Source organism: Camelus bactrianus, unplaced genomic scaffold (genome assembly GCF_048773025.1).
Source record: "Camelus bactrianus isolate YW-2024 breed Bactrian camel unplaced genomic scaffold, ASM4877302v1 HiC_scaffold_25, whole genome shotgun sequence".
NCBI classification, from domain to species: Eukaryota; Metazoa; Chordata; class Mammalia; order Artiodactyla; family Camelidae; genus Camelus; species Camelus bactrianus.
Window position 1 is genome coordinate 15,536 of NW_027413939.1, and position 72,089 is coordinate 87,624.

Consider the following 72,089-nt stretch of genomic DNA (forward strand, 5'->3'; position numbering starts at 1 on the left):
CAAATTCCATCAGCTTCATGGCAAGTCTGACTCCGCATATGTAAAACACTTTGAATAATAGTTCTGTAAAAGTGACTGATATTTTTATGTATTTTCATTATGCATGTTAATAGAAATTTTTTACAGTATTGTTTCCTTAAGTGAAATAAAATTAATCTAACTAATTACATGTACCATCAAATAATATTGTCACATAGAATTTTCATACTTTTGGTTTTAGTTTTCTTTTGTTGTTGTTCTCAAAGTTTATTGTTGCAGGGATTAAAAAGAAATTGAAACTAATGCTGTTATTCACTCGTGCAGTTAAATACCTTCAGGCACATATGAGACACGGAGTGAAAATTTGAAGCTTATCTTTCTGCAGTCAGGGGTTGGGGACGAGGGAGGGAAGCACACTCCAGTTCCGGGGGAGGGGGCTGTTTGCGAGTGTATGCGGTGCGCGGTCCAGATCCGGGGATGCCCGCGGGCAGCGGGGTTCCCGAGGGGCGATCACGTCTCCCAGGTGCCCCCCTGGGGCTCTAGATCCCGCGCGCTTGGCACGACCAGCAGCGCTCCAGCACCTCCCGCTCCAATTCGGACTCGCGGTTGGGCGGCAGAGGACGCACATCTGTCCCGCTGGAGACCTTTTCTCTCTCTGACTTGGACACCAAGCTGGGCCCAGTCAGCCCAAAGTCCCAGCTCCGGGAGCCAGGCTCTGACCCCGGACACTCGCCGGCCCTGCACTGAGGCCTGCGTGCCAGGACCTGACCCCCAACCTACCTGGAGAGGTTCTACCCGGGGCCAGGGCTGGCCACGCGGGCAGTCCCCTCTTCCACGCCAGGCCTTGATGCTGGATGTCCCCGCACCGCGTGTCCCGCCGCCCCTACCCAGGTCCGAATCCCGGCTGGGCGACTTTCTGGGCGTCGCAGCCACGTTAGGGACAGGGGTGCGCATCGCTGAACGGTGGCGCCCGCGCCGGGCTTACGTTGGATCGGGAGCGGCGGCACAGGCTCGGGCGCAGCCACGCCGCCTGTGCCCGCGGCGCGGGGCGCTCCGGTCTCGTCCTGGAGTTACTTTCTCTCTCGGTCCCAACCCTGCCAGCACCCCCCGGCCTGGACCCAGCTCCGCGCGGCCCCTCCCCTCCCCTTACCGCCTCCTCGCCCTGCTCTCCGGCTGCCCTCCCGCAGCTCCCACCCCCTGTCCTCCCTCCCCTTTCTCCAGCGGCCTTCCCCGATGGCCTGCGAGAAAACCAGCCCCCACCCCAGCCGGTAGCTGGCGCCCCACGGCGGCCAGCCCAGGCGCGAAGGGCGGCGGTCTGGCTCCCAGTCACCCAGCGCGGCGCGCGCGAGCGGGAGCGCGCAGCCACTCCTGGCTGGGGGCTCAGCTGCGCCGCCTGGTGATAGCTTTTCTACCAGATAACGCATTTGCTTCACTTTTTGTTTGCTACCAATTTGAAATAAGAATTTTAATTCCTGTACATTTCGTTTTCTGCTGTGTTTCTTTGAATTGATACATGAAATTTTTTTACTTTAGGAAAGAAAGTTGTTAAGAGTAATGTATCTATCAAATTCAATTTATATATTTAATTTATATTTCACTGTGCTATTTATTGATGAAAGATTAAGTATCTAAGTAAATAAGCCAGTAAGAAATTGCCATAATTTTTAGAAAATCACATAAATTTTTAGATAATAGTATTTCTGTGACCTTCAATAATTAGAAGCTTGCCTAAATTACTTTTATTGCTATTTTATAAACATATATTTTGAGCACATTAAAAGCTAGGAAAATAGTTTTCACAATATTACAAAGTAAAAAGCATACTGACATAATCAAACTTAGAAAGGAAACGACTTTAATGTCACTGTATATGAAAGCAATGCATGTTACATAGAAAACTGCATTTAAAGTGTACTAATATGTGGAGACCATGTAATTTAGAACCGTGAGTACAAACCTAATATGAAATGGGAAAATAAACTTAAATTTACAATTGACCACATTGTAACAGACAGAATTTATCTTTTACATCGTAACAAACGCCTGTGGTTAAATACAGGTCTGAAATTCAGCTGCTGGAGTCCGGTGTAAACACACCTGATGTTCACTGCCTTGTACATTCTGACTGAAAAGTGCTCATCACCTACAGGTTGTCAAACCTTGTGATTATTATTCTCACACAATATATTACAGTCAATTAGCACTAGCCATATAATTTTCAAAATTTTAGAAATGTACTACAAATTTTCTTTCCCCCCCCACCAGTTCCCTTCTGTGCTGTCTTGAAAATAAAATTAGCAATCAACTCAGTATAATACATTATTTTAGGTATTTCCTATTGACTTTCCAGATATTAGCACCCTGAGGCAACTGTTTAATAGTGTTGAGGCCTATAAAGATTTAATCACTGAGAAAATATTTATGGAGTGTCTATTAGCAGCAAGACTATAGAGACGTAATAAGGGTTCTGAATAAGTCAAGATTTTGTCCCTGAATATAAGAAGTGTCGGTTCTAAGGCCATAGCTCTCCCTGGTGACTAAACATCACAATCACACATTTGACTTCATCTGTTTAAGATTGGGAGAATGCTGAGAAAATCAAAGAGTAAAAGATCAGAAATGCTGAATCAGGATGGAGGTAAAGAGTAGAACTGATGTATCTGTGTTAAAGAAAAACTCAACAGATGATTTTGATGTTTCGCTAAAGTAGTGGAGAATTGGGAAAGAGGAAGATGGGTTAGTAATTGTAATATCACAAGAGCAGGTCAGTTCTAGAGTCTGACTGGTTGGATGCCAATCTTAGGCCATTGCTTTGACGTATGTCTTATTCTGCTGGGCTGCTGTGACAAAATCCTACCACATTAGTGACATAAACAACAAAAATGTCTTTCTCACAGATCTGAGGCTAAGTCCAAGATCAAGGTATGAGCACGTTAATGTCCTGGGTGAGGGCCTCACCTTATGGCTCATAGCCAGTATTCTCCTGTGTTCTCAAATGATGGAATGGGTGAGAGATCTCTGTGGGGTCTCTTTTCTAAGGGCACTGACCCATTCCTGGGGGCTTCACCCTCACAACCTAATCACCTCCCACAGGCACCAGGATTTCAACAGATGAACTGTGGGGTGGGGCACACATTCAGCCGATAGCGGTCGATGACCCCCAAACTTAATTTAACATCAGTATATTTCAGTTTTCTTGTATATAACATGGGGCTAATAGTAGTGCATTTTAAAAAGATAGTTTAAAGGATGAAGTTTAATTATTTATTTAAATTCTTAATCACAGTGCCTGACATATTTAAGTGATCAATAAATATTTATCGAGTTTTACTTTAAATGTAGTGAAAAGATCCATGCTTTATTCAAAGTGGGGAGGCAATATTAAAATATGACTTATTCAGAAATGCTGTCTGGAATGGTGATTGTAAAGTTGAGTCTGGAAGATTCTGCTTCCACTTAGAAGAAAGAGAAAAAAACATGGAAAGATATATAAGTTAGAAGTGATCACACAATATTCTGATTGAGACAATATCTAAATTAAAGGGATTTCCTGTTGCAGAATGACACAGATAGCAATTTAAGATACTTTAATAAACATTCTCAAGGTTATATTCTTGGATAATTTTCACTTCACTGGGTGAAGGGATCTTGATTATAGCAGATAGCGAAGGGCTGTGCTTTCTAGATAGCCATATAGGAAAACGGTGGAAAACTTGTTTATTTCAGGTTTTAAGGGTTATTTTTAAAAGATTATTTGAAAATAGACTTTAAAAACATGTATGCAGTTTGGGATAAAAGAATATATAAATGTAATTACAAATATCAGATATACTTTGTGTTTGGATGATCGTTTCCATTTATTCTCATCCAGCAAAGGGGCTCATCTTTGTTCTGATGTGGTCCCCTGAGCTGTTCTGCTTGTGAAAAAGCTTTCTCATACTTGCATCCCTGTGTGCTTGTCTATCTTACACACACTGGTTATCTTACTGTTACACTTCAGGTCATCGAGAATTCTTTTTGGCTTGTGAGATTTTTCAAAATATTTTTAACTTGAATCATCCTGAATTGGTATCTGCAGAAGTTTGACCTCTTCCTTATGATACCCGGCTATGTGTCCACTACCTGTCTTGGTGTTAACTGGAGGGATGGCTCTGGCCTTTCTGTTTGGAATCTCTGTTCTACTGCCTAAGTGCTCGCCCAGGAACCCTGTTTTTCATGATAGCCTACGGTGGTGTTGGGGGTGTTATCACACAGTAGTGTTACACGGTTATGTCTTTGTTAGGGTCTAAGCCCCAGATCTTCTCCCATTGTCCAGGTCATGAGGCTTTTCCTGTAAGTCCACAAAAGCTCCCCCTGGGAGCTGCAGAAACATGATATGCATAATCTTCTATAATATGACATTGAGAAATTTTATTTTGTTTGATAGTTATTAAGAATGTATTCTTCTTGAGCTAAATAATACGGAAGCCAGAACACACAGGATGTTTCCCTTTCTCTTCAGCCCCTCCTCCTCTTCACCCTCTCTTTGACTTTCTTGATGGAGAGAATATTTTCATCATTCGAGACCTAGATTCAACAGCCCCATAATAATTTTTTTCCTTGATTGCCATCAATCTGTGTCTATCAGTTGGAGGGAAGCCATTTTTAACAGAAATGCACATGTTGTGAATACAGGTAAATTCAGAAACACAATAGAGAAGATTTTTGGAGCCATGCTTTGTGGATATTGCTAAGTCCCTGAATACTACAATATTTTAAAGATACAGGGATAAAAATAACAGATGAGGGAAAGTTTTCTTAAACAAATGATGCTGACACAATTAGTTACAGTTTAGAAAAAGAAGTAAAGATGGATACTTACTTCCTTAAAATAAATTTGAAAGGAAATGTTAAAAGGTTTGATGGAATTGTTACAACAATAAGGGAATGAGTGAAATGTATTGGGAAATGTATTAAATTAGAATGAAAAAGGGTTTTCTAATCATAAAGTTGACATAAAGAATGAAAAAAATCCCAATCAAAAATGTTCTACACAAAAATTAAAAGATGAGGAATACATTAAAAGTAAAATTGAAGAACAAACATGAAAAATAGTAAATTCAATACTTAAAAACTGGAAAAGATAATAAACAATTCTTAGAGGGTACATCCTAATCATTACCAAATATATGAACAAAAACCTTTAAATAACACCTATAGTAAGAGATACTGAAAATGTGCAAATCACAGCTTAAGAAGACAGGTGCACCATCCCCTCCTGGTCATCCTCATTCTCTGCTGCTGAGACAGTGAAGACACCACTTTTGACTCTAGTTTACAGGCTGTTGTTTCCTGACCTCAGGAGATCTGTCAACTTTTCTCCCCTTTACCCATTCATTTCCACTGTATTTCTAGCCTCTCGTCTTCAGCCCTATCAGGATATTTGACCTCCTTTGATTTGGGCATTTTTCTCTCTGCTTGCTTCTTTGTTCTCCTTTCCTGTCTTTATTCCTATTTCAGTTCATGATTGACAAGGTCAGCAGTGTGTGTAGGGGCTTAAAAGCCCGGCCTCTGGAGGAAACCTACTGGTGTCTGAGCCTAGCTCTGCTAACTAGGGGCCAAGTGAATCTAAGAAGATGACTTGACTTCTCAGTATCCCCCGCTCTAAAATGGGAGAATTGTAGTAGTCTCTTGTCATTGGTTTGTTATAAGATCAAATATGTCAATATGTATGGATTACTTAGATTAAGTATCTGGCATATAATAGCTGCTATGTAAGTAGGATTCAAATTCACTGATGATCTGTTTTTTCATTTTGCATACATAGTTTGGGTTATTATATTTCAAGCTTACAGTGTTATGTAATTCAGTGTTTCTTCTTTAGAGAAACATATTGATCATTCTTTCTAGATTTCTAATTTTTTAAAATTCATAAAGATTCCATTAGCCAAAGTGATACATGGCTTTATTTTAATAAACTTAATTTTTCATTTTTATGTACTCCATACATAACTTATTTTTAATAACAACTTTATTGAAATATAATTCTCATATGATAAAATTAACCCCCATAAATGTGCAATTTAGTGGTTCCTAGTATATTCCCAACATTATTCAGTCATGAAAGCTATTAAACTTTAGAATAATAGGATTCCATAGCTATTAGTGGTTATTTCTAGCACCCCACCCCCTCAGCTCCTGGTAAGACTAACATATTTTCTGTCTCAATAGATTAGGCCATTCTGGTCGTTTTCATATAAACTGACCCCTACAATTGGAGGCTGTTTCCATTATCATAATGTTTTCAAGGTTCATTTATATTGTAGTATATATCAGTACTCTATTCCTTTTAATTGGTAAAAAAAAAATTCTATTGTATATATGTATTCAATTTTGCTTTTGCCCATTCATCAACTGATAGCTTTTTGAGTTGTTTTCACTTTTGGTTACTATAAACATTCGTGTATAGTGTGTGTGTAGACATATGTATTTATTCTTTTGGATATATGCCTAGGAATGCAATTGTTACACACAGAATAACTCTTTGTTTACATTTTGAGGAACTGTCAAGCTGTTATTTAGAGTGGGTACACCATTTAATATTCACACCAGCAAAGCTGAAGGTTCCAACTTTTCCACATCCTTCCAAAAGTTGTTATTGCCCTTTTTTTTTCATTTTAGCCATCCTAGCAGGTGTGAAGTTGTATCTCATTGTGATTTTTATTTTCATTTCCCTAATGACTAATGAGGCTGGACATTTTTTACTGTACTTATTTTTTATGTGCTCTCTGTAAATTTTTTTTGAACAATATCTATTAAAATCATCCAAGATGTACTGCAGATAATGGTTATCGTGTTTCTTTTCATGCCAATACTTTTTTTTTTTTTTTTTTTTTTTTTTTTGCCTGGCGGCACTTGCTAGAACTTGGGAGTAGCAGGCACTGTATTTCTGACTTAAAAAATAATGATTTTAGTGTTTCACTGGTGATTACTATAGGTTTTTGTAGAAATGCTTTTACAGGTTAATACAGTGCCTTTGCATTCCTAGTTTACCAAGAGGTTTTTTTTAAAAAAAATTTATTATCAATAGATGTTGACATTTAAGGCTTTTTGTATATCAGCAAAGATGATTATATAGCTTTTATAATTAAGCTCCTAACACGGTGAGTTACATTGATACATTTTCAAATATTGAACAGTCTTTTATTTCATTCTTGAGGTAAACCCTAATTGGTTATGAAATATCAAGTACATGCTAAATTGTATTTGCATATATTTGGCATTTTTGTATCAATATTCAAAAGTGAGATAATTTTCCTTTCTTGTACTAGTTTAATCCAGTTTGTATATCAGAATTTTACTGGCTTTGTAAAATTAATTTTTTAGCTTTCTTTTTCTATTCTTTGAAACAGTTTATATAAGATAGGAATTATTTATTCTGTAAAGGTTTAGTAAAATATATGACATTATTTTGGGAAACATATTGGATATTTTTATTTTAAAAATTACTATTGTCAACTGCTGTAGCAGGTGTTCTTAAGATCCAGAATTTATATCTAAATCTTTAGATGAAATCTTCCTTAGATACATGGTCCCTAATAATCTTCCTTAGATTGCCCTCAGATGACTTTTTAGCACTTGGAGAATAACATGTCTTTTCTGGTTACACACATTCTATTTTAAAAAAAAAAATCTTCAAAATGTTTACATTGTTCTTTATTGAGTTTAATCTCATTAGTTTTGATTCATCATTACAGCTAACTGAGGTGTTTTAATTTTTAATTTGTTTAAATCATTTAAAATTATTTTTTGTCTTTAAAATATTTTATTTTGAAACAACTTTAGAGCCACAGGGAGTTGTAAAGAGAGTTTAGAAAGTTCTATTTACTCTTCTTTCTGTTTCCTCCAAAGGTTACATCTTACACAACTATAGTACAACATCATAACCAAAGGTTTGACATTGGTACAATGTAAGTGCAGTTCTCCGTTATTTCATCCCAGTCAAGATACAGAACTGTCTCATAATCGCAAAGATCTTTCCTACGCTATTTCTTTATAATTACACACTCCCCCTCCCCTCCACCATTCCTGACCTCTGACAACCACTCATCTGTTTCCATCTCTATAATTTTGTTATTTTGAGGATTCTTGGTATATACTAGATATGAGTCCTTTGTCAGATGTGTGTAATTTCTCCTATCACATAGCTTGCCTTTTCACCTTCTTCCCAGGGTCATTTGCTGAGCAAAAGTTTTAACTTTTGATGAATTGTCTTCTTGATTCATTGATTTTTCTCTATTTTTTGTTTTGCATTTCATTAATTTCCTCTTTTTATTTCCTTTCATTTGCTTGCTTTGGGTTTACTTTTATCTTCTTCTAGGTTATTAAGGTGAGAACATAGATTATTGATTTGAGACTTTTTCTCTTTTCTAAAATTTTTCCTTTTGGCACTGCTTTAGTTATGTTCCACACATTTTAATATTTTGTATTTTCTATTTTCATCCTGTTCATATAGTTTTTAGTTTCCCTGAGCCTTCCTCTTTGATCCATAGATTATTTAGAACCATGTTGTTTAGTTTCCAAGTGTTTGGGGGTATTTTCTCGTTACCCATCTCTTGCTGATTTCTGGTTTAATTCCATTGTAGTCAGAAAGCATTGTCTGTATGGTTTCAGTTCTTTTAAATTTTTGAGGTTTGTATTATGATCAGTATTAAGTTTACTTTGGTCCCCTGTGCACTTGAAAACAATGTGCGTTCTGCTCCTGCTGGGCGGAGTACTCTCTTCGTGTTGGTTAGACCCTGCAGGTTGATAGTATTGTTGAGTCCTGTATCCTTGCTGAGTTCCCCTCTACTTGTGCCATCAGTTGCTGAGAGAAGGGATTGAAGTCTGCAGCTGTAACTGTGCACTCTTCTACTTCTCCTTTCGGTTTTTGCTTCATGTATCGTGCAGCACACTTCTTTGGTACATGCACATTTAGAATTGCTATGTCTTCTTGATGGATTGACTTTTGATCATTATTTAGTATCCCTCTCTGTTAGTGGTAATTTTCTTTGCTATAAATTTTACTTTTTCTGATAGCAATGTGTCCACTCATACTTTCTTTGATTAATGTTTATGTGGAATATCTTTTTTCATCTGTCTAGTTTTAACCTACATATAGGCATACCTTGGAGATGTGGTGGTTTTGGTTCCAGACCACTGTAATAAAGCAAATATCACAAAAAAAAGCCAGTCATATGAAATTTTGGTTTCCCAGTCCATTTGAAAGTTATGTGTATACTGTGCTGTAGTCTGTTAAGTGTGCAATAGCATTATGTCTAAAACAACAATGTATATACCTTAATTTAAAAATATTTTATTGCTAAAAAATGCTAACCATCACCTGAGCCTTCAGTGAGTCATGGTAGTTACATCAAAGATCTCTGATCACAGATCTCCATAAACAAATTAATAATAATAAAGCAGTTTGAAGTGGTGTGAGAATTACCAAATGGTGACCCAGAGACACAAAGTGAGCAAATGCTGTTGGAAAAGTGATGCTGATAGACTTGCTTGATTCTGAATTGCCACTAACCTTCAATTTGTAAAACTCAATAAACTGAAGTGTAGTAAAACAAGTATGTTTGTATACTGTTAAATTGAAGTGTTTCTTATAGACAACATAGAGCTCAGTCATTTTTTTTTTTAAATTGACTGTTATTTAACTGGTGTGTTTAGACCACTTAGATTTACTGTGGTTATTGATTGGTCCTTTTTCTGTTTGTTCTGCTTTTCACTTCTCTGTTTTGCTTTACGTGACTTCTTGTGGATTCCCTGAAAATGTTTTAGAACTTAATTTTGACTTATCTGTGGTGTTTTTGAGTGCTTCTCTTTGTGTATCATTTTTTTTTTAAATTGAAGTTGAGTCAGTTTACAATGTTGTATCAGTTTCTGGTGAACAGCATAGTAGTTCAGTCATACAGATTTATTCATTTTCATATCTTTTTCATTATAGGCTACTACAAGATATTGAATATAGTTCCCTGTGCTACAGCTATTTGTGTATCTTTTTAAGTGGTTACTGTAACCATTACATCATATACACATAACTTTTCTTAGTCTGCTGGTGTCAACACTTACCAGTTTGTTATGATAGTCTTGTATGTTTCCTCTTCACACACTGAGAAGTGCATCAGCACTATAATTATTGCTTCAACTACCAAACAAAATTTAGCAAACACAAAGGAGTAAGAAAGTGTAATTGTCCATATTTGTACTATTTTTATTGTTCTTTCTTCCTTCCTGATGTTCCAGGATTCCTTCTTTTATCATTTTCTCTTTGTTTTGTCCATTCTTTTAGAGTAGATATGTTGGTTGACAAATTCTGTTAGTTTTGTTCATCTGAGAATGCCTTATTTTGCTATTTAAAAAGTTTTTTTTATTAACACAACATTGTAAGCTGACTATACTTCAGTTAAAAATACATACTTAAAGTAAAAACATTTTCTTTTATTGAAGTACAGTCCATCTACAATGTTGTTACTTTCTGGTGTACCACAGAGTGATTCAACTTTATATATATAGGCCATTATGAGGTACTGAATTCCCATGCTGTACAGGAGGACCTTGTTGTTTATCTATTTTATAGATAATATTTAGTTGATTTGCTCTTCATTTTTGAAGGATATTTTTGCTGAATATAGAATTCTGAGTGGGCAGTTCTCTCAACACTTGAAAAATGTAACTTCCTTTTCGGCTCCCTGATTTCTGATGAGAAATTTGCTGGAGGCATTCAGAATTTTTTCTTTGGTCTTTAGTTTTTAAGTGTTTAACTATAATATGTCAGAGTGGATTTCTTTGGGTTAAGATCCTGTTTGGAATTTGTTCAGTCTTAAATATTTAGGTTTGATTATTTATTTATATTTATTTATTTATTTATTCATTCATTCATTCATGACAAATTTGGCAAAATTTTAGTCATTATTTCTTTGAATACTTTTCTAGCCCTACTGCTTTATCCTCTCTGGGACTCAGAATGCATAAATGTCATATTCATTGATATTGCGCCCATCTGTCCCTGAGGCCCTGTTCATTTTTCAGTCTATTTTCTCTTTGTTTTTCAGTTTGGGTAATTTCTATTGTCGTGTCTTCAAGTTCAGTGATTCATCTGTTCTTTTCTGCTGTTGAGTCCATGTATTGAGATTTTTATTTCAGGTATTAGGTTATTTGGTTCTAAAATTTCCATGTGGCCTTTTACATTTGCTGTGATTTTGTGTTTCTTTGCTGACTTTTTTGTTTGTTTGTTTGTCTTTCATTTGTTTCAGGTGTGTTTGTAGTTGCTCACTGAAGCATTCTGTGATGGCTTTTAAAGTCTTGTTTGGTAACTGTTACCTGTGTCATGCCAGTGTTCTTATCTATTGATTATCTTTTCTCCTTTCACTTGAGATGTTCCTGGTTCTTTCTATGTTGAGAGAATTTTTGTTATTCAGTGCTGGACATTTTGGTTATTATATTATGAGGTTCCAGATCTTATTTAAATATTATGCTTTAGTAAGTCATTTCTGTTAATGCTCCAGCAGGGAGAAGGGGATAATGCCAGTTAGGATTTGAAGCTCAGATTTTAATCTTGGCCTTTGCTGACACTCATCTGGGGAGGGGCTCCATGTTACTGCTGATTGTGGACCAGAGTTGGGGCTTCCCCCCAAGGCCACTGCAGGTACCTTCTGGCTGGGATGGCAAGGGGTGCCCTACTGTCATTGGTGGAATTCCTGATGTTCCACTGGGCCTCCTGTCATAACCCCAACATGGAGGCAGTGAGGGGGATGGAGGTCCTCGTTCCGCATGTGGTGTCTACATTGCAGGTGGGGGCTTGTTTTCCTGTAATGTTTGGCTGGAGTCAGGCAGTAACTGTGTAAGTTTTCTGTGTTTCCACTGTCCCTTCATCTCCTTTGGCTGGAGAGAGCAGGCTTTCTGGGGACATTTTTTATTTGCTCCCATTGGCGTTTCTGGGTTGTTGGCTTCCCTGGCACCTAGTGTGGGATGCATGAGACAAAAAGAAAACTCAGGAAGTCACCACTGTGTAGTTCCTCAGGTCCTGATCCCTGGCCAGTCTGCCACATTCTCTTCACCTCTCAGCATGTTTTTGTTTCTTTCAAATATAAAGCCTAGGGAGTCTAGCCATGCTTAGTGGGAAGAACAGGGAAAAGTATGTTTATCCATCTTTCCAGAAGCAGAAGTCCAAATTTAATTAACTTTGAATAGGTAATACATTCATGTGACATACAAATTGAGTGATATAAAAAGAAGTTACAGTGAAATTAACTTTCTCCCACCCACTTCCCCTCTTAGATGGCAACAGTGCTTCTGGTTACTGTGCTTCCTTCTGAGGTAACTTTACAGATACCAGCAAGACATACACAGATGCGTTGTTACCCAGGTGGTGGCATACTGCATACACCATATCCTGTTTTTTTTCTCATAACACTGCATTTTAGTGAACCTTCTGGATTCATAAGAAGAACTTCTTTACCATTTTTCATGGCCTCATGCTGTTGCAGTGCATGGAGATGCCATGTGTATGTAACCACTTGCACTTTTTAGGTGTTGGTCCTGTTACCTGATATATTTATTTTCCCTTCCATCTTAGTGTCTTCTGCACATTTCTTGTGTTTTCTGTGTACACCTGAGTCAGGGTCCTGTGTAAGCTGAAGTGTGTTGGAGACAGCTGCTGGTGACTGAAGTCTTCATTTTATGATAAGTCATATGTATACTCCATAAGTATTTGGAGATACTCATTACAGCTGCTTTCCTAGACTTGGTTCTCCATCATGTTCACAAGGGCTCTTTGGTCCACAGCTTGCATTTCATAAGTGTCAACAAAAGATTTTGGGTATAAGCTCTATATACCCTTATTCACTTTCATGAGTTTAGGTGCTTCCACATAACAGTTAACAGAATGTATGTGCTTTGTTGTTGTTATTTCTAAGGGGCATGAAAACACAGGTCTACTATGATTTGGGGTCAGAGTACTTGTATCTACCTTTTGGGAAAGATGAGATTTACTTTGTTATCATTTAAATTTTTGAGCATGGTAGTTTCATTCTCACTAAATTAGCACTTTTTCTTTAGGGTGGTGATTTTTTTCTTTTGAGTAGAAATATTGCCCTCAAATTCTTGGTGAACTTGAGTAAAGTCATGAATTGAAGAACCTTTTTGCCTTTGTCTCTTGATAGTCTTTCATGTTCTGTTGGCAGTTTAATGCTAAATCCATGCATAATTAAGTTTGATCTTGCACAGAGGATGGAGTCTGGAACTTGCACTGATAGACTGGAACTTGCACTGACAGACTGTGGGAGGATTTTTTTTTAATTTCAATTTTTTAATTTGATATTTCCAAATATATAAAACATCAAGATTCTTACACCAGTTATCTCAAATGAGACCATACAAAGCAATTTTAAAGTGTATACAACAATCATTCCCCCCTTCAGTTTTGCTACTTTATACAACTATGGGATCGACAGAAAATTGAATGGCAAGTGCCTAGTTGGAAAATTTCACCTGTTTACCAAAAAAAAAGGAAGAAATTAAGAAAACTCAAAATCAAACATGTAGGATACTTGCTACTTTGTGTCTGCAAGTCAATTTACAAACTTTTTTTTAATTTAGTAGGCACATGGGACTGAAAATTTTAGCTGCCCAGTTTTATCCAACTACCCAACAGAAAGCAGCACAAATGGAAGTCCCAACACTCTATAAACTTTGAGGGACTGAGAGAGTAGACACTATTTTTTATCTGTAGTAGATTCAATTGTTGAGCCTGCAAATGTAGGCTTTTTTCTCTTAACAGAAATAAATATCCTCAGGGCCTTTCCTCTAGCTTCAGTGGGCTGAGTTCAAGAATAGTGAAGAACCCCTCATGTGAAATTTAAAGTGTGACAACTCTGAAGTATTCTGATGCATTATACAAAATTTTCCTAGTTGCATAGACCAAAGACAGATGTTTTGCTAAATGGCACTGAAGAAAATCCTGACCCAATTGGCACTACTTGGTCCAAATGTTACTGACCAAAGAAAATGATACAACAATATTTATAGGCTCACCTTTAAGAAATGGTTGACATTAATACTGTACATATTTTACACATCAAATACATAGTCCAAGAGTTTATAAAAGAAATTCATGCATTATTACCTTTAAGAATATCAATGTACAACATACCCAGGCCCCCCAGTACTTGTGACATTTCAGGTGGACACAGTGTTATGTACAAAAACAATCAATTTATCTTCTGTGTTAAGTATATAATTTAAAGAAACTTCAGAGATTACTGAGGAAAAACTTAGTCCACTGAAGATTGATAACAAGTGTCAATCTGTGGGATTTTTAAGTATTTCCTTTAAAAAAAAAAAACACCCAGAAAACATAACCTCTGTACAAAGAAAAATATAAAAATTCTGGAAGATCATGTCTGATCACACTACATAACTTAGAATGAAATGTCAGTGGATTAAAGTTTTTCTGTCTTATTCCTTTGGCAGCCTTAATTTGTGAACTAATACTCATATTTAGCTCAGCTGCTTTTATGGCACAAGAGCCCAGTTTTAAAATGGTGGCACTGATTTTCCTTATAACAGCACTATTTTCAGCAGCAATTATATTTTTAAAGGTTAACAATTTGTACAAAAAATGTCTAACTATGCTTATTCCTACTTTATACTCAACAGTTATGATCTTTACAAAAAGCTAATATCTACATAGAGAACCATCTTTTACATGCCCCATCTCATCTCTGACTTGGTTGAGGAAGTACAGGCATTTCAGATTAGGTATTTATGTGTTTTAGATGGGATTCTTGGATTTATGTGAATATAAAAATAAGACAAAATAATTCTTAGGTACATTCCAGTGTCCCAGTAATTAGTTACATGATAAATAGTACCTACCTGCTGACAACCGATAAAAGATGAGACATTCTGAGGCACCCTAAAAACCTAGGTCTGTAACAGGTGAACAAGAAGGCCATTTTACTCAATTCTGATGCAGTCACCACTGACTGCTATTTAAGGTGTTTACTGGTAACCAGCAAGTTTAACTGAAGAGATGTCACTAAATTTAAACTGAAAATATATATTTAAAAGCAGCAATTTACATTGAGGGAAATATGGTTCTTGTGTGTTCTGTGTAAAGAGAGATTATGAATAAAGGGAATTGGCAACTGAGCACCCTATTTCAATTCCATGAATACAGGTTCCATGATAAGATATCTGCTACATGCATTTTGCTTACAGTAACTGCCTAAAACTCACCAGCTACATAGAGTTAAACTCTGTATTAAAGGACTATTGAGTTACAGGGGAATTGGCCATATCAGGTAGCTAGTGACATAGTACCAGTTGTGAAAATTGAGATAAACGAGTTGACAAATGGATTCATTGAATATGTTAATATTGTGAATGAGAAGACAATTCACCGGGATAATATACCCACAAGTATGTTGATCTGACAAAAACCACAGACTGACATCAAATGGATAAAAAAATACTGGGGAAAAAGTGAAAATGCCAACCAAAATAACAAGGTGGGTGGGCTGGGTGGAAGAGCACATTTAAGGCATCTAAAAAAAAAAAAATCCACATGGCTTTGGCTTATTAAAATATTTTACACTATCTTTTTTCTTTTTAAAGAAGATTTGAAAGCACATAAAAATCAAGCAGATTGTTAAAAAAAAATCCCGCATGGCAAATTCAGTTTGTAAGCGTCCTTCAGATATTTGTCAAGGAAAATAAAGAAGCCTCTGCCCATGAGATTGCACATGGTGGAAGAGGTCCTTCCAACCCTGTCTATCTTATGCTGGATGGCAGCCCAGAAGTTCGCTGTGCAGCAGCTACAAACAAGGTGTTACTCTCTGGAAGGGAAGGGACTGTGGAATTTCCACTGGTTGGCGAGCAACCCAGCTTTAATTTTTCCAGATACTCTGCATGTACAGGCTTATGACACTGGAGAACTTGATGGCATCCTTTACTTTGAACCACTCTATCTCCCTTCCTGTATTAACAGAATCTTCCCAGTCTTCTAATATTTCAGTGACAGTAAGGACATAGACATATGTCCTGTGCTTTCTGTCTTGGTTCTCATATATGCCCAGGAGTCTGCCTGACTTTCCTTTGACTCCAGCCTCTTGGTAAGCCTCCCTCACGGCAGCACCGGCAGGCTCCTCCTGGGGCTCCAGTCCTCCTCCTGGGCCAGTCCACTGGTCCGGGACCGACGCCTGCCCACCTGCAGCACCTCGTCCTCCTGCTCGCTCCGGAAGCACAGGGACGCCGCCCGCTTCTTGAAGCCCTCGCGGTCCTAGGTCCGCGTCCTAGGGGGGCTTGGACCTCATCCCAGAGGCGGGCTCTCGCTGCCGCGGCCCCTGCGGAGGCCGCCACCCCGCCGGGGCGCGGGGGCGAGGGCAAGTCGGGGCCCAGGGAGACGTGGCCGGTCAGTCCCAGAGCCGGCGGCCGCTCCGACGCGGGGCGAGGAGCGAGAGCCGGTCCCTGCAGCCAGGGCGCCCTGGAGGGAGCGCGGCCTCCGCCCGGGCGTCTGCGGCTCTCCCCGGAGCCCGCCGCCCGCTCGCCCCGGTTCCCGCCGCTGCCGCCGCCGCCCAGGGCGGAGCGGGGCGCGAGGTGCGGGGAGACGGCTGCAGGGGCTCCCGCCGGCCCGGCAGCAGCGCCGCGGCCGCGCGAGGCGTTTGGTGTCGGCTGCGGGCCGTCCCGCCAGGGCCCTCTGACGTGCTGCGTGTGCACAGGTGGCTGCGCGGTGCCCGTCAGTGCGCCGTCCGTGGCGGGGTCTGTGTTCGGGGACCGGTGTGTTTGTGGCTGCAGTTGCCGCAGTTCGTCCCGGCCCTCCAGACCTCCCCAGCCCCACTCTCGGCCTCGTGGTCCTGGCACGACCGCTGCTTCTGCCCCGGATGCTTCCTCTGGGCTCCGCCCCCAGCACGTCCACGTCACGCCTGCTGCCTTAGTCCTGCAGAAATCCTGCGCTTTGGATTTGTGTCACCTTCTGTAAGTTGAAAGCTTCTGGACCAAGTGCGGCAGTGAGATGGAGTCAGAAGAGGAGGTGAGCAAAGTGATTTCTGTCCTGTACCTCTTTTTTTTTTCCTACCTTTTCAAGCTATTATTTCAAGATGCCTTTCTGAGGGCAAGGGTTAAAATTCACTCCCTTAGCTTTGCTGTTATTCTTCATTTCTAATAAATTGGGAACTACAAATACTCTACTTTTAAAAATGGTTGTATATGTTTACTCATTTGTTTTGGAATAAATTTGATGAAGATGAGTTTATGGGAAAGCAAAGTGTGACCAGGGGTTAGGAATTTAACTGGAAAATTGAATCTTCATGAAGCTTTCCACATTTCATTAGATGTTAAATTCTACAGTGAAGTTTCATATGATTATTAACTATAAGTATATTCCTAAATATCGTGGTTAAACTGTTATTAAAATAATATATCATAAAGCCATTAATATTTTTACGTAATACAGTTGTTTGATTATTGAATTTTTCTTGTCAGATATTAGTCAGCAACCTGTTTTTTCTTTTAGTGATTTTGTAACAAGAATAAAAATATATTTTTATTTTTTTTTGACACAGTTTTATTAAAATGACTTGACAGTGTATGAGCATTTTTCAGTTTATTTTCTTCTTTCACATTATATTTTTAATTTTGTGTCCTTCTACATTGTATTCTAAAATTTGGAACCGATTGATATGTGCTTTTCACTTCACTATCATGAGGGATGTTTTTTCAGATGAAACTGAAAAATTTAGTAATTCATCTTTTGTCAGTATTAAAAGCAGACCAGCTAGGCTCCTTTGTGCCGCACTAAAAATAATACCAGAACATAAGAAAGGTTTCTGTATTACTTTATGTGCTCTGTGATAGCGTCTTTTCTGTGAACACACTCAACTCCTAATAAGACCCTGGCATTGAAAATTTACTTGTACATACACAGGGTTATATTATGCTTCCTTGATCCTTGAAATGAGTATGGATTCTGACAGAAATCTTTGTGCTGTTCTCCCAAAGGTATTGCCATCAGAGAGTCAGCAAAGGTGGTTGACCAAGCCCAAAGGAGGGTGCTGAGGGGAGTTGATGACCTGGACTTTTTCATAGGGGATGAAGCCATAGATAAACCCACGTATGCCACAAAGGTAAACTCCCCACCGGGATTTGCTTCTGTAAGTGTATCACCAAGAACAGAGCAGTAGGATGAATCATGGAAAATGGTAGATTTCATAGCAATTGTACTTGTGAGCTGTGTATTTTATTCTTGTGTTGGAAAACAGGTTTTGTTGTTGTTGGTTTTGTATGGGGTATTTTTCAAAATTGAAGTATAGTTGATTTACAGTGTTGTGTTAGTTGAACAAGGTATTTTTCATGTGGGGAATCAAGTGAATTTACAAAACCCCGGAATGCAGGATTGACTCTGGGAATGCTGGGCTTCATGTGAGAGCAAGACCTGCTTCTGTGGAAAATTGCAGGTTGACTCACTAACCTGTCAGATGTAGAAGAGCTGTAGATTGATTAATTAAAAAGAAGCACTAAAATTGTTTAACTAGGTATTTGTTCTAAAAACCTCCAAACTCCAAATGGAATGGTATGGCAGATTAGCTGTACTTTTCCATCTGTTACTCCACTGTTAAGATGATACTTTGTACTTAGAGATGTGAAGTAGAATATAAATGATAATATAACTTAATATTTCTGGTAAAGTGTCTGTTATTTCTTTACATAAATTAACATTCACCCAGTGCAAAGGACCTGTTTTCTCTAATAACTCAGTCTCTTCTGGGCCAGTGCTTTTAAAACTGTTGCTTTTACTGACATGGACTGAAGCTTGACATAGTTTGTTTTCTCTTCCTTTAGTGGCCAATAAGACATGGAATAATTGAAGACTGAGATCTAATGGAGAGGTTCATGGAACAAGTTATTTTTAATTTTCCCTGAGCTGAACCTGAGGGCCATCAATTTTTGATGGTGAGTAACTGGGACTGAGAGAAGAGCCCTGTGGATTCTGGGTTGCTTAGATTTTAAACCCAGGATATTCTTCTCTGGGGAGTTTTTAATTCCCGCTAAAGCTCTTTGTATGAGTTGGAGTGCTTTTTGGGCAAATAACAGAAGGTTCAACCAAAATGTCCAAAACCAAAGAGGGCTTATTATCCCACAAAACAGGATGCCAGGGTCAGGCCACTCAGGGCTGGTTACTTGAGCAGCTGAGAGATGGAGGTGAGAACCCAGCCTAATTCACTTGTTTGGCCTCTTGTGCTGGTTCCCCTCAGGCCCCAGGGTGGCTGCCCGAGTTCCTGTACTGACTCTTGGTGTATTTACTTTCAGAGTTTTAGAATTAAGACTCTCTTCCTCAGAAACCTTCCTAGCAGATTTGCCCTGTCTGTCCGTGCCCAGTGTGGGCCCTAGAGGGGAACAAAATTACTTTGGTACATTTTGATGAGTCAAGATTCTCTCCTGTTGCTGGTGAGGGGACCACATCTCATCACCTGGCCCCAAGAGGTAAGTACCTAAACAGGCCTCCAGCAGCAAGGAATGAGGAGGGAGGAATGGGTTTGAGTAGGAAACCACCTGTGTAGTTAGGTGTCCTCCTGAAATAACTGGATGGCTCTGACCTTTGCTTCTTACAGCAGAGGGAGCTGAGTCAAGGTGCTGTTTTGCCAAGGTTAAATCTCACTCTAACACTGAGCTGAGTTACGGGCCCTGATATTGTGGATGTAATTGATCTTGTTCAGATGAAATAAAACAATACAGAGAAATGAAGAGAAGTGTCTCTTGGTTGTGGAGCCTGTTTTCATTGTTTTATGTTCTTTTTAAGTTAAAATTAATTACATGTATAAAACACTTACTTTAAGGAGAGCAATTGCATGTAACATAAGCTGCACATTAAAACCTACATAATTTAGCTTTGCATTTTTTCCATGCTAGTGCATTGTCAAATGGTCCCTGATCCAATTATATAATTCTTCCTAATGTTAAATATGGAATATTCTTTAGAATTATCTGGCTTAAAATATGTTAAGTACAAGGCTGTTATGGTAGTTAGTGGAATCTATATATTTTGTGTCTATTAAATCAAGTCCTTGAAAGTGCTCTAAGCTTTTTCCTGGCTGTATCTTCACAACTAGGAATTGCCACATCCAAGTACTGTGTTTTACAGGCCACTGTGTATTTTCTCTCCTGTGTATCTACGATGGTTTATGTAAAATACATGGAGCCAGGAAACTGACAGTATGTCTGAGTGGCTTTGTCTTTACAGCCAAAACAAATTACAGACTCCCACCTGCCATGCTTGGCATGTTCCCTTCTCTCGTACGTCACATAACTACCTGTTGGTAGGACTCCAGGCATGGGCCTGGGGCCCAGCTTCCTCTCCCTGCCTGCCCCATCCTGCTCTGCTCAGAGGGAGTCTGAGTCTTAGGCCTGTGGAGCAAATGCAATCACCAGAACACAGCCCACAGGAAATTTTTCCTACCAGGAATTTTTCTGCTCTAGCTGGCATATACACCGCAGTACAATAAAACCAATTGCTGGGAACGAACTGGAGGTGTTTGGTATGAATATGGAAAAGCTTAAATCCTTTGCCAAAAATGAGTATCTGAAGTGAATGTTCAAAAATAATTGTTTATTACATTAAACATAGGAAAATATTGTGTTACATTTATTGTACTTTGAAGTTAGCAGGTGTGTTTGCTGCATGATGTGACAGAGGAAGTTATGAGAAGGGTGGTTTTATCTCAGGCTTATGTCCTTCCTCATCAGTTAATGGGATAATTGAAGGGGAGTGAAGCAGGTACAGGGATTTGTGGCCATGTCCAGAAATTCATTGAAGACATTTACTGAACCACTACATCAGCTAATGGCTTCTTGGTGTAAAAGAGTCTAAAAGTTTTAAATTAAAGTTCCCTCAGTAGCCTATGAAATTGTCCCTTCTGACTGCCATGACAGACATCTGCACATCCATGGTGGGAATGAGCTCAGTAGGGCTCATGTTTTTCAAGAAGTTTCAGAGACTCAACTCATGTTGGTCACGTGGACTAAACAGATAGCAAATGGGAACCACTCTCTTTTCTCTAATACTGAATTTCCCAGAGTTCAAGACAGAATCATATATTCTAAAGAACTGCAGTGCTCTTGAAGGGAAATTGAATTGTAACTGTAGAGGAGATTTGCAAACCTTTTTGAATATGAATCAGGGGAGGAAGTGCAAGCAGCAGTGCTGCCCAAGGATGCTGGGAACCAGGAGCTCTGCCATCCACTTGAGAGCAGGAAAGATGTGTGTCCCAGCTCAGGGATGGAGGGTCACCCTTCCTTTATCCTTTTGTTCCAATCAAGTCCTCAGTAGCCTGTGTGCTGCCCACCCACATTGGCAAGGGCAGGTCTCCAAACTCAGTCTGCTGCATGCTAAGCTCTTCCAGAGACACCCTCTCAGACACACCCCAGAAAGAATGGTTTACCAGCTCTCGGGGTACCCCTTAGCCCAGTCAAGCTGACACATAATATTCACCATGACATGTGGCTTGTCCTGGCTTACCGCAGTAACTCCCTTCCTGGTTCATGAGGGTGGCTGAGACCTGCTCTGTCCTGTACACTAGCACTGGCCGGTGTGGAGCTGGACATCCTTGGCACTGCTGAGTCTGTTACTGCTGGCCCGTGTTCTTCCCATTTTCAGTATATTGTCATCTCCACTCCTACTTGCCCTTCCTTGAGGATTTATGTTTTTAAAAATATTTCTTTACTGCAGTTATGGAGAGGTTTGGGACTGGAGCAATATTAGTTGCATGTGTTCAGCTTGCTTTCTTTATCCAGAAATATGGATTGATTTTTATATTACTGACTAATTATTCATTTATGAATTAATATTTGATGATATTTTACCATTATTATGAATAAAATGCTTATGTAACTTACATTCATGTGAAGTTTTAATCATATACTTCAGTATTTAAAAAATAAGAAAAACTTGATATCTCCAATTTAGATCTCGTTATGTATAAATAATGGTTTTTGGAAGGTTTTATTTAAATTAGTCCTCTAAAGGAACAATTACTGGTGGTAAACATAGGAGAAAAGGAGGATTGAGGAAAACATAGATTTATGATTATGGTTCTGAGAACCCAGAAGAATGTGTCTTTAATAATGCTGAATTTGATTCAGGAACCAGGAGAACCTAATTTTATTGTAAACTTTCTCTTAATGGAAGTGTATAGATTTTAATGTTAGTTCTTCACAGATGGTGAATTGTTTGGCAGCAAGTACTAAAGTGTAAAAATCAGTGATTTAAGCAAGTTAAAGGTTTTATTTTTCTTAAAGTCATTTGTAGCAGGGAGGGCAGTGCTGGTAGGTCAGGTTTCTGGTGTCATTAGGGATCTGTGTGCTCTAGTATATTTAGCATATGGCTTCCATTCTAAGATTGCCTTAGATCACAAGTTAGCTGCTGCAGCTCCAGTCATCACCTCCATATTCCAGGAAAGAAGGGGTTAAGAGCAGAAGTGGGCCTACTTCATGAGTCTACCTTCAACCTTGTAAGGAGCTTTCCCAGAAGACACATCCAATAACTTTTGCTTCTTATTGGCCAGAACTTACTTAGCCATCCCTGTACACCAGGAAGTCTGGGAAATGCTGTTTTCTGGGCCTGTGATTGATCAGTGGTCTGTCATTAAGGCAGAAGGCAGAATAGATACTGGGTAGGGAAATTGCAGTGCCTGCCATAATGATGTGACTACAGGTATGAAGACAGTGGCAGATCAAGAATTCAGCTGTCTTCACAACTGTGGTTGGATATGGAAAGTGTTTTCCACGTTACAGAGCCAACAGGCTAGGGAAAAGCCACACCAGGATGTGCTGTGGCTTCTGCCCTGGGGTGAAGTCTTTCTTCTGTTAGCTTCTCCGCCTGTGGAGAAATAAACCAGGAAGTTGTATTGGGAGTTTCTGTGGCCTTCGCACACAGGCTGTAACTCAGGGTTTCACAACTCTTGTAATGAATTTTTTTTTCTTATTATAGAACTATAAGTGCGATTTAGAAAATTTGGAAGATGCTTGTGGGGCTTTTCACACTCCTATCCCATTATCATAAATATTAACATTTAGTATAGATATACTTAATCTTTTCACTCATGTTTTTATATGATTTGCATTCAATATTGTGTCCTCCATCCCTCTCCCCCATTTTCTTGCACGGTTTTCATAATCCTCGCTTTAATGGTCATGCAATCATGTATCCAGTGGTTGTTTCCTGTCTGTTTAGCAGCCCCACTATTTTTAGATGTTTACTTTTGTTTCCAGTTTCTTGGTTTTGTAAGACATAACATAAAGTAATCTTTGCACATTTTTTCTATATTTAGAGAATTTTTTATTAAGAATATAAAAGTTATATATATATATAATTTGGAGGTACAGATGTGTTAATAATTTTGAATCTCTGGTATACAATTTCACACTGAAATCTTCAATGTACAAGAAGCCACATTATTTGAACTCTTAGGATTGATTAATATCATTTTTGATTATTTGACTTTTTAATTTGCAGTTTGAATACCTTTGATCTTAAGCAGTTTTTCATGTATTTATTAGTTGTATTTTCTCCTTTGTGAATTGCCTATTCATGTCCTGGGTTTTGTACATATCAGTGTTTTATTGCTTTTATTGTTGCTATGATTTCTTTGAACTTTATTCTACTTAAATTTTTCTTTTGTGATAAAATGCACATACCATAAAATTTATCATTTTAACCATTTCTGAATGTACAGTTTGGTGAGTTGTGTACATTGACATTGTTGTGCAACCATCACCAACATCCATCTCAGGAACTTCTTCATCTTCCAAACTGAAACTCTGTCCACATTAAAGAATAACTCACTTTCCCCCTCTCCCAGCCCTAGCCCCCACCATCCCCCCTCTGTCTCTATGACTGTAACTATTCTGGGTCCTCATATAAGTGGAAACATCCAGTATTAGTCCTTTCATGACTGGCTTATTTCACTTGGTATAAGGTCTTCAGGGTTCAGCCACCTTGTAGCATGTGTCAGAATTTCCTTCCTTTTTTAGGGCTGAATAATATTCTGTTGTATGTATGGCCACAATCTGTTTATGGTGTGAACTCTTTCATATAACAGATAAGAATTTTTTGTCATAAGCAGATACTTTTTCTCACTTGATTTTTTGTAGGTTATGTTTTTGAACATCTATAATTGTAAATTTTTATGTAAGTAAACCTACTTTCCTTTGATGTTTATATATATTTTTCATTCATCTGGGATTTATTTGGAACATCACTTGACACTGAAATTAAACCCAGGAAGAATCCAGAGCCAGGGTTAATCTACTTCTTGTTGGAATGCCTTCTATAGGCTCACATTTTTTTTTAAACCAGGCAGGAAGGAAACATTGCATGACTATGCTCCCACTTTGCATACCTTTCTAGCCTTCCTCTCTTCATCCTATTCCCCCCTCTAATCAGTTTAAATGTTATGTTTATAAAATTAACTTATTAAGGTGCTTGGATTCCTCTTCAAGGTAAGAGAAGATTCTAGGTCTCTGGAGTTAATTCATTCAATTTCTTCTGGCCTGAGATATATTCTTGATATTACAGTTGATTGTTGATATATTCAGCACTTGCTAAAGGCCCAGCCCTCTCCCCACCAAGCATTTGCATGAATTAACTCACTTATTTAATCCCACAGACAATTGTGGGGTAGGTAGTTATTACGCCTGTTTTTCAGGTTGATAGGAGGTGCCATAAGGAGATATATTGTAACCTAAATATTGGAATCCACAGCTATTCTTCATGTGCTTTAAATGAAAGAAAACTAAAAAAAAAATCTGATATAGTAATCACTAACACAGTGCTAAATGTGTACTGGGAACATTAAGGTATTAACTAATTTGATCTCAGCCCCTTGAGGTAGGCACATTAAAATAAGTAATGTGTTGTTGAATAATGTTTAGATCACTTACTTACAATCTGCTTTTGATGACTTTATTATTTCTTGTCTATGTCTTAAGATTGCTTTCTCTCTCCCATTCAGGGAGTGTATTGATTCTAATCAGAGTAATTAAAACTTAATTGGGGCATGATGTTTGAGCTTTGTATCAGACAGGAGTATAAACTAAAGCCCCCAGCTAGTTGATAGCCAGATTTGATTATTTGCTTGAAGAGTTAGCATACACGCAGCACAGGATTCAAAAGGTGCAGTAGGATTTCCAGTGCAAGAGTGTCTCCTTCCCACTTCTGTGTTGCCTTCCAGATCCCCTTCCTGGAGGAAACCAACTTTACTGGTGCTTAACCAGCAATAATTATGTGCAGGCACATGGATTATACATAAACTTGCTTCATAAAATGGTAACAAAATTGACATACTATGGTACATTTTGATTTTTACTTTAAAAATTTTAGAAATTATAATTTGAAATATATGAAATTTACCCACTAAACACAGTTTTAAATATATCATTTGGTAACGTTACCTACATTGATATTGTGGTGTAACAGAACTCTAGAAATTTTCCATCTTGCAAGATAAAACTTTGTGCCCATAAACAGCTCCTCATTTCTCTCCCTCATACACCTTGCTTTTTAAAAAAAATGTTGTAGATACAGAAGTATATTTAAGAATGTGTATGTATGGAGAGGCCTATTTTCATGTAGCAAATTTATAGTAGATATTGTTTCATATCTGCAGACACACTGCCCATCCTTTTTAATTGCTGCAAAGTGTTACATTTTATGGATGTGACCTAATCTGTGTAATCAGTTCCTTGTTATGTGCAGTTATGTAGTTTCTGATCTTGGAAGCTGACAACTGTGCACCTCTCTGAGGCACCTTGTTTTAGATGTCCCTTGGCTTGACAATGGAATTTGATTTTGTCTCATAGTCTTTGTTCAGAGACTTTCTCTTCAGTAGGTGAGTTTCTCACTGGTACATGCTGATGATTTTAGTGATAATAATGCACTTTCACTGAGTACATTCCCCATGCCAGGTGCTGCCATGAGCACTTTGTTTAGACTCCTGTGAAGTCAGTGCTAATTATGCATGGAGAGAGGAAATCACTTTCCAAACTTGGTAAAATCGAAGGTGGGGTGTAGCTGGGCTGATTGGAGTTGGAGCTCTCCCGTTGCCCGTGCTGAAATGGCCTGGGCTGTGTGGCAGGTGTGTGTGGTCACAGCTGCTTTTCTGGTGCTGTGATTTCTGGTTTTAGTGTGTTTTATTTATGTATGGATATTTTAAAACTCAGGCTTGGCTTTCTCTTTGGTTTCTATTGGGTGCATATTCGTTCTGATAATTGGTAAAACATATTTTAACATAACTGTACTTTTGTATAAGATATTTACCTGTATTTGTTTAGGGATGATTACTTCCAACTGTGCTTAGTGACCACGTTGGTACATGGCCACATTTCTTACCTCCTCCTCCTTTCTTCTATCACCTGCTTTTGATTGTTTATGTTAGTGTACTTACTCTGATATTTATGTTTATGAATTTATGTTTAGTGGTGTCTCTGTTGCTCTACCAAGAAAACAATATCTTTTGATTCCATGACACAAGGGCATCAGGGTCTTTATATTTTCCTCCTTTCCATCTGTGCCTGTCAACTTCATACTACTCCTGTTGTTTTAATTTATAATATTTACATTCTGTTCTATAGCTATAGATTCTCCCAGAAAAGAAAAGCATTTATCCCTATACCTTAAATGGACTACTTGCTCACTGTAAGTCTTTGGCTGTACTTTATGCATTCTTATTATTTGGCTAAAGCTTATTGTCTGATGGTTAATTCATGAAGGGTTCATAGAAACCAAATTCTCTCAAGTTGTTGTATGTTTAAATATATTTTGTTTTTGCAACAGACTTGATTGGCAGTGTGGCCAGATATAGAATTCTGGGGTCATATTTTCCTGCCAGAAAACTCTGTAAATGTGGCCCTGTGTGTCCCAGTGTCCTGCATGCAGCTGTGCCAATGGCCAAGACAGGCTGCCCTTTTCCTGCTTTAAGAGTATGTTGCTCTACTCAGTAAGCCTAACAAAACACCATAGGCTGAGTGGCTTCAACAACAGACAGTTGTTTTCTCACAGCTCTGGGGGCTTTAGGTCTGAGATCAAGGTGCCATCATTGTTGGTTTATGGTGAGATCTCTCTTCCTGGCTTGTAGATGGCCTCCTTCTCACCAGGTCCTTGTGTGGCTCTTCCTCTGTGTGTGAGTGAGAGAGAGCTCCCTGATCCCTCTGCCTTATCCTGCAGAGATGTTAGTGCTGTCCTGTGACCTCACTGATCCTGGATTACCCCTCTAGGGGCTTCATCTCCAAACACAGTCACCTGAGTGCTGCAGCTTCAGCATAAGAGTTTTGGGACACACAGCTCAGTATATAACAAAGGGTAATGTGGATTTTTATTTATTTTTTTGCCAAAAGGCCTAGATTTTTTTTCCTTTCTTTGTTTTTTATTTTCTCCTTTTCTCACTCTTTTTTTCCCTAGCTTAAATATGTGATGTAAATCCATATTTATTAACATGGAAAAATGTTCAACATATTGCTGAATGACAAAAAGGAGGTTTATTTATTTTTATCTTTATGTAATCCTGTTAATTTCCTCCTATTAGATAATAGTTATTATTTTAAATAGACATTTCAAAAAACTCGGATATCTATGTCATGATTTTCATCTGCTTTATTTTTATATTTTTCTGGGTACATGTTTTTTATCTGCCATTTGTTTTTTCCTATTTTTCTCTCTCCCCTCTCTTTTTCTATGAGTGTTTTTATTTGATGTTTGGCTAGTCTTCTTGTGTTCTTTCCTCATCTTTGAGTGAGGGGAGATCTTTCTGAACTGGCTGTGTGTTGGGTTTAGGCTGGGTGGTGGGCAGTGTCTGGCTGAAGCAGCTTCTGTCCCAGGCTTGTCTTTCTCACAGCAGATGGTGGAGGTGTAACTTCTCACCTTGCCGCCTGTGCTCTGAGGGGAGGGGCCTGGGGAGCGAGGCTCCTGCAGCTGTGCTGCTCAGACTACTCTGAATCCAAGCAAGGGCTCTCTGCTTTTGCTCTTCTCTGGAGAACTGGATATTGCCTGGTATCTGAAGTCACTGGTGTTCTCTTTCCATGTCCTCACTCATCTGGTCTCAGTGGGGCTGTTATTGCCCTTGGCAGCTCAGTGCACGTCTCTTCAGATTCACGGTGTTTGGGTGTTCTGTTATCCGAGGTGGAGTTTCTTTTTCTGTAGCTTGTTCTTGTTTTGGGGTGGATTAGTAAGAGCAGAAGTGTTTAGAGAGGCTTTGCTCTCTCAAAGATTTTAAACCTCACAGCCAAAATGTGTTTAATCAATCACTCTGGGTGTACTCTGTCTGTCAAATTAAGGAGTTGTACAGCATCTTAATGAACATGCTTTTAGATTAACTTATTGCCGTTCTGATGTAATTACATGAAATTTGGGTGAACACTAAATATAGTGAATATTTCCTTACAGACAGAACCTCCTCTGAATACACCAGAAAATAGAGAATATCTTGCAGAAATTATGTTCAAATTATTTAATGTACCAGGACTCTACTTTGCAGTTCAGGTAAGGACAAGTGACTTTCATGATTCCCAAGTGACCTTAGTTGTCTAATGTGGAAGAAATGGTGATTCTAGAGGCCTCTGTAAGATTGTGTGGTGTGGTTTCCTTTCCCATGCACTCAAGTGCACATGAACTCATCCCATTCAGGTCCGAGCTCAAACACTGTACAGAGCAATTTCTGTGATTTATGTTTTTACTGCTGGTGTAGAGTTTGTCCAGCTTTTGTCTGTTTACATTCATTAAAATCTAAAGTATCTTCAGGAAGACAAGATCAAGATGTAGGTGTGGTTCTTTGGCTTATTTTTACTTCTGATCATAAAAAAGAAAATACACTATAGAATCTGTTAAAACAAAACAAAATGAAACAAAATAAATGTCTTTCAAGGGTTTCCCTTTGTGGATCTGAGCTCCTGTGGTTCCATGAGTTTGCAGAACTTCCCCTGAAGCTGCTTGTTCTTCATGGGGGGTTTTGTTGTTTTTAGGTGTAATGTATCTGCCTCTATATAAGGGAATTGACTGAAATTTGGGGGAATAAATGTTAAAATTGTTTTCCAAAATGCTTCCTGCATATTCTATTCCCTTGTAGGAAAAAAGAGGAGGAGTTGCATAGATGATTAACTTGGAAGATTCCACATGCTGTGTCCTCTGTGTGGTGATTCTCAGTAGACAGTGATGTCTTAAAGACTCTGAAAATGCCTACATTAGAAAACTCTGTTTATTCCACCACTTCCAAATTTAACCAGAAATATTCCCCAACCCCTAAGCTGTTTCTGTTCCATGGACTAGGAGACACTTCAGGAAACACTGGCCCAGTGGTTCTCAAAGTGATCTATGCAGCAAGGTCTCCTCAAAAGTGTTTTTTCCAAAATACACATTCTCAGAATTTATATCAGACCACGGGTTTCCAGCCTCAAAATTTTGGATCGGGCAGTCCTCAGGGGAGTGGAGGGTACTGAGCTGTGTGTTGTGGGATGTCTAGCAGCATCTCTGGTCTTGACCCACCAGGGGAAGCACCACCACCAGCCTCCCCTCCCTCAAGTGTGACAGCGAGAAATGTCACCAGATATTGCCAGGTGCTCCTTGGGGGCAAAATTGCACCTGGTTGAGAACCACTATCCTGGTTCTGCCAGATGAGAATTTCTGGGTGCCAGGCCCAGTATTTTGTCTTTCTAAAGTCCCCACAAGTAGTCTTATTGCAATCCATCTGTGGACCCACACTGGGAACCAGTGGATTAGAAATTAAAACCTCCTGATTCCACAATAAAATTCCTTTGTCTCTGGCTTTTCTTTGCAAAGCTTTGATTTATCTTACTGAGAAGTTGACTCCTCCAGATTAAGTGCACAGAATTTACATGTTAGTTGTCCACTTTGGAATTTGGATTTGGGAGGAAGATGGAAGGTAGGGAAGGGAAAGGTCATTCAGACTCAGTAAGAAAGAAAGGGCCTATTGCTCCAACCTGAAGATATGCTTGTGGAACACTTGAGAAAGTCCCCATGCTGATGGTCTCTGTGGTATTTGTGAAGGCAGTGCTGGTCTTAGCTTTGTACTGGACATCATGACAAGTTGGTGAACACACATTAACAGGAATCATCATTGACAGCAAGGATGGGGTCACTCACGCTATCCCAATGGTCAGCAGGGCAGCGAGTTCTGCTCTGTCTGTGGGCCTAACCTGATTTGAGGTGAAGGAAGCAGTGAAAGAAAAAAAAACCTTCTGTTAATTAAAGCACCACTTTTGAAGACATACCTGTACTTAGCAAAGGTAACAAGAGCCTTTAAACACAGTTGTGTGAGAAAGTGGAAGATGCCTAGTGTCTGTGGCACTGGCAGTTGGAAATTTGCAGTAGCAGATTTGTGCAGTCTGGTGTCAGCAGTCGTCTGATGTCCCTGGCTCTGCTTGGCCCCAGTGTCACTTTGCCAGGAGGGTTTTCCTGACTTTCATTCTGAACTGTAATCTGGATATCAGTGGGTGCAGCACATGAACATTTGGAGGATGATTTTGTGTTCTGTGACAATCCTCTGGAGAGGATTTGTTTCTTGCTTTTTAAAAATTTTTTAAGAGCCAAGAAGGAGAGATTGTTCCCCTTGACTTGCAGGATGCTCTGCAATGTCACTTTTTGGTTTTAATTTTCAAAATATTACAGAAGTGATTTCTAATTCAGGCTTCAAGAGACTATATATATATATATATATATATATATATATACATATACATATACATATATATTTGGTACAATGGACTAGTTAAATGAATTATTTAAAGATTTTTTTTTAATTAATTGAAGCTATCTGGAGGGGGTTACATTGGGAATTCAGACCTGCCTTTCCTCCTCCACGTCCCTTCTTGGAGGCAACCCCTGATACTAATGTTTGTTATTTTGTGTATTACAAGAATCTTTTGTGCAAATATAGGTTTGTGTGTGTATGTGCTAAGCTCCTTTTAAAAATGCAATAAATGAATCACTATGCTATACACTGGAAACTAACAGAATTTTGTAAATCAACTAAGACAAATTTAAAAAATGCAAACTAGTTTTTTTTAAAAAAACAATTCATTTATTTCATTTAAAAAATAGTCACTGTTTTATTTCAGGACGTTGCAGAGATGATGTACTAATGCTGGTGCTTTAATACCTCAAAGTTCAGAAATCACTGCAGGGGGAGGCTGATGTGTCTACAGTCAGGAGGAAAAAGCCAAATCTTTCCCCTCTGTCATTGCACCCTGCCAGTGTCCCCTTTGCCCGGGGGTGAGGAGAGGCAGGAGGCCTGCAGAGCATGCTCTGTGCTCGCAGCCCCTTCATCCAGTCTCGGAACACTGCCCCCTCCTGGGTGTGAGGTGTTTAGGTGCCACTTGCTGTGTGGTCCTGCCTGGCTCCTCTCTGAGGTCACCTCCTCAGAGGTCAGTGCAGGCCAAGGTCAGGGTCTGTGCCTGTGGGTCTGCTTCCTGGCCTCCCCTGTGCATCTGAAACAAGTTTCACACTACGTGCAGGCCCACAGAGAAAGTTGTTGTTCAAATTTTTCTCTGTTTCTTAATGCAGTTTTTTCCCCCTATTTATAAAAATTTCATTTACTGTACAAAATTTAGGTAAAATGGAGAAATGTAAAGAAGAAAATAGAATGACCCACAAACCTGCCCAGAGGACTGTGCCACACTTTTTTGGTATAGTCTACTGAGCTCTTTTTCTTAGACACACGATACACATTTTAAGCACAGTTGGGATACCCTCCATCTGATTTCATGTTCTAATTGTACAATGTGCTCCTGAGGTTGTATTTTGCATATTGACTTATCCCTGATGTATCTTTATGGTTAAATACTCTGTGGAAAGATATTTAGTAACTACCTGACAGCCCATCATGTGGGTGTAGCACAACTCACTTACTTGTTTTCCTACCATTGGCTGTGGGTTGTTTTAATATATTTAATCTGTGATGAAGCTGATACTCAACATGGGTTGAATTAATTTTAGAAAATGTTATATGTAATGTATTGAGTATAGAAATTGTGAATAGTTTCTGTTTGCGAGAGCTACTGTTCTTATGACTTTTTATTTTAATAATGTGTACATATCTTTTATCTTGATCTTAAATATTTTACAATTGGCTTGGGCTCCTGAGAAAGGCTACACACTCTCTCACTTCTAGAAGTTGGGCACCTCAGAAGACATAAGAGGAATTCAGTCACCTGTTCTTTTAACTTCAGTGGTAACTGTGCTTGTACATAGTGGAACTGATCCATCTGTCAGATGGATGAGGATTTGCTCCAGCCTTCTGTCTCCATGAGTGTGTGACAAGCAACCAGTGCCATCAGGGAGCTCAGAGTGCCTCCTCTACCTGGTGCAGGTGGGGACATTGTCCACTCTGCACAGCTACTCCCACCAGCATGAGCTGGACCTTCCCAGCCTGTGGCCTGCATGTTGAGTGGCACCCCAGGGGGCTGGTGAGGACCTGGGACCACACAACAGCTCCTGGCCTTCTCCTGCTGGTGACGGCTGACAGCCTGGTCACTGGTCCGGGAGGGCAGCTGGGTGAGCGGATCCAAACTCCCCCCAGCATGGATCTCACATAGCATAGGGTTGAGGGGAACCTGCCAGACTGTTCCTTCCTACCAAGTGCAGCTCTTACTAGAGTGAGCAGATCGGTTATTGAGTCTTTAATGCATGCCTAAACCATGCTGTGTACTTGACCTGCTGCCTGTCACTGGGTCTCTTCTGTGCACCCACTCACCGCATATGATGGGTGAAGGTGCCAAGGTTGAAACATATGTGTTAAAAGATGTGGCCATGGTTACTCTGCCCACAGATGTGGAACCAGGATCTGAGTCCAGGTTGTCACACCCTAAGTCCTGCATGCTAACCAGGTGGTTGATTTTTAAATGCAAGCCAATTTGTAGTTGGTTTAAAAATTAATAGTTAAACAGCAAAAAAAAAGTGACAATGAATATATATATGTTCATGTATAACTGAAAAATTGTGCTCTACACTGGAATTTGACAAAACATTGTAAAATGCCTATAACTCAATAAAAATGTTTATAAAATTAATAGTTAAAACTTTTTCCTTTTTGTTAGAGGAACAATAAAATGACCCATTATTCGGACAGACAGCAGCATTTTGGAAATTAACTGCCTTCTGTGGTTTTCTCTTCACATTCCTAATGGAAAGGCCACTTTGTTTGCTTACAGAGCATCTCAGGTTCTCCTAATGGAATTGCATGCATGGTCATTTTATTCCCCCTCCCCCAGTCCTGAGCTTTGCACAGAGCGGAGATTCAGTAAATGCTTGCATTGCCAGGGCAGGTGGGGGCAGGAATCTAACTTAGAGTCCAGGGAGGGCTTTCCTCCTGGAGTTACTCACATGGTGTTTTGCCTCTCTGTCTCCCCAGGTGGAAGGTTAGGTAATTGGAAGCTGCATCAAACACATCCCTATTGCAGGTAGAGATATGAATTTAATTCAACAGCTGCCAAGGGAGAGGGAGGTGGGAATCCCTCCTGAGCAACCACTGGAGACCGCAAAGGCCATTAAGGTAAAAACAGATGGGAAATGGGCCAGTTTGGTGGTGAGAGAGAAATAGTGTTTGCACACTTCCCCTTGTGGCCACCACCCCTGCTCCCACTGTGCCTTCCCTCCCCTCCCCATGAATGTGGGTCTCCATCTGTTTACCACTTGAAATAAGGGGCTGAAAGCTTAGCCTCTTCTCTGAACATGGATGCTTGTGGAGTTCTCCAGCTGTAAATGAGAGCAGCTTGATAACTGGTATTGAGCATCCTGCCTAGTACGATGTCATTTAATTGGAGCCTGATTAGACAGAACCTTCAATTAGCCAATGTGTCTTGCACCTCTCCCTCCAGGCTTCATTTCCCGAGTAAGGAGCAGACAGCAGCAGCAGTGACTGTGAGGAATCCTGTGCAGTCAGCCAGAATTCAAACTCATTTCCAGCTCTTGCTGTGTGTGGTTCTGTACCCTGAGAATTACCATTCAGAGTGATGCTGTTCTAGGGTGAATCATTGAACAGAGTCCACCTGTGTTTTCTAGACTCTGTTACCATGCTGGAGGAGTTACAGGAAGCTCTAAAATTAAATCAGTAAGATTTGGAGGAAAATGGCTCATTGGTCCTTATTTAAAATGCCCACTTGACTGATCCATCGGTTTGGTCTTTGTGTCACTATGAAGGTAGCAGTTGACAGACCCCTTTCAAAGCAATTTTCTCTTCAGGTTGCAAAATCAGGACAAATTACTGTTTTGTTTTTGTTTTGTTTTAGTCAAAATGAAGAGATTCTTAGTAATACAAGGATAATTATTATATAAAGATCAAAGATTTTGTTTTTGGAGAAAAATTTAAGCATGGAAGTGACATGTGACCTTGAACACATAGTTTCTGAGCTGCAGGGGAGTTTAAGGGAGGTTAGCCTCCCCCCTTCCCTCCCACTTTTGCACCCAGTAACAAGATGGTTGAAGGAAACTAGTGCCTGGGGGGAGTCCCACATTTTGCATGACACTCTTGGTGGATGGAGAGGTATTTTTAGGACAGGGTGCACAGGTGCGAGTCAGGGCCCCTGTGAGTAGGGTGGCTGGGTGCCCGGGGGTGCCCAGGACTAGAGTTTCCAGGGATGGGTCACTTCACAGCTTGGGTGTGTGGTCCTGGGCAGCCCATGGGAGTCAATCCTTTCCCCCTGGGGGAAGGTTTACAGAAGTAGCATAAGACTTTCTTTTTATGTTAAAATATTTCCTAGAACTTCCCCTAGTCCTTTCCTTGTGTTTCTTCAAGGAAATAAATTTGGATAGTTGACCCAAGTTCCCTCACCTCCCCATTCCTGTTACCAATATATCTCACAGCCTCTGGCTCCTGACTGTCGGGGTGGCCATGCAGGTGAGCAGGGCCCTGAGTATGCTGACTGTGACAGAGGCTGCTCTCCTAGTCCTCATGGTGGGCTTTACCTTCCTCACTGGCTCTCTGGGGTCCATCTCTGACCCTGAACCAGGTTTGGCCCATTTGGGCAGTGACAATGTATCACTCAGCCATGAAGGTAGGCAGTGGAAGAGCTCCTTGTGTTCCCTGCAGGTCAGCCACCCCAACCCTGCTGTCAGTTAGTTCTTGCCCCACTTCCCTCTGTGGGAGTGGGTCAGAGTTACCCTGTGTCTTGTTGCCCCTGTGGGCAGGAGTGGGCCTGTGGATGTGTGGATTCTGTTGGTGGGGGCAGTGGTGGTCCAGGTCTTGGGGCTGACACACTGCACACCATCAACTCTGTGGAGGCACTTCCTGCCTTCAGTTAAGCCTCTGAGTTGCTGCGAGACATTGACCTGGTGTCTTAGGACAACTTACTGTTTCTGCCCTCAGCCTGGTAGATTTGAAGTTGTATGGACTGACCCACTCACTCAGTTATCAGTGAGCACAGGGGTGTGTAGCAAGACTGGCCCATCAGTCTTACAGTTGTGCAGAGTATACGAAGGATGGTATTAGGTTTCATTTCAGGGATTCTAAGAAATTTTGAACTTAGTATCATGAAAATGCCTTCAGAGGTCCTCCTGAGCACCAGCTTTGGGCCTGACAAAGTGCAGGCATTGAACAAAGCCCACCTGGCCCACAGGAAGCTGACTTTCAGAATCCGGTACCCAGGGGCCAACTGCTGTTCTTGTGAGGTTAGCTCTAAGGACAGATGATCAACCCAGAGACCCCCAGTCAGGCATCACCAGCTGAGGAAACACTTTGCACAGCACAGGCTGGGGCTGGCACTGAGTGGGTTCTCATGCCCCAATGTGTGGCAGATCCATCCTGTCAAAGTCGGGCTTTCCTTTGGTTCATGGTCCCAGCACCTTATAAAGTGCTGTGCCATTTACTTATTTATCACTGTCACTTGTTACTCTGACTCTCAGCTAGTGTATGGGCCAGTGGGCAGGGGTCTGTGTGTGTTTTATTCACTTGTGCATCCCACGTGCCTAGGCACTCACTAACTCTCTGTCATGGAGCCACTGAGTGTGCTGTGTCAGACCGCAGAGCAGGTTAACCACCTGCCAATCGGATTTGGTGACCACAGGGCCAGATCTGCTGCCTTCAGATCTGGGTTGGGCTGCGATGCGGGTCTGCTTGTCCCAGTGGGTGGCAGCGAGTGCCTGGGCAGGTGCCACGTGGGGGCATACAAGGAGTAAGAAGAGAGGAGATGGAGACTAGGGACTTGATAGGCACCGTCAGACATCATCTCAGATAGTAGGCAGCAACATGTGACACAGTGAGGCTGGGACTAATAGCAGAGCTGGAAAGAAAGCAGAGTACATGGCCAGAGCATAGCTGTTAGACATCACTGAGCCCAGTAAGTATCCCTTGGAGTTGTGGCCTTGGGCAGGACTGATGTCGGGGGTTTGTGGTGCTGGAGTTACTGCGTGTTTGCTGGAGGGCAGACTGGGTGGTCGCTAATGCCTGGTGACATCTCTGTGTGTGCATCTGCAGGAGAAGTACTGTCACATTTGTCCCAATATAGTCAAGAAGTTTGCCAAGTATGACGTGGATCAGCGGAAGTGGATCAAACAGCAAACAGGGAACAATGCCATAAGCCAGAAGAAAATCATTATCGATGTTGGCTAGGAAAGTTTCCCAGGCCCTGAAATTTTCTTTCACCCAGCGGTAAGACATTTGTTTTCTGAGTGTGCAGAGAATGACGTGTGTGGAGCAATGCTGTCACCTCGTGTGTGCAAGAGTGGCTACCCGTGGGGCTCCCGAGTGAGGTGGCCACCTTTCAGGGAGGACCTTGGGAGTGTAGGCTACAGCTTCAGTGGCTGCTCTGGCTCCTGCATGGTCCACGCACTTGACTGGGTGTTTCATCGTGCTTCTCTTTGGGTCTGGCTATCTGTTAAACAGTTAATGGTTGGTTAAACCAAGAGCAGTTAGGAAGAAGCTTTAAGAGCAATAGAAGAGAATGGATTTGAAATTCATCTCCTACTGATATGAAAACTAGTTTATCTCGAGGACTGATTGGAATTTGCCTCTGTATAAGAGTACGATAGCGTACATATAACCTTCCCATCACACATGACGATCCGTCCTCAGTCCAACATTTAACCCAGTACAGCTGGTCCTGCTGTGTTCCCTGCTGCAAGTTAGATAAAACTTCTGTCTGAGGACAGCCTTGGAAAGAAGAATTAAAGATATCATCAGTTTAGCAAGTAGTCACAAAGAATTATTACTGCGTTTGTAAAAGCAGTAACTAAGAGGCAATATTTTAAGGTTTAAGTAAAATGGACTTTATTTGTACTTTGGTATATTTTTCTGCCTCATTCAGTTTACATTTAATAGGTAAATACAAACCACTGCCTGTTCTTCGATGTGTATGACTGTTCAGGGAAATGGCACACAATGTATGTCTGACAGTACCTGATATCACGGCACTCATTCGCTCGTGATAGTCTTCAGTTAAAATACACATAAACCAGCAAAGTCCAGTGAACAGCTGCATGGCGCCTTCTTCTTCCCTAGAGCACATTGACACTTTTCATGATTTTTAAAGCATTTTTAAGAATTTTGTAATTGAATTACTTATACTTTAGCTTATTTCACTTATGGAATTGAATGTAAGATTTTTTAGTTAATAACATGGTTATTACCATATTGATTGTTTCACCTAGAAGCCACCACCATTCCCCATTCCCAGTCTTCTAGTTCAGATTTACAGTGTGAGTCACTGACTAGGTTTTTTCTTATAACCTGGCTAACTTTTTCATGACATTAGTGTCTATACATCACATGCTCATTATCTACAATATTTTTCATTACATGTCACATACACTGAGCACTTGCTTTTTACAATCTCATATAAAGTTTGAGTCACTGTGTATTCTAAGGCAGGGCTGGTCTGTCTTTGTTACTGTTTGATTTATTTTCCCTCTCTAAACCCACACATTTCATCTCTTGAAGGGACATGTCACCATCACTCCATGCACAGAGTCACTTGGATTAATTTGACACATTCATTCCAATGTGATGGTTTAAAAGGCATAGTGAATTCTGTATTTGTTAAAGTTACATTTTAAAAAAGTTGTTGAGAGAAATGTGTATTGTTTCTTTTATATCTGTACAAAATTCTGTTCACCAACCCGGATTTTATGCAATCCATCTCAGATGTTGTTGACAAAGTAACACAGAACTGTCCCATTGATGTCCACCATCTGCTATATAAGGTATAAGCTGCTTGGGTAACATGCTTGGATTTCATTCTGAAATTAAAGGCCCAGCATTCTGAGAATAATAGACCCTTACTACCAGTCTGCAGATAGTCCTATTTGACTTCTGTTTTATAGGATTTGTTAAGGGCCAGATTCCTGTAAAATATTTTTCTTGGAGTGAGGGTGACTTAAATGCTTGGCAATATAACTCAGTTAGCCAGAAGTATTTGATTTAAATATTCTAGTATCTCTTATTCTTATCTGCCCAGCTGTATTTTTAAGTTGGACAATTTTAACCCTCCATGTTGACTGAAAGATCAAGGGGTTCCTTCCCCTCTTGCTTTCTGTGAGTTCACTGGTCTTGCTTCATGAGTATTTAGATTAGTGACAGATGTGTTGTTGTCAGAGAGAAGGAGGAATCTGAAATGAACAATCAGAAAATGCTCATGTAATGTTTCTCCAAAATTCTTTGAGTGCAGGGAATTTTGAAACTTGAAAGGAGAAAAAGGCAGTTCATGTAACTGTAGGATGAAGGAAGTGTTGCTGAAAGCCGGAGGGGAGGGGCAGAAAGTGGCAGTCAGCTGGCCCTGCTTCCCTGCCTGCTCACCTCTGTCTGCACATCCTGCTCTTCCCCCAAGACCACATCTCCCCTTCACAGATGCAGGGGCCTGCACCGTAGGGAGGAGAGGACCAGGCTCAGTAGGGAGGGCTTAATACAGCTTATTTCATCTGGACAGTAGAATACTATTCAGCCTTTAAAAAGAATGAGGTAAAGCAATGTAAATTCAAATGAAAAGATGTCTACAGTATAAATTGTCAAATGAAAAAGCAAGTTGTAAAGTTTACACATTGTATTATTTCATTTTATTTAAAATATACTTTATGTATATATATATAAGAAAAGGTATTGTATGATATGTGTTAAACTCCTTAAAGGAAATAAAATATATCTGGGCAAGAAATGGATAACTCTTACTTTCTACTCTTTGTGTTTTAAAATTATTTGAAATTTTATGATTAATAAATGCTATTTTTATTATTGGAAAACATTTTCTATATAGACAAATTTGATGGGTAAAAGCAAATAATAATTTGGTTTTTATTGGTATATAACCTTAATTAAACACATCTCACTTCCAATAAATGTGCAAGGAAGGGAAAGCAAAGGCAGATGAGAGTATTAAGTTTAGTGCAGTATGTGGCTTGTTCTCCCTACTTCTTAAATCTCACATAACATCAGCTGTGTCTTCCTGTCCATGAAAGCAAGGAACAAGTGTGCACTATCTAGTCCTCATTTCATCATGGTGGAGATGGAACTTCTGCCAGCAGTAAGGATTGCTCATGCTGGAGTTGAGTTTTCTCATTTGATCATTTAGTTTGCTTTCAATAGATTTACAGGATTCTTGAAGTAGAGCTGGCCTTCTAGCCTGAGTACCTTATTTAACAGATGATGACACTGAGCCCTACAGATAGGAAAAGGAGGCAAAACTGGAGGGACCTGGGTCACATGGGGCAAACTGGTCTTCGACGTTTTTCTAATTGAGGTAGGGTTGATGTACAATATTATATAAGTTCCAGGTTGCAGTTTTTAAAGGTTATACTCCATTTATAGTTATTATAAGATATCAGCTATATTCCCTGTGCTGTATAACATATCCTTGTAGCTTATTTATTGTATAAGTAGTAGTTTGTACCTCTTAATTCCCTATCCCAGTCTTGCCCTCCCCTCTTCCCTGTCTCCATGGAAACCCATTAGTTTGTTCTCCATACCTGTGAGTCTGTTTGTTGTTGTTGTTGTTGTTGTTTTTGTTATGTTCACTAGTTTTCTTTTTCAGAGTTCATATATAAGTGATATTCTACAGTATTTGTTTTTTCTGTCTGACTTATTTCACTCAGCATAATACTCCCCAAGTCCTCTATATTGTTGCAGATGGCAACATTTCATTCTTTTTTATGGCTCAGTAATATTCCATTTTACATATACCACAACTTCTTTATCCAGTCATCTGTTGATGGACACTTAGTTTGCTTCCGTATCTTGGCAATTGTAAATAAGGTTACCATGAACATTGGGGTTCATATATATTTTTAGGTTAATGTTTTCATTTTCTTTGGATGAATACCCAGAAGTGGAATTGCTAGATCATATATTAGTTCTATTTTTAGTTTTTTGAGAAGCCACCGTCCTGTTTTCCATAGTGGTTGCAATAGTTTGCATTTCTATTGTTCCTTCTTTTCCTAGTTTGGGTGTATAAACTATACTGACTAAGCCCAGAGTGAACTAGTTTCTCACAGTGTCTCTCAATGTGACTACACATTGAATCAAGTGGGAAGCTTTTCAAATCTGGATGCCTGGGCCAATTATATCAGAATCTCTGGGTGGGGGTGTGTGATTTTGGGGGACTCAGCTCCTGAGGAGACTGATGCGCATGGACAGCCAGGGCTGAAAACTGGCTTCAAGCAGCACATGCTGCCTACAATGACTTGACCTCCTGGATAAATCACAGGCCTCCAGGACTCAGCTCTCACACACTAGTCTCTGTATAAACTATACACCAACAGTATATATGGGTTCAATTTTCTCCACATTGTTGCTGAATGTTTGTGGTTTTGTGGTCTTTTTGATGATAGCCATCCTGGTAGACACGAGGTAATATCTCACTGTGGTTTTAATTTGCATTTCTCTGATGATTAACAACACTGAATGTGTTTTCACTGCCTGTTTTCTTGGCTCAGTGGCAGGAACTATAGGTCGATTTTCTTTTGATGAAGCAAGTAGGAGGAGGCTTGCTTTAGGTCCTACTGACAACACCTGAGATCTTCTTGGTCACTGAGTGAACACCTTACTCAGGCTCATTGACAAGAAAAAGGTGGTGGAGAATATAAAATGTGGCTTTGAAAATTCAGACATTTTAGAAAACTAAAACTTTTTTTTTAAGAATTAGTCATAATCTAATTTTTATTTCAGTCTGTTCTGTAGATAAGGGTGTTCACATGCTTCCTTTTTTTAATTTATTTTTTGTTCAGTTTCCAAGTGTGTTGGAGGTTGGGTCTGGGAATGGTTCTTCTTTTTCATTTTATTATAGCTCTCTATCTTTATGGGTTAAAGATTGTCAGTTATCTGTTGTAGACTTGAAGGGCTTTTTTTAAGTGGAAGATTTCCTATGTTGGCTGCGCACATTTCCATGATATTGCTGTGAGATCTGTTTTTGGTATGGTGTGGTGCCATGTCATTCTTGTGAGTGCATTGCCTGTTATTTCTATGATTGCCAATGTGGTTTTTGTTGTGGTGAACACAATCTACTTTTGTTGTTTAACAGAGCCTCATTTTGATTAGGTGTTTATCACAGATTGGAGAGTGGCTAGGGCTTCTCCTTTTATAGGAATTGAGACTTCCAAACCATTTCTGGGGTGCAGGCTGTGGTATGTGGTGTTGGAATGTTTCCAATACACACTCATAACAGTTCCTTTGTCCTTTCTATTGCCATGGGAATGTCCAAATTCTACACAGAAACACCAGTGGAAACAAATCTAAAGATGTCATGCACTAGGGCCTGCTGTAATGATCCTTCAGTCCCCCAGCTGGGTCCTCAGTGAAGTACCAGGTCAGTGCCATCCCTATTGTTACATTTGCATGTGGTAGACAAGGCTGATGGAAAGGCTTCAACTTCCACTTCTGTGCACCCAGATCTCTGCTCTTGGCTCTCTCTTCCTTGTGGCATGGGACCGCCAAGACAACCACAGAGCATATCCACACCCTCTGCCTTGGACCCAATAAAAATCACAGTTGTGCCTATGAAATATGCAGGTTCTTTGGCCATGGATTCTGATTTCAACCCGAACTTCCCCTGGGTCCCTCAGACCAAAATTATGATGGTTCTGATAGAGCCGTGCTTCTCTTCTATTGCAAAAATGCCAAATTTGGTCCTGGACCTGCAGAGATAGTGAATATGTCCATGAGATACCTAGATAATCCACACCATGTGCATCAGCAATGTTGCTTTTTGAATTCAGGTCCCAGGCAGTTCTGTTCTGTAGACACTACCAATCACAGAAAACAACACACTCCAACCCCATGAGACTCAGTCTGTGCCATCAGCCTCAGCCCTCTCCCTCAGCTTCAGCAGACATTCCTAGCTCAGCATCAGCAGCTCAAGTCAAGGTCTGGGGATTGATTACAGGGATATTTTGTGCTGGTTTCTTTCAGTTCTGTCAGCCAGGCATCTGCTGTGCACTCCTCTCACCCTCATTGGATCTCCTTCAATCCCAACTGATCTCCCTGTTTGTGTCCCAGTAAAACAGTGTTTTCCCCTTTTTAGCTCCCTCACCAAAACTCAGGTCCTGCACTGATTTCCTTTTCTACTTTTCTTTTTCCTCCTTCCCAATTTTGTGAGGACCTTTTCTGTCTCTTGAAGTAAGAGACAGAAAAGGTGAAATTGATGTTCAACCAATGTCCAGCAGGTGTCCTGAGCCAAGAGGTGGATGTACATGGATGAGAGTGAGCTAAGAATGCACTTGTAATCAAGAAAATATATCAAACACAAGAATGTTATATGGGGATTAAGTTTTATAGGAGAAGAGGAATGAAATGAGTTCTGCAAGGGAAACAACTATGTAAAATTCCTGGCTTTTCTAGAAGAGTTTGTTTATAATGTGTTTTTTTTTTTTATATGGATGACACGGTAGATACAAAATCACTTTGGTATTTAATTTAGCTTCCATTGTGTACATTAAAAAGAGTGGTTTTTGTAAATCAATATTTATAATGTAAGAAGCACCATCTTTTATAATGATTTAAAGTCAAGATAAAATATTTACATATTATCTTTTTAAATGGATGAGGAAAGGACACAGTGTTTCAAAATCCTTTAAGAGGGTAGCGGGTGAAAAAACATTCAGGCACTATGTTCTAAACTGCCTGGAAGCTGAGAACCTGTGCTGACCATTTAACATTTTGACCCAGTGAAATGATAAAGCCAGAGTCATTTCAGAAATGTCCAAAAGCTATTTCAAGCATCCCCTGCAATTGGCCACATCCAGAACTCTGAACACAGTAAATGTTCAGTTAACACTAGCTCATTGACAAAATATTTTGGCCATTCAACTGATATCTATTAACAGCATAAATACAATATCCCTTCTTCCTAACACTAACCTTCAAGGAGATCTTTCAATTTTTCAAATATCAGTCAAAAGTATGTTATTGAATGAAGCCCTCTACTAGATAATAAGTACACTGAATTTGGTTGTTTTGTTCTTTTCCAGATACTGATTAACATGCCAAGCATAATGCCTGGCCCAGGAAGCTCAGGAGATGAATCAAATAACTTGACCATGAAGGAGCATTGAGGTGGAGGCAGAGATGATCTCTGGCATGGGTATTATAATAGGCGTACTACAAGGCTCAGAGGCAGTGCAGAGGAAGAAATGAGGAGCTCTTGGAAGTGGTGGGGAGAGGGCAAGTGTTTGGAATGTTCTTTAAGAATAGGTACACTTGAACTGACTCTTAAAAGATGGGCAGGTGTTTGACAAGGCAATGTGAACACCACAGATAGAGGGGAGTGAAGCCACCTGGAATCCTTCCTCTCTGCACTGCAAACAGTTTGGGATGGTTGGTGCATATGGCACGTGACTGTGCACATTCTGTCCATGTTGTGTGCACTGATGATTTAGAAATGACAGAAGGGCAAGTGGTGAAGCTGGAGAGTTGCAGAAGCACACAGAGGAAGACTGCCTTACATGGTTCTTCAAGGTATTTGGACATGATCCTGTGGCAAAGCAAGTCATTACATGATTATTAAACTAAGCAGTATTGGTGTGGAATTTGCCTTCCACAACAATTATTTTCCTGCAGTGTGGATGACAAATTTGGGAGGTGGAAGAGGGGAAAGAATACAAACTGAACTGCTGGTTGGAAGACAATTATCAGTGGTCCTGGAAAGACTCAAGGCAATCAAGAAGCTGTGAAGGAAGGGTGCTGAAGGGAGGGACCTTAAGGATATGGCCTCTGGACAAACTGATTACTATTGTTTAAGGAATAATTTAGTGGGGAGCAAAGCAAATACAAGCACAAAATGTGTTCTAAGTCTTTTGGGGTTATGTAATTGGGTAAATGGTATTGATATTTGCAATATATCCATATATATATATGGAATCAAAAATTTAGTCACAAGTTTCTGGGAGAAAAATTATCTTCGGCACCCTAACTCCAGGTCCTCAGTTTTTCTATGAGGCAGGAAGCACAGGTGATGTTATCCCTATTTTATGTCCAAAGGGGTAAACTTTTTGCCTACTATCACATGCAGCAGGTTGGGAAGTTTACTCTCTACCAGGCTTAAGAACAGGTAAACAAGGGAGACAAGAACCATGCTTTCACAGAACTTATATTCTTGTGTTTGTGTTGGGGGGAACAGAATATGAACAAGTCAGCAAGCAATGAACCCAGGTCTGAAGGACTATGATGGTAGCAGGCAGTGGTACTTTATCTAGATATTAGGGAAAGTATCCCTGAGGTCACACTGGAGCTGACCTTCCATTGAGAAGGAAGCAGTCATTCAGATTCTTAGGGGAAGAATTTTCTAGGCAGAGAACAGCAATTGAGAAGTCCCTGAGGTCGAAAGAAGTTTGCTGCACCCTGAGGGAGGAATTCCAATTACAGAGCAATTGAAGAGCTGGGGAAATTCCTAGTTCCAATGGCATTCCTGGGAAGGTGAAAGTGAAAGGCTTGTGACGCCTTAGGGTAAATACCTAGTACAAATACTCTTGGGGAGGGCTGGGAACCTGCCCACCGTGCACAACACTATGCCTCTAGAAACTGCATCATGACTCACAAATGCTTTTGGAAGACAAGCCCTTGCTCAGTTGCCTATTTTGGTACCTCATTTAACTAAAACTCATTTAGGTTTGCCTACAGAGATGAACTTAAAAATCTTTAGATGAATGGAATTCATCTTAAATTTATCAGCTCAGAACAAGAAACCACCTACAGTCCAATGGCAGGCAGCTCTTCCCCCGAGGCTCAGTCATGCCCTAACATGTTACATGGGAACAGAGCCTCCCAGCCAACTTCCAAACCCCTAAAAGAGACCAGAGAGGCAACATTTTCCCCAAAGGATGCCCCGTTAGCTCAGCTGGACAGGACAAGGAGAAATGGTCCCCCACTGCCAAGGTGCCAAGCTGGGTTCTTGTCTATGTGAACCTGGAATGCCTTGGAGAGATGGGACATTGGCGCTGCCTGCTGGCTCTGAGATGGGCCATCCCAAGCACAGTCCTGCCTGCTCTCTGGAACACACTGCTCACACCTCTCATCCTGTGGTCATCCTCCACTGCTACTTTGTGGGCTACCTATCCTTCTGCCAACAGTGTTTCTTATGCCACCCCATTCAGCCAAATGGCTTCAAATTCAAATTCTCACTACAGGTAATGCAGATCAACACTCTGACCCTCTCTGAAAAGATCCTACTTTACAGCCAATTTTCTCAGATATCTCTGCTTGGTGTATCAAAAAAAATATGTGAATTTAATATTTATCAATATAGCATGAATAAATTATGAAATAATTAGATTATTCCTAAGTTATGTAGCCCCTTTCAGAGTATCACATTGAGAAGTTATATATCACGGGCACTTATTTTAAAGACAGCCCCAAACCATGAAATGCATTCTTTGGAGTGGTGCTGGAGACTGTGGCATGTTTTGGTCCATGCCAAGGGCAGGCTCACCTTGTGTCTGAGCTCATTTCAAACCATATGCTCTTAACATCTCTTTACTTCAACTGACTGGTCAATTTTTTGTTCCTAAAATCACCATTCAACCTTGGATCATAAGATGTTCGCACATACTTTCACAGCACCGGTATGTCTCCTTCCTAACAACTTTAATAATGGCAATTTTTCATTTATTTTCAGTGATTGATTCACCTGTCTCCCTCAGTAACTGCGACTTCCACAGCAGCAGGGACCATGTGCATTTCTGCTTACCAATATGTCCCCAGAAACTAGCATAGCTTCTGGGACACAGTAGGGGCTTAACAACTAGCCACTGGGGGAAAGATGCTATGGAATATACTCATTGGTGGAAATGTTTCTGCTTCTAAGAGTGGATCTGCCAAAAATCATTCAAATCAAGGCTAAATAAGGTTAAGGCTCAGCTATGCTGTTTTTTTCTTTAAAAAAATACAAGAAAGACTTTGCTGCTATTTGGGTTTAAACTGATTTTGGAGACAATTATCAAAAGGTTTGACTAACAATTTAACAACACTCATTTGGATATGTATGGCGATGACCAATTTTAAAACTTTTTTTTTTTAATGGAATAAGAGTTCATTTTCAAGAAGGTTCACCCAGATTAGGCCAAATTTAAAAAGATAAGAAAAACTACCACTTACTTTGTCAGGCGCTCTCTGTCTATTATTTTCATTTAATCCTCATATCTGAATCTTACCCCAGGTCACAGATGAAGAAATGGAGGGAGCAAGAGGCTGGGGTTAGACACTGACTAAGAGGCAGAGCCAGGATTCACATCTAGGACTATTTGATTCCAAGAGCTATGTCTTAAATCTAAGCCAAACTTTAAGCTAAAAAATAAATGCTGACATTGAATAATAATGTATTTGTTGCTCCCTCTTATGAAAAGGTACAAGACTACAGCTTAGTACCATCAACTGGGGCAAGTATTTAAAATAGAATTTGGATGCCAATGATGGGGTATAAGGGAAATGAGAAAATTCACAAAAAAGGAATAAGGAGGGATATTAACTAACATTAACCGAAAGCTTGTTTTATGCTATATACTGTATTAGATGCTTTCATAGTAACATTTATTTTAATCCTAAGACTCCTGTGAGATGGGTAATAACAGTCAAGAAAAAAGTGGTATAGAATAACTGGTATTTGGCTACTCCGATGCTCCTTTCCCCCTTTCTTTCTAAGGATGTGAACCGCCCACATTTCAGCTGAGTATTGTCTGGAATAAGGACAACATTCCCCAGTCTCTATTCCAGGTTAGTGAGGTCACAATACTAAATTCTGGCCAATGAAATGTAACAGGAAGTGTATGACAGCCTCTGGGAAATTTCCTTAAGAGACCATAGATGCTTGCCTTCCTCTGTCTCCTTCCTTTCCTTCCTTCCTCCTTTCTACATTGCATGTGATGGATAAAGCTCCATCTAGGGCCATGAGATTGAGGGCCTCATCTGATGTTTAGCAAACCTAAAAGGTGGAACCAGCCTAAGCCTCAGGGGATTTGTGAAATCATAATACCAGTTCTGGATTGTCTCTCTAGAAATTTTTTTAATGTGAAAGAGAAACAAACATCACTTTGTTTATGACACTGTTCTTTGCAGTCTCTGTAACTGGCAGCTAATTTTAACTAATCCAGAAACTTATCCAAAGTGATCATGTAAAGTTCAAACCCAGGCCCACCAGTCTGCAAAATCCACACTCTTAGGCAGACGCCTGAAGAACTCCTGCTTATAATCTGCAAAAGATTGGTGGTGGGGTAAGAGTGTGTGTGTGTGTAAAACTGCTGACAAGAATTTGACAGAAGGAAAGAAGGAAAGTTCGAATATGCTCGCAATTCTGCATACCTAAGAGACAATCAAAGGGAATATGCTACTGGACAGTAAAGAATGTAGTCTCCATCAGAGGTGGACAGAGAAATATCTGTCACCTGCATGGATCTGGAAAGAGAAAGGAAAGAGAAGCTGTGTCTCTGAAAGATGCTGCTGTATTTTATTTCCCATCTATATTTTATAAATTTCCTATATATATTTATTATTCTGTTCATAGAAAATTCTAAAAGACTCAGTCACTATTTCCACAGCCAAATTTGTCAAAGTGTAAAATTGTGTTTAGAAGTCTCATCATAATTATTAAGCACTCATTCTGTGCCCATCAGTATGCTAGATATCAAGCACAATATCAAAAAAGCATCAATATTGGTTTCTGACCTCAAGCAGCTCAGAACTTAGGTGAACACATAGAAAACAACCAAGTACTACTTACATGAAGAGATGGATCAGTGCAGGTGATAATAATCAGAAAGAGACTCATGAAAGTGAAGTAAAATTTAGAAAGACCTAAATTCTATATGTTTGCCTTATCTGCCCCAAATATTGTCTTAAAATGACCAATCCACCCTCAGGGCTCAGTCAATCTCTTTCTGGTAACCTGAGAAAATCCAGAAGAAAAAGACATAGAAATACTCTGTTTTCTACAGCATCCCATTGGTTTGGGGCAATATCTAGTGGTAGGCTTCTCACATTCATATGATAGAGGAGATGACTGTGAGCAGCAATGTGGCTGGTTCCTCTGCCCAATGGCACAAGCAGAGTCACAAATAACAGAAATGAAAGGATCACTACAAATTGTGTTATTGAACTGCATGACCTACATGGAGCAATCAACTCACTCCTAGGTTTGGCAGGGCCTTTCTGAGTTGATTCCCTGAAAAACAAAACAAAACAATAAAACCCAAACCAAACCAAAAAATAAAAAAAAAAATTTTAAAAAAGAGAGACTCTGAGTATCATCATCTCTGCTCCATGTGGCTGCCTTGATAAGAGTTCAGATTTCTCTGTGTCATGAGAAAATTTTTATGATTAATGGAAGACAGAATATTATCCAGTATTAACAGTTATTTTCCAATTCTGTATTATAAAATTATTTCTGATAATGGAAAATTCTCTATTTCTTTAAATTAATTAAAACATTGAAATTCTACAGTGTATAAAAGAAAGCACTGGAGTTCTGGAGAGGTGAGGCAGAATACGAAGGTAAACAGGAATCATTATTCCTTTTCTCAGAGGTATGTAATCTACAGGGTAAGCATGCAGCACCTGAAAGGGGAGGAGAGGTTGGTGGGCCACGCAGGGTTGAAGGAGGAGCATAGGAACATGGGTCTGGGAAAGTTTGGCTAGCTTTACAGTGCTCAATTGAAATACTACTTTGCAATATTTTCTCAACACCAGGGTTCAAGTTTGTTAGTCCTACTGAGACATCAGGTCAGAAGAAAAGAACAAAAGTGAGAAGGCATTTACGGCTTTGCATTCTCAGAAAGTCATCCTGCTGGTTCAGCTGTGTATGATTGAGCATATTATCATTGATGAAGAATTTTTATTTATTTTTGATCAAAGACTTCACCATGTTTTCCTGACCTTTTCAATCTCCTGGTTGCAGAGTTTTAACGTGAGCTCTCCTCGGGCCTGGGAGAAATTCTGAGAATGACCCCTGAGAATGAGCTCAGTGGTGAGAAGTCCAAGGACAGGATGAGGTCGACATTGCAAGTGTTTTTGGAATAAGGTAGCTTGACTAGAAACTGTAATTGTGCAAGGCCAGCTGTGCACTTCTGTGTGAGCTGATCCCTTATCATGGTCCCAGTCTTAAATATTCACGACCAATTACTCTGTGTTCTCAGCCCACTGTGCTGATTGACCCTCTGCCTTAACTATATGACATCCCTTCCTTTTATGACAAGTGTTAGGAAGGTGATCTTCCAGGCTCTTCTTCAAGGGAAAAACACGATTTCCTGCAGCAGGATGCCCGCCATCTCCAGCTAATCTGTCTTCTTGGAAGATGTCCAAATATTTCTTTGAAAGTTTCCCATGCATCCCATTTAAAGAATATGTACTGTCATCTGGGTCCCATATTGGAATCTGCCACACAGGAGCCAGACAGTTATTGACTATTGTCTCTTTCCCATCCATAAAATGAAGACTTCTAAGAAAATATTTGCAAGTGAAGCCAGGCTGAAAGCTTAGAATTAAAGCAGAGTTAGTGCTCCTTAGCTCCTGTGAAGTGATATAAAAAACGCCCTGATGGGTTCTGCTAGTGACTGAGACAGTGCTTGCTGGGATCCCTGTAAGAATTCAATCTGTGTTCCCTGGACCATGTTGAAATCTGGGCAAAAGTTTTCCTGATACTGTGAAAGCAGCTGGTTTCTGAGGTTCCTCATAGTCAACTTTTTCATTTATTTGATTTGAAGTAACCCAGGTCTAATACCAGCTAGACCTTGATTCCATGCCCCTCCCATCTTTTTTTCCTCAATGACTGTGTGAGTATGTATTTGTGCATATGTGTTTCTTGGCCTAATATTAGGCTATCTGTTAATTGTAATACACATTTAATACTGAAATTCAATTCTAACCTTAACTGATTCTCTAAGACTAGGACATAATATGTATGCACATGTATGTGTGTGTGTGTGTGTATGTATGTATATATACACACATATATATAGTTTGTTAAGAATTTTTAAGAATCAATATAAATTGTAAAAGAACAAGATTCAGAACATTTTAGAAATAGAGGAAAAGAGATATGAGTCAGAAAGTGTATGAGAATTGGTATCTTGGCTTCTGCTGGTGGCTCTTCTGGCAGTGAGATCTGGGGCAAGCCACTAACAGTCTAGGCAGGAGTTTCTGTTTTCTATGTGTTTAAAGTAACTATCCTGGACTATATCAGAAAAGAAGATAGGAGTATTTCATGTTCCAGATATCTCAGACTTCGTTTCATCTTACCACTCATTTATCATCCAACAAATGTTTATTCTATGCCTACTGTGTGCAAAACACTGGACTGGTTTCTGAGGATACATTGGCCCATTTGATGGATGTGGCCTTTGCCCTCCTGGGGTCCACAAGTCTCCAAGAATTCCTCCAGGGACCGTTAGGCTGGACATGATAAATCAGTGGGGACTAACTAACCAAACCCCAGTGTGTCCCCACACCACAGTTCTCTTTGTCTTTGTCTCCTGAATCCTATGTATCCAAATGCAGGCACACCTTCCAATTATCCACTTATTCTACTAATTTATCTCTGCTAACTTCTTTATCTCCAATTCAGTCTCTCCACCAAATTGTTTTTGGAGGATATAAAAACAAATAAACATGTGCCCTCAAGAAACTTAGAGTTTTAAAAAAAATAGAGGCAAATATGTAGCTGGATATATGAGAAAATTCAGGGCTGATTAAAATCTCCTAGTACAGGATATTGACATGTTTCAGAGCCTATGACTCAAATATGCTTTATAATAGTTGAATGTAACCAGGTCACCTTATGAAAAAGTGCAGTATGATAATAACTCAGGCATCCTTTATCTCATTACAAAATTGAAGGGCAAAAGTAGTTGGGTCTTACATTGGTAGATGAAAGAGTGGGCTAAAGTGGAGAGGACTTCCCAGATTTCTCAGAGAAATTGAGACCTAAAGGGCAAATTAAAAAAAAAAAAAAACTTAAGGCTTAAGGAAGCCTGTTGTTTTTGTGAGCAGAACAGCTTTTGGTGTCTGGTAAAGGCCTCTGTGTAACTGGGGGAGTTACAGACAGATTGATTACAAGTAAAAATGAGGGGGGAAGCATACTAAAGGATGAAACAAATATGTAAGTGGGTGTAAATTTTATAATTTTACCTTCATTTTTGAGTGAACTTGATTATCAAATAAAATGCCTGGATTTGCTTAATTTACTTAACCAATTCAATAATCAGATACAAAATTTGGTTCTTCAGGGTCCTCAAGGACACAAACACACAAAAAAAGATGTGTGCATTCTGACAAAACATAATCATAATGCAAATAATTTCTATTTATAAACTATTTTATAGTTCATGCATATCACTCAAACAGTGTATTACTGTCATTTCAAAATAACATGCTCTCTCCTCTGTAGTCTGCACACCTGAGAGTGACAGCATCTCTTAGCAGTCCCCAGTCTTGCTGAGTCATTCTGTTCATCCTCCTGTAGCTCAGGCATCATTCAGAGGCCCAACAGGTTGAGAATTGACAAGTGCTTAACTATGGATCCCTAACTTACTCTGGAGGAATGCTGTAAGACTGTGGACCTCAGGAGGGTAAAGGTCACATCCATCACATAGACTAGCTCATCCCCAGAACCCAGTGCATTGTTGTGCATATGGCAGGCACCCAATAAATATTTGTTAGTTAATAAATGAATGGGTGAAATGAAGTCTGAGGCTTCTGAAATGCACATCTTCTCTATCTTGTATAGTGCAGGGTCCTCTCAAGATTTAATCCCTAGCTCTGTCTACATTAACATGTTCTTATTTGATTGAAGAATCAACACACTTAAAGACTGGGATTTGGAAGTGAGAAGGAGTACATGGAAGTGATTCAGGAAGACAAGGAAATGAGACACAAGTGGCAACATTTGTCAAAGTAAGATAAAAGAATACTTATTACAAGATTACTTATTATATTTCTCATGTCTGTGCATGTCTTCATCTTCACCTTCTGGTAACATATACATCCATGTTGAATTGAGCCATTTTCCCCAAATCGAGGATCTTGTGACTTTGAAGTACCATAATATCTTGAGATTTCTTTGATAATTTTTGACCAATGGGTTCTAGAGATGCTGGAAACCCTGACAGTATAAAATAACAAGACAATGTAAAAACATGAGTCAGAAAATCATGACTGCCTTTAGACATAGCTACTTAAATATAGCATGGTGACTAAAAGTATGGATTCTGGAGCAAGACTACTTAGATCAAATCCTGACTTTGCCCTTGTGAGCTGTTTGATTTTTGTTGTTAATTAATTTCTCTGTGCCTTAGTTTTGTATTTCAAAAATGAGTTGTGGTGAGGATTAAATAAACAATACTGTTAGAGCAGTTCTAGGCGTATAGGAAGTGCCTTATTAATCTTAGCTCTTGTCGTGATTGTGGGTAAGTCACTTATCCACTCTGGGTTTAACGTTTCCAGGTATAAAATGAGAGATTTTGACTAGATTTTCTCTAAGGCCCTCCTGAACCTACTGTTTGCAAATGCTTACAGTCCATGTGCTTTTCTACATATATGTATGTAGTTTGTGATAGGAAAGTGCATGATTAGTAAATGCTTTCCTTGATTGATGCAAGGAGATGTTATTAGGGGATTGAGACAGTCTTCTTCACTAGGCCAAATTCCTTGAGGGTAAGAGTGTATCTTTTCCTCCTCAGGTTCCCAAGGCCTAATGTGGTGCCTGGGGACAGTGGGTGCTCTGTAAACTGTTAATGGATATGGAATAAATGCCTATGTCTTGTGTACCCAGATATATGGGAATGGGAAATGGTTGTAACTCCTTCCTAGGCCTTATCTCAATTAAAGCTACTTACACCGAATATTCAAAAAGCATTACTGCTCTCTACTGGAGACATTCCTAGTACAGGAATTCAAGTTTGAGTTTTTGATGGCAAATTCTGATTTGAGTTCATAAGTCCTGGATTTGAGAAGTAGGGTATAGCAGATACACATAGTTTACTGTGTTGCAAGCACAGATTTGGTGTTATGGCACTGAGGATGGCATGATCAGCATTAAAATGCCAAGTCTCATTTCTTTGCCATGTATTTATGCGTTTTTTTCCAGAGCAGCTTTATCTATAGATTTGTACACATGTTGCGTTTGCTTTGATTCATTTTAAGTAAAAAAAAAAAAAGAGAGAGAGACATAGCATTAATTGAAAAAGTAATGTTAAGAAAATGAAAAGAGAACCCACAAAATGGTAGAAAATATTCACAAATAATATATCTGATAAGGGACTTGTATCCAGAGTTCATAAAAACAAAACTAAGCAAAACAATAGGATTTACATTTCTCATTTAAGTTATTATTTTCTCTACACCTCAAGTCTTTTTTTTTTTTGTCATTACTGTTTTCTTTTTCATTAATTGAATATTTTCTAATATTACTTTTTAACTTCTTTAATGATTTTCTTGCTATATATTTTTAGTTATTTACTTAGTGATTGCTTTAGGCCTTACCATATATGTCTTATCAAAAACAGTTTCACAATTACACCAGCAATTTCAGAGAATGTAGAAACAGCATTCCCATATAGCTCTACTCTCTTTTCTTTCTTACTGTGGTATTCTTGTCATAGGTATTATCTCTATGCATGTTATAAGCCCAACAATACATCATTATAATTATTATTCATTTATGTAATTTTATGTCTTTTAAAGAAGCTGAGAGGAGAAAAGAGAACAAGTTTATACGTATAACTTTTTTCTTTTTTTTAATTGAGTTATAGTCAGTTTCCAGTGTTGTGTCAGTTTCCAGTGTAGAACACAATTTTTATGTTATATGTATAATTTTTCTCATATTAGCCTTCTTTCCATTTCAGGTTCTATGCATTTGTTCCTTTGGATTCAAGTGAAACATCTGGAGTCAATTCTTAACCCAATGTTGGTTTGTTCTCACCAACCTCTTTGCTCTGCTATTGGAAAATATATTACATTTCTGTATGTTATATGCCCACAAATACAATTAAATGTATACTGCTTTATGATTTTTAAACAAGATAAGAAAGGATAAGAAATAGGCAATTATACTCCTTTATAATTGCATAATTACCTTTATCAGTGTTCTTTGTTTTGTGTGTGTGTGTATTCAAATTACTGTCTTGGGTCACTTGCTTTCAGCCTGAAGAACTAACTTTAGTATGTCTTGTAAGGTAGGTCTACTGGCAGCAGATTCCTTCAGATTTTGTTTTCCAAATGTCTTTTTATTTCATCTTCATTTTTAAATGATAATTTTGCTGGATATATGATTCTTGATTAAGAACTTTTAAGATTTGAGGGCTGAGAATAGGTTATCCTATTGCCTTCAGCCCTCTATTGTTTCTGATGATAAGTCAACTGTTAATCTTATAGGAGTTTCCTTAAGCAAGATGTCATTTTCCTCTTGCTGCCTTCAAGATTTTCTTTGGCATTTTTACTATGTGTCTATTCATGGGTCTTTTTGAGTTTATCCTACTTGCAGTTTGTTGAACTTCCTGGATATGTAGATTTAAATTTTTTAGGAAATGGGAATTTTTTAGCCACTAATTTTTCAAATATTTTTCTGCTCCTTTACTTCTCTGTTCTTCTGGTGCTGCCTTTAAATGTCTGTTGGTATACATTAGTGTCCCACATTTCTCTGAGACTTTGCTCATTTTTTCTTCATTCTTTTTTCACTCTGTTCTTGGATTGCATAATTTCTATTGATCTATTCTTAAGTACTTTTACTTTCTGCCCATTTAAGTGTATTATTGATTCTATCTAGTGAATTTTTAAATTTCAGTTATTGCTCCTTTCAGTTCCAAAATTCCCATTTGGTTATTTTTAATAATTTCTGTCTCTTTATTAATGTTCTCTATGTGATGTGACACTGTCATCATGCTTTACTTCTAAAATCATGGTTTTCTTTGTTTCTTTGAACATATTTATAATGTCTTCTTTTCTCACATCTGGTCTCTCCTGCAGGTGGCTTTATTGCCTGCTATTCTTCTGGTATCTAGGCCATAATTTCCTGCTTATTTTGCATGTCTCATCTTTTTTGGAAAATGAACATTTTAGATATTGCAGCAACTTTGGGTACTGGCTTCATCTCTCCCCTCTTTCAGTGCTTGTCATTGTTGTTAGCTTGTTTACTTGTTTAAAGACTAACTGGATTATTTTAGTGTTGTCCATTCCCTTCTCTTCCTCCTCTATCCCCTAAACAGACACAGGGTAAAGCCTCTGATGTTTTTCCTCAGGGATTCATCCTTGGACATGCCCAGCCACTTTGGGATAACAAGGTTTTAGCAGGACTTAGGCAGTGTTTGTCTAGTTACCTGACCACACTAACCTATGAAACTCCACTAACTGCTGGTTAAAAGCTCTATTGTTCATAACAATGCCCTGGAGAATAAATTATTTACACCCTAATCCACTCAAATTCAGGCTGCTATGAAGGGACAGTTCCTGATGGTCAAAGTTTGAAATTTATTCAGACTCTAGTTCTTGCAGCTGGTTTCTTATTTTTCTCCAGCAACTAGTTGGCTTATCATTTAGCCTGTATCTTCAAGGATTTTATCAGTCTCCTCCCCATTGCCTCTCACCAACACTTCTACTGTTTTTGAAAGCACACTTAGATTTGAACTTCATATGCTGTTGCAAATAATGTTGGCTCCTTTGGGGAGATAATTTGAACTCTCTGTTCTATGGTCTGCCTTTCCTCCCAGGGAAAATCTCTGAGCCACAACTCTGGTGCTGGAGTAAGGAACAATAGGTCAATTCTAAGTGACAGCCCAGTTTGAAGAAGTAAGTGCTCAGTGGATATATGGGCAAGAGCCCCAGGTGTCCTTGGCTTGTCTCCCTTGGCACAAGCCCCTGTCCTATGAGCTGAGTCAATAGCAATTGGGATCTCAATGTCCTACCATGCCCAAGGTAGAACCATTGTCTCATGAGAGGAAATGTGGTGGAAGAATGGGGCCCCCACCTGTTGGCTGCAGTAGTACAGAACTTTGCCTCAGCAACAAGTATCTAGGGGCAGTATGAGAAATGCTAATGTCATGTCCTTCCCAGGAAGACAACCCTCCAACCAGGACCTGGGGGGAGTCAAAAACTTGTGTTCTTGGTTGTACAAGTCTGGGTGGAGTTCCCAGCTCAATGAGTGGAGAGGGGAAAAGTGCGGATCTTCAAATACTAAAGACTCATCATTTTATGGAGCTTTAGTAAATATTCTTGAGTAAATGTGTCTTCATTTGCTGTATATCTGTAGCGGCATTTCCATTTGTGTATGCTCATAAGGCCAACTATTTTTAAATGTGTTTTAAAAATAGTTTTCATCAGTTTTTTTGAGGAGTGATACTGAGTTGCACACCATCGTGCCAGAAGTGGAGCCAGGAAGGGGAAACTGATACAGTATAGATTAGCATTCTCTTTAACTGAAGGCTTGCTGTATCTTTGGTTGCTAGTGGAAGGCCTAAGATATATTTGTAGTATTAAAAATAAAAATTAAAAAATAATTTTCTAATGTTAGTATGTTAGAAGCAAAGCCTAAGATGGCAATTCCTGTAGATGATTTGTTGCTTGAATCCTCTGAGAAGAAATCTTTAGAGAAGTGGAGACATAGGAGGATGCAAGTTCCCAGGCATTTCTCAAGGGAGATCATGTAAGCATTTCTAGAAGCCAGCACTCAAAGCATCTTGGGATGGATACTCTGCTGTAAAGAGACTAAGAGAGTTCAATATCAGCTATCAAAATCAACCTCATAAAAATAATCATATTAAAGAGTATGTAGAGTAAAGAAACTCAGTGTAGAGTTTACTAACAGCTGCTCCAAGAACCCAAATCAACCACATAAACAAAATTGTAGCAACAGTAATAAAAACAATATAACAGCCACTCTTATTGGACACTTTCTACCTTTAAGGAAGTACACTTACTATCTCTAATCCTCATGATCACACAGTAAATTAGATATTATTCCTACATTTATGCAAGTGAAGAGATTAGACTTAACATATTCTAGGTCACTTAGCTTGGTTCTAGAGCTTAGTCTCAGATGCAAGCTCTCTGACTCCAAGGCCTGTCCTCTGTCCATTACTTACACAAAACTGTCCAAAAAGGGGTGAAGAAATGAGAAAAGAAAGAAAAACAAAGGGTAAAAATAGATAAGAGAATAAAGTGGTAAGGAAAAATGTATGAAAGTATAGTCATGCATGGGAGTGCCAGGGCAGGATCAACAGGTTCCCCTGTAGCTCTTCATTAGCACAAATACCCTCCAATTTGGTCTAAGCCTTCTGAGGCGAGCTTCATCAAGGCTCAACAATGCTGAACCCACAAATCCTTTCAATGTAGCCCTATTTCTACGTTTGGTTTTTGCTGAGAAGTCTGAGGAAAAACTCCCTTAAACTTTCCAGAAGCCCAATTGTTTGAGAGCATCTATGATACATACTGTATCTCCTCAGAGAGTCTTTTTCTGATTATGTCATACTCCAAGGATGCAACCATAATGATTCTGAGGTTTAAGGAAAAGAATCTTCAGTCATGTCCTTCATTTCATATTTGACCCCTCCATCTTTTTTCTTTTCTTTTCTGGCAACACCCTTGATTTGTTCTTTGCTTGGAAACCATTTATGAATTTAATTTTAGGATCATTTCCCTTCCTGGGAACTGCTGCTTTGTGTCTTCCTATTCCCCTTCCCAAAATTGAGTTTATGGTCTCCATAAGATTATATATCATGACAAAAGTATCTTACAAGTCTCCTTCAACTTTCACTGCATTTTGCAAATTTTGATGGGTTGTATTTTTATTTTTATTTCATTGAATACATTTTAAAATCCCTCTTGAGACTTATTTGACCTATGTATAACGTAGAAGTGTGTTGTTTACTATCCAGGTATTTTAGGACTTTCCAGCTATCTTTCCATTGTTGATTTCTAGTTTAATTTCACTCTAGTCTGAGACATACATTATAACATTTCTGTTCCTTTCAATTTTTAAGGTGTGTTTAATGATACATAATGAGGTCTATCTTGGTGAATGTTTTATGTTAGCTTGAGGAAAATATGTATTCTGATGTTTTTGGTATTCTATAAATGTTGATTACATCCTGTAGATTCCAAATAGAAAAATCAATCAATATAATATACCACATTAAGAGAGCAAAGAAAAAAAATGGTCATCCAATTGATTCACAAAAATCCTTTGATCAAATTTAATAATTTTTCTGTTAAAAAAATACTAAAAAATTAGGAATAGAAGAAAACTTCCTCAACATGATAAAAACCATGCATGAAAAATCCACAGCTACATCCTACTCAATGATGAAAGACTGAAATCTTCTCCCCTAAGATAACAAAAAAGACAGTAATGCCCATTTTTCCCTCCTCTATTTAACATAGTATTAGAGGTACTAGCCAGTGTAATAAAACAAGGGAAAGAAATAAAGAGATTTAAAATTGGAAATGAAGAAATAAATTCTCTCAACACACGACAAGATATTAAATATAGAAATATCAAAGATTTCACCAAAAAATAGAAAAAATGAACGAATTCAGCAAATTTGGAGGATACAAAATCAACAATTAAAAATCAGTTGCATTTCTATACACTAACATGACAATTCAAAAAATTAAGAAAGCAATCCCATTTAAAATAGGATCAAAGTGATTAATTAAAAATAAATTTAGCCTAGAAGAAGAAAGATTTGCATACTGAAAACATTGCCAAAAGACAAATAAGACATAAAGAAATAGACATCCATGTTCATAGGTGGGAAGTTTTAATATTGTTAAGCTGTCAGTACTACTCAACAGATTCTACAGATCTCATGCAATTCTTATCAACATTCCAATATTTTTTCCAGAAAATAAAAAGTTCTAAAATTCATAGGGAATTTCAAGAGATCCCAAATAAACAAATAAAAAATCTTGAAACAGAAGAACAAAGTGGGAGATATCATACTTCCTGATTTCAAAACTTAGTACAAACTATTGTAATCCAAATAGACATATAGACGAATACAGTAAATAAATCTTCTCATATGTGGTCAAATGATTTGGTAAAGGTGTCAAGACCATTCAGTGGGAAAAGCACAATATTTTCAACAAGTGATACTGAGGAAATTCGATATTCACATGCAAAAGGATGAAGTTATACCCTTACCTTCCTCCATATTCAAAAATTTACTCAAAATAGAACAAAGATCTAAATGTAAAAGCTAAACAAAATCTCTTAGAAGAAAACATAGGGGAAACTCTTCATTCTATTGGGTTTGGCAGTGATTTCTTGGATATACACCAAAGGTGTTTGTAGACAACAAATGAAAAAATAGATAAATTGGTTTTTACAAAAATTTAAAACTTTTGTGCATATCAAAGGACAATATCAAAAGAATAAAGGGTAACTCACAGGATGGGAGAAAATGTTTACAAATCATACATTTGATAAGAAATTAATATACAGAATATATAAAGAACCCTTTAACTCAGCAACAACAAAAACAAAAACAAAGAGCTCATTTCAAAAATAGTCAAGGACTTGAAGACACCTTCCCCAAATAACAAAGATAAATGGCCAATAAGTACCTGAAAAGGTGCTCATCATCATTATTCATTAAGGAAATGAGATACATTTCACACACATTAATATGGTTGACATTTCTTTAGAAACAGAAAACAAATTTTGGTAAGGATGTAGAGAAATTGAGAATCCTGTACATCATTGGTAGGAACAAATTGAACAGCTAATGTAGGAAACAGTATAACTATTCCTCAGAAAATTAAACGTAAAATTACCATTTGATTCAACAGTTCAACTTCTAGTTATATATCTCAAAAGAACTGAAAGTAAGAACTCAAATATATAGTTGTACACCAATGTTTATAATAGCATTATTCAAAACAATATAAAAAAATGGAAACAATCTAGTTATCCAATAACATATGAATGGGTAAATAAATTGTAGTGTATTTGCTGGTCAGAATGGCTGTCATCAAAAGAACACAAGCAACAAATATTGGCAATGATGTGGAGAGAAGAAACCCTTGGTGGGCTCTTGGTGGGAAAGTAAATTCATGCAGCCACTGTGGAAAATAGTATGGAGATTTCTCCAAGAATCTCAAAATATAATTACTATATGACCCAGATTCCACCCCTGGGTATATAAAAGCAAAACCAAAACCAAAACCAAAAACACTAATTTGAAAAGATACATGCATGTCAATGTTCATAGCATCATTATGTACAATTGCCAAGGTATGGAAGCAACCTAAGTGTCCATGAACAGGTGAATGGATAAAGAAGATATGATATACACACACACAGAGATAGATAGATATAGATAGATATAGTATGTATAGATATTTATTGTATACTACACACACACACACACACACACACACACACACACAATGGAATACTACTCAGCCATAAAAAATGAAATTTTGCCATTAACAGCAACATGGATGGACTTGGATGGCATTATGCTAAGTGAAATAACTCAGACAGAGAAAGACAAATACTATATGATATCACTTATATGTAGAATGTATAAAATACAACAAACTATTGAATATAACAAAAACAACAACAAAAAAAGAAGCAGGCTCACAGATATAGAGAACAAACCAGTGGTTACCAGTGGGAAGTAGGGCAGGCAATAAAGGTATGGAGGAGTGGGAGGAGTGGGAGTAACACACTATTGAGTATAAGACAGGCTACAAAGATGTACTGCACAACAAAGGGAACATAGCCAGTATTTTGTAATAACTGCAAATTAAGTGGAAATGTGGAAGTTCTATAATAATTAAAAATTAAAAAAATAAAATAGAGTGTAGTACATTCTTACCATGGAATGTTATTCAGCCTTAAAAAGAAGGATATTCTAACACATGTTACAGTCTAAATAAACCTGAGGACATTATGCTAACTGAAATAAGACAGTCACAAAAAGAAAAATACTATATGATGTCATTTTTATGAGGTATCCAGGGTAGTTAAATTCATAGAAACAGAAAGTTTACTCACACTTACCAGGAGCTTGGGGAGAGGGAAATGGAGACTTGTTTATTGAATACAGAGTTTCAGCTGAGCATGATGCAATGGGTTGGAGGTAGATAGTGATGATGATTGTAACATCTATGTGAATATACTTAATTCCACTATATTGTACACTTTAAATTGTTAAAATAGTAAATAGTTGTGCATATTTCATCAAAATAAAATAATTAGGTACTTTAAGTGGGAGGGAAATAGAACTTGATTGTCTGCATTTTCTATATTAATGGACAGTCAGCAGGGGCAGAGAGAGATTGGGGCCTTAGACCAAATATATCAGGGGAGGAATTCATTACTCATGTTTTATCAGGGACTGTTTCCTGGGCTAAGAGTGAGCACCATATTCAATGCAGCCTGGGACCACTGTCCACAAAATAGTGGTCAGGAAATAAGATCACATTATCTGAAGTAAAAGGAATTCCATCCAAATAACACTGTTGAGTGGCACAACCACACTTCCATGGAAAAAGAGACACAAGGAAGAATATTCCAGAGTTGTCATATCATTCCTAGTAGAGTCATAGAAACAGAATCCACTTTAGTTTGTTTAAACATAATAAATTTGTACAGGTGATAAAGGAATAGAGATCAAAGAACACAAAATTCTTCATCAAAACCTTTACTTTTTGGCCTATAGGTAATGAGGGATATTTATTACCCTTTGAAATAATAAACAAATGTCACACTTATTCATACATCCAACCATTAATCTATTTATTCATTGTTTCAATCACCATGCACTCTAGGTTTTACCTTACTTTAAAGTTACCATATTTGGTCCTTAGGGCTCTATAATACACAATTATATCTCCAGGCAAGATGCACTAAGTTGAAACCAAACTTAAAAAATGACTATTTGGTTGCTACTTAGATTCTTGATCACTACACATAAAATATTTATATATATACACACACACATACACATACATACACATACACATATCTATATACACACACACATCTATATACACACACATATATATATATACATGTATATAATTACAATATTTATTTCTGCCTAAATAACATTATGTAAGGCCCATACAGAGTGTAAGCTGCATGAGGACAAGATCTTTGCTTTTCTCTCTTTACATAATCCAGAACAATGGCAGGGAGGACATAAGAATTTAACAAACAATGTAAATAATTAGAACCAAGCATTCCTTAATGAGAATTAGAATAGATGTGTGAATAAATTGTTAACTACTTTTTAAAGCCTTTTTATTTTTCTAAGTGACCATTGTCAGTTTTATTATTTTTTATTGAAAGAAAATAGAAACAGTATTTCAAAGAGATATCTGCACTCATGTTTATTGCAGCATTAACCACAGTAGCCAAGAAATGAAAGCAACCTAAATGCCAACACATGAATGGATACAAAAGATGTGGCACATATACATATACACAAGGGAATATTATTCAGTCACAAGGAAGGAGGATATCCTGCCATTTGCAACATCAATGGACCTTGAGCACATTATGCTAAGTGAGATAGGTCAGAGAAAGACAAGTACAGTGTGATATCACTTGCATGTCGCATCTAAAAAAGACAAGGTTTCTCTTTGCTCTTCAATGCAGGGTGTGTCTAGTCCAAGGGATTAGAACATCTGCTTAAGTCAAGCTCTCAGTGGGAACAGATATACAGATATTTCTGTAGAATAGTTTACTTTTCCATTAAACCCCATGATACATTGGTCACATATTCATTACTATATGGTTTCTTCTTTAAAAGGCAAAGCCATTCATTCTTCCTTCTGAACACTTGAAGCCACGACTAGACGGAGTCATTTAAATTCTCCAGTGGAGATGAGTTAACATCCTCGCAGAGATACTGAGACTGTGGTGAATAAGGTCACATAGGGGGAAACTGTACCGAAAGATTTTCTTCTGCTCCTCTGGTCCTTAAGTCAAATTAGAGACCTTAATCTAATATCTAAAATCCAAACAATCTATTATCTCAGAGGTTTGGTGTGATCATGGAATTCTGGCAATTGAAAACAATCACACATGTGTCAGCTTTTTGTTTTTACAGAAGTTTCTTACTAAGTACCCTCTGTGCCTAAACATACACTATGAAGATGTAAAGAAAATACATATATATATATATATATAAAATGGTGTCTGTCTTCAGACGAACTATACTTTTATTTGAAAACAAATACTAGACCAAGTTAGTTGCACCTGGGCCAAGACTGTGTTCATACAAGGATGTCATGTACCTCTAACAGGGAGACTGTGATGTCTTTTCAGGATCTGAGCATCACTCCTAGCTTGGATCCTGATTCTGAGAGTCCTTGAAGTGTTTGGGTATTCTCATTTCCCAGCATATGGATCCAAGTACATTTCCAGAGGTCCCCTAGGAGAGGCACTGTGAAAATCATTATCATTTATCCTCATCCCAGAGTTGCAAGGTCCTCTCTCCTGGGATCCTGCCCTCCCCTCCAGGTGATAGTTCCATCATCTGAAATTGGTTTAGACCAAGGGTACGGGTTATAACCTTTTATCAATGTAACCTCTCAGCTTCCTATAAATATCCTTGATTCCAATGGTTTCCTCCCCATTCTTTTTTTCTCTACAGACACCTTGTTTTATTTGCCATCTTCAGAATTTTCTCTGGTCAGGTCTGCTGGCTGCCACTCCAACCAAATTATAGACTGAATGTTTGAATGTGTTCTCCAAAATCTATTTGAGGAAACCCCAACTACCAATGTCCCAATGTGCTTGGAAATGGGGTTTGGGAGGGATTAGATAATGAGTGTGGGGCCTTCATGCATCTAATTAGTGCCTGTATAACAAAGAATCATGAGATTCATTCTCTCTGTCTCTCTCTCTCTCTGTCTCTCTCTCTTCACCATGCTAGGACACAGTAAGAACCTTGTCATCTGTAAAGCTGTAAGAGGACCCTTACCAAGAAAATAACAATGCTGGCACAGTGCTTTTGGACTTACAGCCTCCAGGACTGGGAGAAATAAATGTTTGTTTTGTAAGCCACACAGTCTATGGTAATTTGTTATAGCAGCCTGAGCTAAGACAAACCACAATGCTCATTACTCTTATTGTATGTACTTGAATTCTGATGTTTAAATGCCAACACCTGGCCTCTGTGTGTCTGGGTTTTTCATTCCCCATTACTATCAAGGCATCCACTTCTGCAGTGGTGCATCACCCCTTCTGTACTTGTCTACAGCAGAGACGCCACCACTGAACTTAAGGATGTTGGGAATTCCTCTCACCAGTGAATATTCTTAGTGTTTAGTAATTTGTTTCTAAACACTGTAAAAGTGTAATTGAAACCTATGAAGCAAAGGTTACTGTTGTTGAGATTTCAAGGGGTAACAGGAAAGTTCATACCTTATTTTTGAAGCAAATATAAGGGATTAAAAACCAAGGCCAAAGCAAAAACAAGATTAGGATGCAAACGTTATTTTCTAGTATTCTGATCTTAGTCTTAGATCCCTCATTAAGCAGGCTAATGTCATTTCTGGAAGCAATGAGCAATTCCATTTATTCACATTCCATTTACTATTTTAATTATTAGTATTTTAGTTTGTTTTCTTTGTTATTCGAGAAATAACACAAGCTAACTTTGCAAAATTGAAAATATAGTGTATATAATGAAAAGCATGTGTCCTTTCCATCCCTGATGCCAAGCTGCCCTCTCCAGGAAGAACCAATGATACCAATTTCTAATGAATCTTCCAGAAATGTACTATACATACATGTGTATGAGTGCCCAAAATAATTGCCTTTTTTTTTTTATGGTGAACACATTATACAAACTGTTTTGTGCCTCATTTTTTCACTCTACATTCTATCTTCCAGATTGTTCTATATTTATACAAATAGAGCTCCACTATCTATTTACTAGCAACCTAGTATTCTAGTATAAATGCATGCAAAATATATATTACCAAATTACATAAATGAGCATTAAGTTGTTTCCAATCTTTTGCCATTAGAAGTGAAGCCTCAGTGAAACTCTTGTATATATGTACATACACATATATATGATTTTGCACACATATATATTTCCTAAAACTGAACACACTATATCAAAGTGTCCATGCATTTATTCTATCTAATGTGGGCCAGGCATCAGTATTCTCTAGAAATCACTTTTTATATTTAAAGCATTGCTGGATGAAAGTGAAATGCATGCACATCAGAAATAGGCCAGAGAACATACATGTATATTATATTATATATCTGATTTCTTTACAAGGAGAGCTACTTCTTTTTAAATAGTGAGCTCACTACTTTCATAACATTACCAAGAATGTTAGCTGGGGCAGGCAATAACGAAGCGATCCTTTTGCAAAGGTTGTCCAAGGCTTGTACAAGCAAGGAACTATCATCATTTTTAGTATCAACAATTCTCTCTCCCAAATCATTTATCTCTGTACTCATCTCCTCACATTTCTTTCTAAATCCTTCAGTACACAGATCTTCTTGGACCTAAAAAAAAAAAATAAAAATGAGGAAGGAAGTAAAACTTTTTAAATCCCCCATTTTTTCAAGGATTACATTTTGTCAAATTTTAAAACTTTGTCAGACTATCTTTGTTTTATTCCTAAAATTGTTCTCTCTTAATCATGAAAGGAGACTCTTGTAACAAGGAATATTTCCTGGTTTGGACCTAAATATTAAGAGGAAGTGTAGTTTACAGCCTTAATAATATTCATATACCTTAGGGTTTTGCCAGGAGGCTAAGCCTGGCAAGAGGACAGATGTAATATTTTCCAGTCAAAAAATGCAAATGAGAGGTAGCCTTGGTCTGACTGCACTAATTCTCAGTCCCACTCAGGATGACACTGTCACCCATATTATAAAAATCTGTTATAAACACATGGCCCCTAAATTATAGAAATCTCTTATAAATCATGTTCAGATGAACAATGAGAGAAATCCCTCCAAGCCACATGATAGCTTGGGGATCTGTCCACACCTGGAGGCAATGCAGCAAGTGTAAAATCTATTATTTCTATGTGTTTTTAAGTCTGGACATTTCTGGTAGTTTTATGTCAGCACAGATCTACCTCAGGGCCTTGGGCTGAGCAGGTCTCCTGGTAAAAGGTAGTGATCTTGGTAGAGCGTACTAGTTGTTGTTCATATTAAACACACATAGTTGGAATATCTGTTCAATCAAGCCCTGTGAGATCATATTAAAATTCTCTAAATGGCTATTCAACCCTATTTATATTCTCTGAGGGCTTGGAGTAGAGGGGGGAATACTCATCCTGAACTCTCCAAAGTCTACTTACAGAGCCGAATTTAAAGGTTTTGGAAGGATTCAAAGGCTTCAGGGTTTTAATAAATCACAAGCAGTAGATGCACTTGTGATCTTTGCATGACCATGCTGTAACCTTCACCCATCCATTCCTGGGGTACCAGGGCAAAGCTATCAAGCTCTACTACTGCCACAGCCTGATTCACCTTCAGCTGATGCTCCAATATCTTGTTTGGCTCTCTCAGCAGGTTTTCTCTTTCTCTCACCAGCTTCTCCATCATCTGGACTATGTGTTTCTGGAGACTTCTCTTCTGAGCCTCCACCTGCTGCTGCTGCTCCTGCAGTTTCTGATTCAGCAGCTCCTGTTCCTTCTCAGCTGTCTCCTTCCAAGTCCACTCTTCTGCCCCAGGAAGGTATTAGAGAGGGAAAAAAATAGGCAAGAATTGACCTCCACCCTCCTGAGCTCAGAGGCCAAACCAAATTGAAGAGAGAGGTAGGAAATCTCTGAAGTCCTCCCCCACACCCCATGTCCACACCATCGAGAGCACACTTCAGAATGTGAGAGAAAATGCTCTGCCTGTCTGGCATCCAATCACAGTTTCCTTTGCTGTTTCCAAATGCAGCAGGGTTGTTCCACAGAAAGGAAGGAAGCTCCGGTATTGGGAAGGTTTTGCTCTCACACCTGTCAGAGGGCACTGCAAGAACATACGCATCCCACTGTGAGCCCAGCCCTACCCCGTACCTGCTATGGCCTTCTACCCATCAGTGAGGGCTTTATCTGCCTGCAGGATTTCTCTAGTGCCACCTGGGACAGCAGAAACCTCTGGAGGAACTCATTTGCCTGAGGAACCAAGGAGGAGCACAGAAATTAGATTTCCAATAGGGAAATTAGTGCTGCAAAGACAACTAAGTCCATGTAAATTTTGCTTCAAGTTTAAAGTTCCACAGTGGTTCCTTACAATGAGTCCAAGCTCCTTAGAGTGACCTGTCTCTCTCCAGTCTCTTGCCCAGTGCTACTTCCTTCTCCCCACTCTAGAATCCTGCCAGTCAGAATCATGTTCAGTTCTACAAACCCCAAATCTCTGGTGCTTTTACATATCTGCTTTACCAGTGTGAAATAGCGCCTCTAAATTGTGCTGCTGTTCTCCTCTGCCACTAGCTGGTTATAACTTTAGACAACTTATTTTAACCTGCCTATGCTTCTCAGTTCAGATCTTTAAAATGTTGATAATGTAGATGCTTCTTAATGCTATTTGAAAGATTAAGTTAAAGAGTCTAGGGAAAGAGCTTAACATTTTGGCTATAGGAAACAACAGTTCAATATATATTAGTTGCATTTTTATTGTTGTTTTTTATTATTTTATTATTATTAATTATTATTATTATTATTATTATTATTATTATTATTATTATTATTATTATTATTAATTATTATTATATTTGTTTCTAACACCTAAGTAGCTCTTTCCTGAGTGTTATAACTTGTCTATGTAGTTGACATCCTGTCTCACTTGTGATCATCCTTGTGTACAAAGGCTGACTTGTAAATTATCAGTGCTCAACACTTCAAATATGTTATTGAGTAAAAAAAAAATGAATAATTTCTGTTCTGTCTCTTGTGGATTTAAGAAATCTGTACTCATGGTTGGGAGTTGACATTTGTACTCTCTTCAGGAATAAATAGCATGCAGTGAATCTTAAAAGCCACAGCTGTTTGAATGGCCCCATACTCTCTCTTTATGCATGCATGGAGCTGCACTCTCAGATTTTCAGGAGACCCCTTTGACTATTCTGTAGGTTCCCCATGTTTCCCTTATTCCTCACCTTCACTCCTTTCATGGGCACTTGGTGATATTCCTTTTCAATAATTTCCTTTGCTTTCCTGTAGAGTTCATGACCTCCAGGAACAGAGAAAGTTCCTGCTGAGATACTTTTTATTAGTGTCTTTGAAAGCTGATCAAGTTTAGTCTGGCAGTATTTGATTGATGTCCCTTCATTCTGCATCAAGAAATCCTCTTTCTTTTTCTTTATGATTTCCTAGAGGGAAGAAAGTTAGAGGGCTGTCACCAGAAGCAAGGAACAGAGGAAGTAAATTTCCAAAGGATCTGGTAAAAGAATTGGTCTAACTGTGTTCCTCATGAGAAAAGTATTCTGTTGGAGGACATGTAATAAAACAGCAGTCACAAGATTTGATTTATTCACAGCTCTGAAAACTCTGGAAGACCATGGGGAAGTTCCCTAACCTCCTTTGGGTATTTCATCTGAGCTGTTGGAGTTGCATTACCTAATCTCTGTGGTTCCTTGAAGCTGCCACATTCAGTGATTCTCTCTGTCTTCAATGATAGATACAACAAGGAGCAACCTAAGCTGAAAGTGGCCAGAGATGTGGATCTGAAAAGAGAAATTTTGGTTCCCAGCCATAGGAGTGTGTTCACAGAAAAAGAAGCCAGCTAAAGAATGTCTTGGGTGTTCTGGACAGGCTTGGAATCCACAGAAGTATTTATTTCAAGAGGATATCCATTCTGATTTTTCATTGAAGGTCAAAGAGAGTTCCAGATAAACTGCCTGAGTTCTGGCAGTCAAAAAAGAAGGAAATGTAGTCCTTTGAAACTCTGTCCCTCATGAGAACATGGACTACTTTATCCTTGAGTGAGAGATGAGCCATGGGACCGGTAACAACATTTCTAGGTTTCGTTCTTCAAGGGGAGGCGACATACGGTAAATACTAAAACAGATTACAACAAGATTCCTCTGTAACTCCTGCTTGTCTTCCTTGAAGGAGTGCTCCATGAAGACTGCAGGGGCTTCCCTCTCACAGGCAGCGTGCACCTCCAGCAGCTCCTGCAGCATGTCTGTGGGGAAGCTCACTCGCTGGGCCATCTGCTCGCTGTAGTGGTTGTCTGCCTTCTGAATGGCAGCTGAGTTCTCCAGCTGGGCCAGAGTTGTCACTGCATTCTCCAAGCGAGGTACTGCTCTGCTATTGATATTATCCACGTAGGTCACAACCAGAGTCCTCAGCCCTGAAGAAGCCAGGAAATTTAGGGGCTAAATATCAAGTTATCAGTCAATGGCTCCAGGATTCTGAGACTATGCTTCTAGGGTCATATACACATGCACACACACAAACACACACAAGCACCCCTACCTCCTTCTACTATTATCACCTTCATTTTTTTACTGACTCTTCATTTCTATGGTTTTCCAGGCCACAGGACTAAAAAAGTTAATATCTACTTCTATCTAACATACTAGGGGCTACCTGGAAAATACAGTTCCCCATTTTAAAAATTGAAAGCAATATAGATTACATAGATAGACAGATGAGGCAAAGTGTTCCATGTTTAATTTATTCCTAATTCTGAGGCTTTGAATGGATTTTCAGTGATTTATGGGCTAATATTTATTTTTGGACCACTCTAAATTCTCAAAATATCTTTTGAATTCTCCTTGTGAAGAACACTTGTATAGGACTTCCTTTGAAAACATGCAGTATTCTGTCTTTACACCAAGAGAGTGATTATATTCTAAGTGGAGGATGTTTTCAGATAAGTGGGAGCCACAGATATCATTCACAAAAGTTGCAATTTGGGGAAGGAATTTGTAAAGCCCCCAAAGTGAGATAATTATAAAGTATACAGATTTCTTCATGGAGTATAAATGTCTGTAAAATCAGAATTCTTTATAGAATCAAACAAAAATACTAGAAAGCACATTATATAAAATATTCAACACATAGCAGTCCCCATGGAAATGGGAAAAAGAGACTCACCTTTCCCAGTGACCATGATTCCTTCTGTGAGGGTCTTGGTCCTTGCATCAGCGAAGATGTAAGAACAGAAATTTTTTGTTTGCTCCTGGAATTTAGGATCCAGTTGGTCTTGAGATACCATCCCAATATTGGCTAGAATTTTTTTTTCCTATGTTGGCCAGTCAAAGACAAAACACTTCCATCTTAGAAATAAATGCCTGATGCAGTCTCTGGGTAGATTGGATGTTTGGGCTTTGGGATTCTTCCCTGAGGGACAGAAAAACAGGGATTAGAGTGTGTAGAGTCTTGAGGCGAGGGGGTTACAGGTGTTCATGGCAGGGATTTGTGTGTCTTTGCCATTTCTACACACAGAACTCTTTTAACATAGACATTCAATACTTCTTTGCACATCAGACTTATACCAATGATATAACTGCAGAGAAATTTAGGGAGACATCTGATCCAGTAAAGGAAACCTATGGCTGGTCTCTCCAGACATGCACATAGTAGAGTGGTTGTCTATGATGTGTTTGCTTAACTAGCAGCTAAAAAGATGAAAGGTCACATGAAACTTTCTGCTCAACTCAACCTCATGTAGGAATTGAGCTTTGGAACCAAAAAGGAGAGCTACAAACAAGGGATCATGGACAGTAATTGGAATATTAGGAATGACATCCTCATTATTTAAGGAAAACTGTTTTGATGCTAAAAATAATTGATGCAGTGTTATCTATTTTTTAGTAAAAACCTCTGAAGTATAAATGTACCTGAAATGTAATTTTAAGGTATCACCACTAATCTATAAACTCTTTGAGGTAAATGATTATATCTGGTCCTCTCCTGCCAGCCAATTTCTTAATAGCTGTTTTGAGAAATCATAAATAGAAACATGAATGTAAGAATGAATAAATTGGGATTGATATTTCTCTCAAGGATTCAATAGACACACATCCTTGGAAATGTAACCCATGAAAATAATTTTTTACCTTGTAATTAATTCATGGTTAAACATGTGGGAATTAGGAGAAAGCTATGATGTGGAAGGTAAAATGAATGTTCTAATAATTGTCAGTATTATTGAAAAGGCATAGATTGTAAAGACAGTCACTTCTTCAGGTTCATTTAGAACATATAATCATTTTGTAGATGATATAATTATACAGGATTAGAAAGTTTTATATCCCTCTTTGAAAAGAATAATATGTGAAATCTATATTTTGTTCATTAGATAAGCTTTTCACTGCAGTTTCATGTCTAACAATTAGCTGATTAGTTGTTTTCTTCAACAGAGACAAATTGAAGGAATAGGAAACACAGTGTCCAGTCTTTAGAATGTTTCAGCACCCATTTAAATCTGGATGCTAAATTTAAAGATGTATAAAAAACATATTGGTTTTGAGTAATTTCACTTTACACTTTACTTTTCTTGAGTAAACTTCAACTGTAGCCCCTAGATCTTTGCAACCCACTTTCCAGCCACCATTTCCACAGGCTTTGATTTAGTCTCAAATACAAATGCAATCACAGAGATGAGGGATATTGTTTAGTAGATCCCACACTCTATTGGACTGTACACTGCCCAGGCCATACTCTGATACCTGGAATCAGCTTCAGGGCATTCTCCAA

At 38.8% G+C, this 72,089-nt stretch overlaps 2 protein-coding genes and 1 long non-coding RNA gene across 4 annotated transcripts; 2 read left to right on the forward strand and 1 right to left on the reverse strand.

Moving 5' to 3' along the window:
• The first annotated feature begins 430 nt into the window (after positions 1-430).
• On the forward strand, positions 431-47,154 carry LOC141576718 (uncharacterized). The gene is made up of 9 exons (XM_074360138.1): positions 431-1,105; positions 16,115-17,038; positions 18,007-18,131; positions 18,847-19,488; positions 28,439-28,534; positions 29,118-32,375; positions 33,417-33,557; positions 36,477-36,650; positions 43,451-47,154. Exons 1-2 carry the CDS (start codon positions 431-433, stop codon positions 16,985-16,987), a joined length of 1,548 nt encoding a protein of 515 aa, XP_074216239.1. The 3' UTR covers positions 16,988-17,038; positions 18,007-18,131; positions 18,847-19,488; positions 28,439-28,534; positions 29,118-32,375; positions 33,417-33,557; positions 36,477-36,650; positions 43,451-47,154.
• Positions 47,155-49,041: 1,887 nt separating this feature from the next.
• On the forward strand, positions 49,042-54,398 carry LOC141576717 (uncharacterized). Of its 2 annotated transcripts, XR_012505126.1 has the most exons (4): positions 49,042-49,264; positions 49,363-49,485; positions 52,255-52,355; positions 54,305-54,398. It is a non-coding gene; the product is annotated as an uncharacterized LOC141576717 (long non-coding RNA). The 2 variants fall into 2 exon arrangements; XR_012505125.1 differs by having other exon boundaries at positions 49,042-49,485.
• A 14,486-nt stretch (positions 54,399-68,884) lies between these two features.
• LOC141576716 (guanylate-binding protein 6-like) lies at positions 68,885-70,725 on the reverse strand. The gene is made up of 2 exons (XM_074360137.1): positions 70,485-70,725; positions 68,885-69,735 (listed from the first exon to the last, which is right to left on the reverse strand). The coding sequence occupies exons 1-2, from the start codon at positions 70,603-70,605 to the stop codon at positions 69,350-69,352; spliced, it is 507 nt and encodes a 168-aa protein (XP_074216238.1). The 5' UTR covers positions 70,606-70,725; the 3' UTR covers positions 68,885-69,349.
• Positions 70,726-72,089: the final 1,364 nt, after the last annotated feature.

Excerpts from the sequence above, each read along its gene's own strand:
- LOC141576718 (XM_074360138.1), top strand. The coding sequence starts at position 431 with ATGCGGTGCGCGGTCCAGATCCGGGGATGCCCGCGGGCAGCGGGGTTC. Across the intron at positions 1,106-16,114 it reads CCCGGCCTGGACCCAGCTCC|CCTCTTGGTAAGCCTCCCTC; the intron begins GCGCGGCCCCTC and ends CTTTGACTCCAG.
- LOC141576716 (XM_074360137.1), bottom strand. The coding sequence starts at position 70,605 with ATGGTATCTCAAGACCAACTGGATCCTAAATTCCAGGAGCAAACAAAA. Across the intron at positions 69,736-70,484 it reads AATCATGGTCACTGGGAAAG|GGCTGAGGACTCTGGTTGTG; the intron begins GTGAGTCTCTTT and ends TGGCTTCTTCAG.